At 37.7% G+C, this 72,089-nt stretch overlaps 7 protein-coding genes and 1 non-coding gene across 8 annotated transcripts; 2 read left to right on the top strand and 6 right to left on the bottom strand.

Annotated features, from left to right (window-relative positions):
- Positions 1-5,430: 5,430 nt before the first annotated feature.
- LOC121768278 (non-specific lipid-transfer protein 2-like) lies at positions 5,431-6,438 on the top strand. Its single transcript, XM_042164722.1, has 2 exons — positions 5,431-5,876; positions 6,264-6,438. The coding sequence occupies exons 1-2, from the start codon at positions 5,539-5,541 to the stop codon at positions 6,271-6,273; spliced, it is 348 nt and encodes a 115-aa protein (XP_042020656.1). The 5' UTR covers positions 5,431-5,538; the 3' UTR covers positions 6,274-6,438.
- Positions 6,439-26,561: 20,123 nt separating this feature from the next.
- LOC121774790 (pelargonidin 3-O-(6-caffeoylglucoside) 5-O-(6-O-malonylglucoside) 4'''-malonyltransferase-like) lies at positions 26,562-28,234 on the bottom strand. The gene is made up of 2 exons (XM_042171648.1): positions 27,834-28,234; positions 26,562-27,477 (listed from the first exon to the last, which is right to left on the bottom strand). The coding sequence occupies exons 1-2, from the start codon at positions 28,232-28,234 to the stop codon at positions 26,562-26,564; spliced, it is 1,317 nt and encodes a 438-aa protein (XP_042027582.1).
- An 8,971-nt stretch (positions 28,235-37,205) lies between these two features.
- On the bottom strand, positions 37,206-39,297 carry LOC121768875 (probable serine/threonine-protein kinase PBL3). Its single transcript, XM_042165472.1, has 6 exons — positions 39,091-39,297; positions 38,617-38,828; positions 38,394-38,529; positions 38,172-38,308; positions 37,878-38,004; positions 37,206-37,796 (listed from the first exon to the last, which is right to left on the bottom strand). The coding sequence occupies exons 1-6, from the start codon at positions 39,221-39,223 to the stop codon at positions 37,513-37,515; spliced, it is 1,029 nt and encodes a 342-aa protein (XP_042021406.1). The 5' UTR covers positions 39,224-39,297; the 3' UTR covers positions 37,206-37,512.
- Positions 39,298-43,661: 4,364 nt separating this feature from the next.
- TRNAW-CCA lies at positions 43,662-43,733 on the bottom strand. The gene has a single exon. It is a non-coding gene; the product is annotated as a tRNA-Trp (tRNA).
- Positions 43,734-46,503: 2,770 nt separating this feature from the next.
- LOC121771994 (dirigent protein 22-like) lies at positions 46,504-47,293 on the bottom strand. The gene has a single exon (XM_042168906.1). It carries the CDS (start codon positions 47,249-47,251, stop codon positions 46,697-46,699), a length of 555 nt encoding a protein of 184 aa, XP_042024840.1. The 5' UTR covers positions 47,252-47,293; the 3' UTR covers positions 46,504-46,696.
- An 11,345-nt stretch (positions 47,294-58,638) lies between these two features.
- On the bottom strand, positions 58,639-59,307 carry LOC121774765. The gene has a single exon (XM_042171644.1). The coding sequence runs from the start codon at positions 59,305-59,307 to the stop codon at positions 58,639-58,641; it is 669 nt and encodes a 222-aa protein (XP_042027578.1).
- Positions 59,308-59,963: 656 nt separating this feature from the next.
- Positions 59,964-60,367, top strand: LOC121774756 (BRASSINOSTEROID INSENSITIVE 1-associated receptor kinase 1-like). Its single transcript, XM_042171636.1, has 2 exons — positions 59,964-60,161; positions 60,248-60,367. The coding sequence occupies exons 1-2, from the start codon at positions 59,964-59,966 to the stop codon at positions 60,365-60,367; spliced, it is 318 nt and encodes a 105-aa protein (XP_042027570.1).
- A 297-nt stretch (positions 60,368-60,664) lies between these two features.
- Positions 60,665-61,392, bottom strand: LOC121774747 (endochitinase 4-like). Its single transcript, XM_042171628.1, has 2 exons — positions 61,125-61,392; positions 60,665-61,032 (listed from the first exon to the last, which is right to left on the bottom strand). Exons 1-2 carry the CDS (start codon positions 61,390-61,392, stop codon positions 60,665-60,667), a joined length of 636 nt encoding a protein of 211 aa, XP_042027562.1.
- Between the last annotated feature and the right edge of the window lie 10,697 nt (positions 61,393-72,089).

The raw sequence follows: 72,089 nt of genomic DNA, 5'->3' as shown, positions 1-72,089 counted from the left end.
AGCGGCAGAGAAGAAGGTAACGGGTTGGGGGTTGAAAACCCTAACCCCAATAATACATTTCCTATTAAATCCTCAAGTTCTGATAAATTACATTTTTTACCCCACACTACAAATAATGTCACTGAACACTCCATTATTTGTAAAAACTCATTCGCACCCCTAGATAATTTATCTTATGCGTTTGAGGCCTTGGGTAGTGAGAAAATTGATGATACGGGGTGGATTTTTTATTGCGGGGCAACTGATACCATGACATATGATAAAAATGATTTTGTGAGCCTTCATAAAACCCCCAAAACTCATATTCAGACTGCAAATGGGGGATTAACCCCAGTTAAAGGGGCGGGAACTATAGAAATTTCACCTGATTTGCGTATCTCGAACTGTCTATGTGTTCCAAATCTATCTCAGAAATTGATGTCCATTAGTCATGTGACGAAGGAATTGGATTGTACTTTGCTGATGCGCCCCAACTTCTGCTTATTACAGGCTATCCGGACGGGGAAGATTATTGAACGTGGCACTGAGCGTCGGGGACTCTATTTTTTAGATGAGATTGCTGGACTAGATGGTGCGGCGATGCTTGCTCACGGATCCACAAATAATGATACTTGGCTCTGGCACCGAAGAATGGGTCATCCTTCTCCAGGTTATTTGAAATCTCTTTTTCCAAACCTTAAATTTCCTAGACTGTTTTCTTGTGAGACTTGTGTTTTGGCCAAGAGCCATAGAAACTCGTTTAAGCCTAATGATACTCGTGTTGACACTGTTTTTTCACTTGTGCATTCTGATGTGTGGGGTCCTGCACCCTTCAATACCAATCTGGGTTTTAAATATTTTGTTTTATTTTTGGATGATTGTACTAGAACTACTTGAGTCTATTTTTTGAAACATAAGTCCGAAGTTTTTGATAAATTTGTCATCTTCTATAAAGTGGTCCAGACCCAATTCCAAACCTCAATTAAAATCTTAGGATCTGATAATGGTGGGGAATTTGTGAATAGTTCTATGTCTCAATTTTTTAAAGAAAATGGCTTGGTTCATCAAACCTCATGCACTCATACACCTGAACAGAATGGGGTAGCCGAAAGAAAAATAGGATAATTCTTGAGATGACTCGAGCACTCCTTAAAGACTCCAAAACCCCATCCTTTTTCTGGCCTGAAGGTGTAGCCACATCAGTATACCTCCTAAACCGTCTTCCTACAAAAACCTTGAATCATAAAACCCCTTTAGACCATTTGTCTACTTTAACCCAAGTACCATCTTCTCTATCTCAGCCACCCAGGATTTTTGATTGTTCGGTTTATGTCCATATTCCTAAATACGAAAGATCTAAACTTGAACCTTTTGCAACTAAATTTGTGTTTGTTCTCGGTATGAGATAAACAAAAGGGCTATAGATGTTATGATCCTAAAACCAAACAAGTAATTACAACCATGAACTGTAATTTTCTCGAGTCTGAATTTTACTATCACAAACACCTTGGGAGTTAGGGGGAGAGTAGAGAGTATGACTCCCTTTGTTGTTTTGTGCCAAGTACCTCTAATGTGGGACCAACAGAGCAAGTTGGCACTATCCATGGGCTGATCCCGTCCACAAATGGGATTCACACGCTTCTGTTGCGTTCAACTGATTCAACCGGGTCGGAATTCGAAGTATCTGAGGTAATCCCTAATCCACATTTTGAAGATACAGCTGTTACTCCTGACCCCTCTGGTGTAGAAGAAGAAGAAGAAGAAGACAATACTATTGATCAAGATACTGGTCAATATGTACTACCTCTAAGAAGCACGAGAGGCATTCCTCCCAAGAGATATTCACCTGAAAGGATCGGAAGACAGAACAGATACTCTGTGGCGAACTTCGCCAAATCTAATATCTCAAAGATGGCGAAGGCATTTCAGACAGCTAGCTCTGTACGAGGATGAGATTCCCCGAACCTTTGAAGAAGCAGTAAAATTGAAACATTGGAGGGATGCGATGTTAGTCGAGATGAAAGCCTTGAAGCGGAACGACACGTGGGAAGTTAGTCCACTTCCTGAGGGGAAGCACACAATAGGATGTCGTTGGATTTTCACAATTAAACAAAGACAAGATGGGGGTATTGAGAGGTACAAGGCGCGACTCGTATAGAAGCCTACACACAGACTCAAGTAATTGATTATTCCGAAACCTTTTCTCCATTCGCCAAAATGAACACTGTCCGCGTGCTACTCTCTATTGCCGCAAATAAAGATTGGTCACTCCACCAGTATGATGTCACCAACGCATTCCTGCATGGAGAGCTGGAGGATCCTATCTATATGGCAGCACCACCGGGATTCTCTAAGGAATTTGGAGAATGGAAGGTGTGCAAACTGAGAAAGACTCTCTATGGGCTCAAACAGTCCCCTAGGGCGTGGTTTTGAAGATTCACTGAAGTGATGAAGAAATATGGATATCGGCAGAGTAACTCAGATCATACTCTCTTCACCAAGAGAGTTGGCGAGAAGATCATGTGTTTAATTATTTATGTGGATGATATGATAATTACAAGAGATGACAAAGAAGAAATAGAAAAACTCAAGGAGCATCTGGCTACTGAATTTGAGATGAAAAATCTTGGAGATCTAAAATATTTTTTGGGAATCGAAATGCTAAGGTCTAGCAAGGGAATCTTCATTTGCCAAAGAAAGTACATTCTTGATCTTCTGACAGAGATAGGCATGTTAGATTGCAAACTGTCAGACACTCCAATTGTTCAGAATCACGGTCTTCAAGTTGTAAAGGGATGGCGAGCACTGATCGAGGAAGATACCAGAGACTGGTTGGGATACTCATATATCTTTCTCACACTAGACCGGATATTGCCTATGGTATGGGGATACTTAGCCAATTCATGCACAGTCCCCAAGAAGATCACTGGGAAGCTGCGTTGAGAGCTGTTTATTTGAAGGGAAGTGTTGGCCATGAAGTGTTGTTCCGGAAGAATGGGCGTATAGATATTCATGGGTACACTGACGCAGATTGGGAAGGAAACCCACTAGATCGTCGTTCTACGGGAGGGTACTTCACCTTTGTTGGTGGCAATCTAGTCATGTGGAGAAATAAAAAGTAGAAATTAGTTGCTCTCTCAAGTGCTGATGCTGAATTTCGGGAGATTAAGAGTGGACTAACCGAGATACTTTGACTTAGAAGGTTGATGAAGGAATTGAACTTAGAGTCGCAAAAGATATGCAAATTGTTGTGTGATAATAAGGCATCCATCAATATCTTAGAGAACCCGTTTCAACATGATCAGACTAAACACGTCGAAATTGATCGTCACTTCATAAAGGATAATCTTAAAGGGAAGATAGTGGAAATTCCATATGTGAAATATGAAGACCAATTGGCCGACATTTTGACTAAGGCAGTATCGGTGAAAAACTTTCAAGAAGTTTTGGGCAAGTTAAGCTTCGGGAATCCCGTCACTTAACTTGAGGGGGAGTGTTGGAAGGAGATCCTGCAGAATCAAAGAGATTGGAAGAAACCATGGAAAATCACTCAAAATTATTCACGAGATGTTAGGAAGATAGTTTTTGAAATCTTTTACCTTATTCTAATTTTCCTTGTATAGATATTCCTTAGCCTATATAAGATGTACAAATCACCGGGAATGAATATATCAGAAAATTATTCCACTCCTTTTACGTTTCAACAATTTGTTGAAGTATTTTATTTTATAACTATTCCATCTATCGCAGGCTCGCAACTAAGATGACACGTTTTTCTTTTTAGTCTGTCCCAAATAAGACGACACGTTTCTTTTTAGAAACCTCATCAACATTGACATATGAATAAATCATAATAAATAAAAAAATACTTCATTTTTAAAACACTTTATAAGTCAATTCGCTTTAAAATTTGCAAAAAGTTTAAATGAATTCAAATTCAAAGTGGAATGAATTACTCCATCCGTCCCTTTGTAACTGAGCCGTATTCCTTTTTGGGTTGTCCCATTGTAGCTAAGTCATTTCCTTTTTTTGGCAAAAAGTACTTCACTCTCTCTTCATCTCTCAACCTTTTTCCTTTTAACTTTATTCTTCTTTTACTTAACTCATTTAAAACAAATTTTCTTAAATCCCGTGCCGAAAAGAAATGCCTCAACTACAAATGAACGTAGTGAGTAATAAACACTATAATGAAGTAATCAACTACTGGAATGAAGTAATAAACCTACTAGAATGAAGTAATAAACTATGAATGTAATTTGATAAAAATGACCCTTAGATGAGGTAATTTGGCAAACTGATGAAGGACGCAAATTTTCGCTACATCATCTCATCCATCAATATCTATATCTAAGAGCTCTAATTTGATCTCTAGTTCTACACTAAGGGATGAATTTGCATATAATGAGACTGTTAATCTACATCTATACATATATAACATGACAGTTGTGGAGAAATTCATGAAAATGGCACTGGATTCATTTTTTTGGAAAAAGTTCTCTATCCATTAATATAAATATATTATTTTCTTTGATCTCCACTTAATACACAAAATAACATCTCCTAGAATCTCGTGTTATTATCAAAATGTGTCATCGATTTAGAAATGAGTTTCACATTCTATTATCTTTTTTTTACACATTCTTTTATATTTTATAAAATTCGTGTCGAACTCGACTGGTGACGGAATATAATCCAAGTGAGAATGAAGTCAGAAGAATTTAGACTACAAAATTTAGTAGGCCCCATCGTAAATTAGTCCACCGTTAGTTGAAACGCACGTAGCTTTTGCATATTGGTGGAGTGATAGAAGGTGGGGACAATTTATTGTTTTTTTGACTTAGGAATGTTACAATTTACAAGTTTAATTAATTTCCAATAATACAAGTCATTATTTTTATAACTTTTTTTATTCTAATATGAATAACAGGCCTCCCCAACCATGGCCTGAGCATTTTCATTTCAATTCTATATCTCAACTTCACAAATATTTAAACAGCTACAAGTGTTACGTTTGCAATAAATAAATGGTCACATTTTTATACTACAAGTTGTATTATTTCAAATATCGTAATAGCACTTTAAAATGAACTAAAGTTGTTCATCAATTGAAAATTAAATTATTGAATTTTACAAAATTCATTTAGATTAGAGATGTAGCATAGGGCCGACCTAGTTCGATTTGTCTCATCTTAATTAATAAGTTCTATTATTATTTCACAAGGGCCAAGAAAAGGTCAAATGTGCGTGTCAAAATTTTATTCATCCTATATTTGACTAATTTACCTTACTTCCGAAAATTAATTTGTGATTGAATTATGCTAACTCGTATCTTCCACCTATATTTGCAATACATTAATTAATTGTGACATCAATAGTCCAGCACAACGACCTAAACATTACAAATCAAATAGATTAACCACATTACACTCTATATAAACCGACCACCTTCATGCACAACTACAAACACATTGTAATTACAATCTAAATCTCAATCTCAATCTCAATCTCAATCTACAATTCCATAAGAACAACATATAATTCAACAAGTTCTATCTAGGTATGATGAAGTTGATGTGCTCGGTTCTCGTCGCGGCCGCATTTATCGCTGCCATTGCTTCGCCAAGTGAGGCCGCGATCGGATGTGGTGCAGTGGTTTCGTACCTCAAACCATGCCTCCCCTACCTGACCGGGAAGGGTCCCCTAGGGGAATGTTGCGGCGGCATAAATGGTCTCTATGGCTCTGCCAAGACGACGCCAGACAAGCAGAGTGTTTGCAACTGTTTGAAATCCCTTGCCAGCTCATACCCTGACGCGGACCTCGACAAGGCTGCCGGCCTCCCCGGCCAATGTGGTGTCAATATTCCGTACACAATTAGCCCTTCTACCGATTGCTCTGAGTAAGCAAACCCATTGCGGAATTAATTTTTAATGATGGTATTTATTACTATGAAAATAAAATTAATTCTTCTATAATCATCATAAGCAGTAATATTTATTTTGAAAAATGGCAATTACAGGATTATATTTTCTATTTTTGATTTGATCAGTTCTAATAATCGAATTTATTTAATAAGTGAGAATGAATTCAAAATATAATTATGATATTCTTGTCCATAATTGATGCCTCAGTGAGTATCCGAAATTTCTTAAAAGCGATATTCTTCTAAAATTTTCTTTCAAATTATTAAGTTGCATCTATGTCCATGCATAGTTGAATAATTGACAAAATTATATGTGAAATATGAAAAAGATGGTAGTTTAATATGTTTCATGTTGTGGTGCAGGGTGCAGTGAGCGTTGATCACATGATGCAGATTTGCATTTTATTCCGACAAAATCTACATATAGAATTAGTATGAATAAAACAAAGGCTTTATGGCTTTTACTGATTGTAATCTTTAATGAATGTGATAGCTATGTTTTTCAAGAATAATGGGAGTACTATTTATTTTAGTTCAATCTTTTTATATGTAAATATTTTTATGTATCAAATAAACTCGGCAAATAGTTGGATAAATAAATACATTAAAATACAGTTATACAATCGTGATACCTAATTAAAGTTAATTACCTTATTACCCTCAAATCTTTCACCCCTTTCATTTTAATTGAGAAATACTAGGGGTATTTTTGTACAATATAATATAAATTTAATAAAGTTAAAATATTTGTTTTATTTATCTAACATACCAAACACTCATTCATGTGACAGTATTTATACAAAACCAGACACTGTAGTGCATCTTAGTTGATAAGACGCTTCCCCTCTAACCAATAAGTCAGAGGTTCGAGTCACCACATGCTAGATGAAGAACCATTTATCCTTTTTGAAAAGTTGAAAACAAATTTATTCCCACAAAAGTAAATACGATTTCTTTTTTCTTAATTGATAACTAACAACTATGTCAATAACCTACGTTATGGATGTCAACACAAAAATATTTGTATCTTAAATTAATAACGGATAACTATTCACGAGCCAAGCTGGTGCTCCGAGTAGAGGCTTGGCTGGTGCTGGACCATTAGTACTACTAAAGAGCTAGCCGCTCTCTGTTGTCTGCACTTAACCCCATCAGGCCCAACCCAAAAGTTGTAGAGTCTGCTTCTTCCCTATTACTCCACTGGGCCCAATTTCTACTTATATCCTACGGCTTAATCATTTGGGCCTTTTTTTATTTTATTTGTTACTATTAGAGTCCAACCCTTTATTTAATCTAGGCATATGTTGCAGCACGGTTTTACAAACCAAAGAAAAACGAAAACTTGATATTCAACTGAAATTATTAAGAATGGGTTAATAAAATCACGGATGAAAGATTAGGTACGTAAATAAAAACTTGAAAAGGCAATAGTTCAAAAATTCATATGAATAGGTTAACAAAATTCATATGAATAGTTTAATCATGTAAGGAATTATGGATACATATGCATATGCAGTGGAGTATATTTGTCGCGAGGCAAATGTTGTTGCAGATTTCTCCTCGAAATCAAGCATCTTTTAAGTTTTCAATCGAACACAATTTGTATTTTTACGTACCCTTCTTCGAACTGCAAGAGTTTGTGACCATGTTCTAGTAGTTACGTAAAATTTTGTAATATTGCCTTCATCCCGACCAATTTTTTTGAATGACACGAGATTTTTGATGCTTGAATGTAATATATAAGAGAAAAATATAGTTGACTATTTTCGAGAGATGAGAGAAGAGAGAATAAAGAAATTTTATTTCAGATATGAAACAAAAATATTTTGATTGAGACAAACAAAAATGAAATATGGAACGAATGGAGTAGTAATTTTCCACGACAACTCACGCAACATACGAAACACAAATTATGTATTAATTATATATTCTTTCTAATAACCAAGTTATTCATATCAACAAACAATTTCAAGAAAGTGAAAGCTTAAAGCTTTGACCTTAATAAGTTTATTTTCTAGTACATACACCCTTACAATTATAATTATAATTCAATAATACTATGAAGTAAATTATACACTAAATTAAAAACTGAACTAATTATATTGTTTATATATGAAGATAAATTGTTCAATAAATCATGAAAGATGATCAAATTATGACATCTTACTGTTTTTGGGGTGGAGATCGAGAGAGCGATACGCGCAGATTGGATCAAGTTATATGGAAGATAACCGTCCGGGTGGATCAGTTAGCAAATGTCGTTGCCACTTGATCAAGGCGTTCCCTCTCGCTTCACCGAAATATAATTATAACTCCCAGACGTGCACTACTTTAACAATAAAGTGGCAAGTACGAGGTCTATCCCACAGAGAAGCCAGTGCGTTGAGTGTGTGAATAGTGAATAGGGGTCGACTGCTGCCACGCTTTAAATTGGGAGTTTTAACTATTGGATTAAGCTAGGCGGAATGTAAACTAACTTCTGGATCAAGTAACTCATCGTACTGGAAAACAACTGACGGATCAAGTAAGCGATAATCTCAAATAAAGACCTAACTACCTAAACATGCTTCGGAACTACAAATCACTTTGTCATTCAACATAGTTAAACACATGATCGAAAATTTTAAAGTTGAAGCTAAACTGGAACAGTAGACAAGGTGCCGAAAACAAAATAACTACGGTTTTTATACTTAGAACTGAACAGTACTGTGAACATGCGGAATACAAAAAAGATCGATTCTTTAACTACGGAACAACACGGAATTAAACTTAAACAACCAAAACTGGAAAGTAGGAAAGCGAATAAAGCCGAGAAGCTCTCGGTCGGAACTCGAGACAACGCCGAACAGATATTGATTTCTCTGTCGCGCTCCCTTCGGTCGCTCTCTTCTAACTAACTATTGTTATTATCTAACTAAGCTATCTTTGGAACTGGGGAAAACTTGGAACTGGAAACTAAACTAAAAATAAAAGCTCAACTAGAAGCGGGGGGAAAAGAGATCTTTTTAATGGCGCTGCATCCTCTATTTATAAGCTCCTCGCAGCAATCTCCAGCTAGGATAACAACTTTGGCAGCGAATATTCATTCTTGCTGGGATTGAGCGCCTCATCGGTTGATACGTGCCCTTCTTCTAGAATGCAGCGGTTCTTCAATAACGGAATGGGGATTCGACTTCGTCCTTGCGTCTTACGCATCAACACGTGCCCCCTTCTAGAATGCAGTGTTCCCCCTTCTAACTGCTTGATTACTGCCTTGATCAACCCACCCGATTTTTGGCCTTTTCACTTACTGCGACAGCCTGATCAGTTTGGCCTTGTTGCCCTTGGTCAAGCGGCATTCCTGCACAGTTAACACTCGCTTTGCGCGATTAACTGATCAAGTAGTCTATATTTTACCCCTAAACCGATGCATGAAATAGGCCTTATCAAACTGCTCGCACTTAAAACATACTTGTCCTCAAGTATAAAGAAAAAGAAAAGAAAAAGATAAGGTAAATTTCAGGCATGGTTTACTCGTTTCCAGAAAGTAAAAGAAAATGAAAAGAAAAACAAGATTCAAAACAAAGACACATATTCACATAGATGCATATAACCGAATAAACTTCCAACAATCATACCCGAAGTTGAGGTCAATCCATTTGCTAGCGGTTTATGTTTCTTCCCTTTCGCGTTTACTTGATCAAGGTGTCAGTTTGTCAAGATTGCTCAATTTAAACCAAGTGCTGGATTCACTCAATCACTCATTTCTCACCAGAGATGTTAGGACTGTTCACTCAGTAATTGCCACACATTTCATACCTCGAATCAGACTGCACAAGATAGTTCCTTAAGGTCTTTGTTTCGGTTGTAATGGGGCTTAAGGGGAGTAATGTGTTAGGGTAGGGTCCTAGGGGTTATAAGTTAAAATTTCAAAAATATAAACTGCAAAAAGAAAAGCACATGAGTCAAGGGACCAAGATCTGAACCACTCTTATGGATCAGGCTGGGTTGTTATTTTGGCCCTTGATGTTTCACTTGGTCAAGCTGCGACCCTTAGCCTTATCTTTCGGCTTATTTTCTAACTCTCGACTACTGGGTCAGGTTACAATATTTTTCCTGCCCTCTTTTTTCTTCAGCTTTTCTCAACTTTTTTTCAACAACTTTTTTTTCTCACTCTCTTTCTCTCTTTTTTTTGAACTGATCAATCTAACCGATCAACCTGACTGACTAACTTGCTTAACCCGGCTACCCTTTTATTTCAGCTTTTCTAACGTTGTCCCTTTTTCTTTTGAAATAATTCGTCTCTCGACCCCTTTTTCTCATGTGTTACAAAATGTAAATATTTGGTTTTTAGGTTTCAAAAGACGGGTAGAAGTGTATATGGCTCAACGTGGCTTTCTAGGGGGTGTCTTTTCTAATGAGGCGGGTTCGTGAAATGAAGGAAGAATTGGCTCAATTGGTTAAGTCCTAATGCCTTTAGTCCTTACTATTTGTGCAATTTTCATCTAAATATCAAAAAGTAACCCCTCGTATATTTTTGATTGAGACAAAAAAAAATGAAATATGGAACGAATGGAGTAGTAATATTCCACGACAACTCACGCAACATACGAAGCACAAATATGTATTAATTATATATTCTTTCTAATAACCAAGTTATTGATATCAACAAACAATTTCAAGAAAGTGAAAGCTTAAAGCTTTGACCTTAATAAGTTTATTTTCTAGTACATACACCCTTACAATTAAAATTATAATTCAATAATACTATGAAGTAAATTATACTCTAAATTAAAAACTGAACTAATTATATTGTTTATATATGAAGATAAATTGTTAAATAAATCATGAAAGATGATCAAATGACATGTCTTACAGTTTTCAAAATTTCAAAAAATAAATTACAAAGTTTGAAGGAAAAGATGATCATATCATGGTCAGTCTCATAGTTTTCAACATTTCAAAAAAAAATAACAAAGTTGGAAGGTGAAAGGGAAATAGAAAGTAGAAACACTACATACATAAAATCTTCTTTCAAAAAGAGTTTTCAACATTTCAAAAAATAAATCACAAAGTTGAAAGGTGAAAGGGAAATACAAAGTAGAAACGCCTCATACATAAAATCGTCTTTCAACATTGTAAATGGTTTCGGGTTTTAAGATGCCAATTGCGCTATCACACCCATCTCGGAAAAGATTTTCTGTATCACATCAGCACCATATGACTAACATTGTTTCATTATATGATAAATGCGAAAATATCAAAATCAAAGATTTATTTTTTAGATTTTAAAATGTGCTGGACAAATCATAATTTGACCATATTTTATAGAAATTTATTTGATAATATTTTTTCTATATAGTCTACATTTGTCCCTCTGTAATAAAGACATTTCTTTTGGGTACGAGAATTAAGAAAAATTATGTAAAATAGGTTAGGTGTAGAGAAAATAAAGTAGAATAAATAGTAAAATAGAGAGATGAATAGAAAATAAAGTATGAAAGACAATAAAATAAGAAAGATGTGATGTTTTTTTACTGACTCAACTACAGTGGGACAAAACCTAAAAAAGAATATGACTCAGCTACAGAAGGACGACGAAAGGAGTACTATTAATCATACAAGTAGAGAAGAATTATGTTTGTATTGTTTGATGTACTTTGAGAAAAAGAAATAACAAAAATATGTAAATTCAAATATGTCAATAAAAACATACTAATATTATAACATGTACCAAATCGAAATATAAGTACTCGAATTATTTGATAAGTCTAAAATAGCCTGAAGAGGTTCAGGACTTTTTTATCATAAAATATTTAGAAAAAGGATAAAAACCTCATGTGTGATTATACCATAAGTTAAAAGATTATTGGTGAATGGTGATATTTCTTTCAAAGACGTGTTCGTACAAATGACATATTTAATAGTCCATTGAGATAGATCATTAGTGATATTTCTTTCAAAGACGTGTGCGTACAAGTGACATAGTTAATAAATAAACAGAAATTTAAAATCGAATCTGAATTTTAATTTAATTGCTAGCTAGTGGTCAACGAGGGGGGTTAAATTTAGCCTTTAATCCAATACTCCTTTTTTTTTAAATATTCTTTTACGCAGAATTTCTAAGATTGTTTCCGCAACAAAATCGGATGCCCTGTTATGTTCAAATTTGATTTTTCACACTAGTGAAATTTATACTGGAGTATTTTTTTTTATATTGGTAGTTTATTTCGAGCGTATAGAATTTAAAAAATATAGAATCTAAATTAGTATGAATTTCACTCAAGAATGACTTATTCTTAGTTCATAGAAAGCTGGGGTTAGGTGAGGTAAATTAAACATAATTCTGAAAAATCAACTGAAAGCTTTTGTGGTCACTCTATAGACTGTATATGTTGCGTAACTAATTAATTCCTAAATATAAATTAATAGCACAAAATTAGCAGTTACTAATCTTATTTAAATTTAACTGAGATGGCCGCATCGTGCATCTGACATGCACAGTAGAGTGTGCCTAGCTAATTAACAAAAATAAATTACTATCTTCATCCCACATTCGGAGTCACATTTACTTTTCTTCACTCATTTATAAAAATGATACTAAAGTATAAATAATAGAGAGAATAATGCATGGAAGAGCATGTAAGAGTCTTCTGTATATTATTCTCTCTCTTACTATACTAGTTATCAACTTTAACTATTTATTATTAATTTTTTTAAAACGGGTGCAAAAAAGTAAATGTAACTCCTAATGCGGGACGGACGGAGTACTATGCTAAATAAAGAAAATAGGACTCAATCTATAAATTCAACTAGCTATCTTGCATTAGACTAAAATCAAGTACATAACTAATAGTTTCTCATAATGAAAAAAATCATAAATATACATGTACTTATATTTATCAGATCGACATTAATCAATCAATTTTGTTTAAAATTAGTCCCGTGCACGTCATATTGATGATTATATATACCAGAAAAAAATATACTACTATAAGAATATATAGCACTCCAATAAATTCCATAGTAAACAGTTAATTAAATACTAGCACACAAACATTAATAAGCCTCTCCTATTTGATTGGTAATACAGATATTAATTAGATGCATGTAAGCCTACAATGTAGTCATTTAGTATATGAAAATTAGGGTTTACACCCAAAAATCCAAGGAAGCCAACTACCAAACGTAACTCTCCTAGCCAACCCCATCAAAATTTGGCAACACATTCTTCACTACATATAACTATGTTCATATTTAGTCCCATTAATTTCTCTACACATAATTCATTTCTCTACACTATTTGAAATAACAATGAAGAAGAAGAAGAAGAAGAAAGGGGAGAAGAAGTAGCAACAACGTGGCTCTTAGAAGTGTTCTCTCTCTTGCTCTCTGTCAATCGGAAAACCTCAAGTATAATCGCGCGGTAAGGCAATCGATGATATCATTTAATACACGAAGTTTACTCTCGTGGCCATGTGAAATAAGGATGTGCCTTCTTCCACTTATATCTCCAAGTTAGTAGAGACTTTTAATTAATTAGGTATCATGATATAACTGAAGTTGGTTTCTTCGATTTTTACACTCATTTTAACTTATTTTTCATTGTTGGAACTCGTTATCAGAGTATAGATATTTCTACTATATTTCATTTGTAGTGTTAATATTCCTCATTATCTAAATAAATTTATTTAATTTGGACAATATATAAAAAATATTTTTGCACTAGCCCTCACCTGTACAGTAAAGAGCTTAAATTAATGATGAATTTGTAGTTCTGAGATTGTTGATTGTGTCTGTGTTTGCACAGGGAATAATATTAGCTGAATATAACTTAATTTAATTAGGCCCTCATGTTTGGAAATAATTATGCTGTTTCATATGATCAGTAAATGTTGCAGATTTCTGGTCAGAGAATAAATCTATGCTGTACAATAATAAAAATTTGAGTAGGAAGTAGGTGTCATGAGATTAAATCTGTGCCGCGTAAATACAATGATGTTGGATTCAAAAGTTGTAGTGGATATATAGTCATAAATAATTTCGCAATTATATTGGACTAGTAATTTTATGTAAAAAGAATTTTATTGCAAAGAATCATATTCCATCCTGCAAAAGAAATGCACTTAAATAATTATTTACTAGTATTTCATACTTCATCAGTTCCATGTTAATACAGTCGTATTCCTCTCTAGGACATTCCAACATAATAATAGAGTTATTTCTATATTTGGTAAAAAGCAATACACACTTCACAGTTCACATATTAAATACTCCCTCCGTCCCGGACTACTTGCACTTATTTCCTTTCTGGGCGTCCCAAGTTATTTGCACTCTTTCCATTTTTAGTAAAAATTATCACCTGCAGCCGCAATTGTTGACTTTGCTATACACTCATTCCTTAATCTCCGTGCCGAAAAGGAAATGTGCGAGTAGTCCGGGACGGAGGGAGTATCTATTTCTTAATCTCCGTGTCGAAAAGATATGTCTCTGTTAACATGGAACCGAGAGAGTATAAGGGATTGCTTCAAAATAACGTAATCTAAAATAATACTCATATGTTCCATAATAAATGTCGCATTTTTCTTTTTACTTTATTCTACAAAGGGTGTTACATTTTCTTTTGTAGAATTTTTTCCTCTCGCATTACTCTATAAAATAATATTTTCTCTCACCACTTAACATACAAAATAACATCTCCTAAGATCTCATATTATTATTTAAATGTGATATATATTAGAGCATCTCCAAGGGGAGAAGGTATATAGAAAATGTATATTATGTATTTACCTTCTTAAAAAGTGAAATATACCCCTTAAAAAAGTAACACATTTCAAAGGAAAAAAAGTACTCCCTCCGTCCCTGAAAATTTGTCACCTATTTCCTTTTTCGTCCGTCCCTAAAAATTTGTCACCTTTCACTTTTAACATTTTTGGTAGTGGACCCTACATTCCACTAACTCCTTCACACTCACATTTTATTATAAACTAATATATAAAAGTAGGACCCATATGCCACCAACTTTTTCAACCCACTTTCTATTACATTTATTAAACCCGTGCCGGGTCAAATGGTGACGAATTTTGGGGGACGGATGGAGTATATAGAAAGGTAAATCATTTTAAAAAAATAAAATAATGGTACAAAATTTATTAAAAAACATAAAGTGTAATATCTTCTCAAATACATTTCCCCTTGAAGAATGATTTTTCATGAAAACAAGATAAATATGGTAGTTATAAGATTTTACCTCTCCATTGATGGGGAGGTAAAGATACCTCTTCAAAATGGGAAAATGTATAATACCTTCTCAAATACCTCTCCCCTTGGAGAATGATTTTTCATGAAAAAAAGGTAAATATTGTAGTTATATTAGTTTACCTCTCCATTTACCTCTTCCCTTGGAGACGCTCTTATGGGAAGGAAAATACCTGTGAGGGCAAACAATTCCCACATTGGAGAATGAACAAGAGTTGCAATCATATATAAGGGCTACCCCTACTCCATTAGTATGAGGCATTTTGGAGAGTAACCCAAGAGCAAAACCGTGAGGGCTTTGTCCAAAGCGGACAATATCATACTAATATGGAATTTGGGTATGCACCACCGATTTCCAACGGTACCCAATCATGTGATTGTTAAATTTTTTGGTTGGTCGACTCTAGGATTTGCCATCTGAACTCAAAATTCCATCCAAATTAGATTTAAAAATTGCAAAAAGGGTGGTTTTTTAATTCAGGAAATCAGTACTTGAGTAGTGTGTCAATCAAGTTAGCCAGCGGATTACGGGCCAAACCTTCTTGGGTTGTGGTTTAATCAAGCGTGAGCTAATCGAGTTGTGATTTATCATGTTGAAAATTTCCAATCACAATCATCTAAACTTTGTGGGCTATTCGAGACAACCAATGAGTTGTGGGCTACACTGATATCCCTATAAATAATTTTCAACACTATCATTAAAATCATGCCAGAAAAATATTTTGGAAAAATCAATTTTATGTTACCAAATTTTTTGTCTTATGATTATGGAAGATTATCGTCAATGCAAACTTTTTTCATTTATGCTGCAAGATTTAAATTAATACTATGATGCAAGATTTATAAATAATAGCGAAAATGGTGATTTTGTAATGTATGTGAACGAAGTGGATGTTATTTTCATTTTGATAAAACAATTAATACAAAACATTTAGTACCACTATGCAACTTGTTTACAAATGTGATGCAATTATATTGTATTCAGTTTTTATTATAAGCGTGAATTGATTGTCTGTTTTCGTTTTTTTATGGAATATCTTAATCCAGGTGATGCAATTATCAAGAAATTAAAACAAAGTTCAGCAGAAATCAATTCCATAATCTGTCCTCCGATAACATTAATCTGTTAGGGGTCGTACAAAATGGAGAACTGTCACATTCTTACTTTAACGGCCAAAGCAGAATATCTAGTTGAGTTTTCATGTTCATATCTCCATATTCACTAAAATTTGAAAACTGAAAGTATTAGTAGTATATCTCCATATCTCCATGTTCACCCTCCATGAAATATTCTGGAAGGAAATAATTCTATGGGCCCACTGAGAAGAATTAAATGTAGGCGTTTAGTTTCCCTGATAAGTGGGCTGGTTTTAGTCAACGTGATATGTCCATTTTGAATTGAATGGACCAAGTCACCCTCCGTCTTTTCCATATTTTGTGGGGGGCGTGAATTTGTGGGGGATAATTGTGTAAAACACCTCTCCAAATCATGGTCAACATTTACGACCAGATTTATAAACCACCCTCAGCGTAGGATATAATTCAGGGTAAATATTAATGAACAGTGCGGGCCTGACATTTTATCTTGGGCCTTCACGTTTTGACTCTGGGAAACTGAACAGCTGATAAACCCATGAATTACACCCAAATCATAGTATATCATGGAGGGTGAACACGTATCAATTTATATCATGAACACTTGCTCACACTAGCAATTTTTTTTAAATCAGTACGTATGGCCAGTTCACAAATCGTATTAGTACGTACTTATATACTCCTGCACAAATTAATTGTTAGAGTGCAAACAATATCTCACATTAGAAAATGAGCAAAAGCTACAAGCATATATATATATATATAGGGCATCCACAATGGGGCGCCCTAGGAGCGTCCTATGGCGCGCCACGTCAGCAGTTTTATCATCCTATCCTCCCACCTGCAATGGGGCGCCCTAAGGCGCGCCCTATATGTTTTAATATTGTTTTGTTAATTAATTTAAATGTTTTCAAATATATAATGCAAACTAATTTAAAAACACAACGAGTAAACAAAAACCGGCGAATATTACATTAATAAATACACAAAAGTTACACGATTCAAGTTGGCTAATCTACGCAATTCCCAACTTCCGGCGCAACTCATCGATCAACCCCCGGAGAATTTCAGCTTCGGCGGGGTCCGTACACTTCTTGAGGGCCTTGTGCGTCTGCAACAACGTCTTCGCCATCGACGCTGCTGCCAACGACTCATACGCGGCAGCCGTCGCGCTCGGGACCGGGATCGGCGATGGCGCGGCGGCGGTCGAGAATGATGTCGCCGCCGCCTTCCCCTTGGCCTTCGCAGCCTTGACGCCTATGGGACGCATGGAGGACATCAGTGTGCCGGTACTATCGTCCTCCATGTACGTCCGGTTGAGGTCCACCGGACGAGTTCCGCTTTCGCTGCTAGTGTAACCACCAGCTTCGGTGGTCTTCGTTCTCTTTGTCGCCCCGGTGTGCAGAATCCCGCCTTGGAACTTCTGCTTGTCCCTCAAGAGCGCCCAAATGGCATCGTGCTTGAAGTCGCCGTACATGGACTGGTACGACAACAACGCTTTAGCGCACACATCGCCCAAGCTCTCGCCGCTCCCCTGCTCCCTCGCGCACTTCTCGTACTCCAACGAGAACAGGTTGATTTGTCTCTTCACCTGGTCCCAGTGCTTGCGGAGCTGCTCCCGTTGGCGCTTGTATGCGCTTGGCGATGCGCTCCCAGTACGCCTGCTGCCTCTGGTTGTTCGCGAATATCGGGTCCTACGATATATCCACCCAACACCTAGCCAATACGAGGGTTTCATCCGGCTGGTAGTTTGTACGGCCGGGGGCGTACTCTTCACGTACTCTCGGAGGTGGCAACTTCTGCGCGCGCTGCCGGTTCCTCTCGCGGGGGCGGAAGCGGATGGGGTGGCGTCGGCGTCGGCGGCGGCGGATGGGTGGCGTCGGCGGCGGCGGCGCGTCGGGAGGGGGCGGGCGACGGGTCGGTTTGGTGACGGCTCCATGTCAGACAAACCGTACGATTCCGTGCTGAATTCGGGATCGTACTATGCGTTGGTGTCGAACGACTGATATTCGTCGGGTTCTGTACCCGGTCAACGCGCCTCCCCAAACATCGGACTGTTGGGAGTTGTATCCATTTCCTCGAAATAATAAAAATGTGAGTTTCGAGAGTGAAATCGTGAAAATGAAACGTTACAAATGAAGGTGGGGTAGAGGTATTATACAAAAATAAAAAACGTGTGGCATCGTCCGCGACCATCGTCTGCCGATCCCGCAATGGGGCACCCGATGGCGCGTACGATAGCCCATCGTCGGCGCCCATCGTCCGCCGAGCCCACAATGGCGCGGACGATGGCGCGGACAATATGTCATCGTCCGCGCTTTAAGCGCGGACGATGCATCGGGCGTGAGCGTAGGGCGCGGACGATGGCGGACACCCACAATGGGGCGGATGATGTCGCCCGCGGACGATGGCACGCATCGGGCGTGCCATCGGGCGTCCCATTGTGGATGCCCTGAGTATGAAGACTTTTGAAGAGTACTCTCAAGACTATTGAGGACTTTGCCCAAAACAAACAATTTCATACTAATATAGAGTTCGGGTGCGCACTGTCGAATCCCTACTTTAATTAATACCATTATGCCAGTATCTTTTAAAATCACAATTGTTTCATTTTTTATTGATGCATTTAGGAAGGCTCAAAACTAGAAATGACGAGAAAAGGTCCAACGCATAGTAGAGATTCAGGATGCTACAAAAAACAACAAATTAACAATTGACAAAAATACCTACAAAACCATCAAAAAACAAACACCACAGTGACTAAGCAACAGGACGCAACCAAAGAAAGAAGAGAGAGAAAAATCTGTCCACGAACTTCACCAAGCAACATACCTACTACTTTTTAACCTTCATTCCAATCTCTAATATTTCTCAAATCTTATGTTGATGAATTGAGTGAAAGTGCAAACCTTGGGCACCAACTCCTAATCCACGAGTGAAGGTGCAGAATTAAAATGATCTTGAAGTCTCAATTTAGTTCAAAACCTTGAAATATCATTTTATTCCGAATAAACCAAAATCGACCTTGATATCACAATTATTTCATTATGTATATCCTGCGTAGATTGATTCGGTTCATGCACAAAACGGCGTCCAACTTAATTTTAGATATTCAAAGAGACAATGATAATTGATAATAAGATATTTAGTCCTAGAGCAAGTGTCGTTTTCATCAATTTGGTCCTCTTAAAACCAAAAAATAAATAACTTTTAAAACCAGAAAATAATTATATATTATTCATTAATTCATGGAGGGTTACACTCTCATTTAAACATCTCTTTGAAAATGGATTCTCAACGAATCGTTTTTATTTACTTATAATTACAACACACATAACTCCAACGCTGCCACAAATCCATATTCACCTTCTCTGCATAGATAACATCATCACTTCACCCTTTACACTAAAATTGAATCCACATTTTATCAATATAATTCCTACAAAACTAAAATTAATAATTACATAAATACCAAAAACGGATACTTCTTCCGTCCCTAATAATTTGTCACTATTTGACCCGACACGGTTTTAAGAAAAAGTAATTATTAGTGGCATGTGGAATGTGGGGCCCACTCCTAAAAAATAGTAAAAGTGAAAGTAACAAATTTTTAGGGACAGACTAAAATAGAAATAAACGACAAATTTCCAGGGTACGTAAATACATACTTTGAGCAATCAATGTCCGGGCTAATGACGTATGGAACGTCGACGCCACATTCCTTAGGTAGTCCGGCGGTCTTCCCGTAGTCGATGCCGGGATACGAGGTGGCCAAATTTTTGAGGCAGCCGCAGAAGGCCTGACGGTCTGGCGTGGTCTTGGCTGCCTCATTTAGAGACTTGACTCCGTTGCAGCACGCCCCGATGTGACGTAGGGAATGCACACCGAGATGTGGCTAAACACCGCGCCACATGTGATCGCCGCCTCGGCCACCGCTGCCATCAACACCGCGGTGATGAGGATTGTAGAGACTGGCTTCATCGTTCCTGCCATTGTTTTATTTCTGGTCAATTTTTTTAGTATTTAATTATCTATGTATGCTTATTGACATGTTTATAAAGAGATGCTTTTTAATTGTAGGGTTGGTTGCATGTCGATACAATATTGGTCGGATTGTCGACTGCAACAGATGTTTAATACTATCTACTTTGGGTCAAGCCTGCACGTATTTGTTTTTGGGTCACTCCCAAAAGGCATCAAACTGACTGGGGTTGGACAGGAATTATATACACTTTCCAACTTCTCTTAGACTCCCGATGTGAGATTGGTTTGTACTCAACAAATATTGAAATAATCTTTTTTTTCAAACTTTATTTTTTAGACCAAATACACAAATTTAGTGATCTTAATTCTGATCAAAATAGCTATATAATGATTTTTAAAATCCAAAAGGTTATGTATTTGAATTTACATATGGATAAAAAAATTACTGAAATTTTATAGAATTGTAGATAAATAACTAGTTTAGGTTTGAATTATTGATGCGTGGTAATATTGGTCGTGACGTTAGTATATGTCGCAGTTTTGTTTCTTAATGCACGTGATGACAAGGATTTAGAGCATCCACATCTGTGCTCTTGCCAACGAGTATGGATGTGGGCCCGGACCCACTTTTACTCCCTGCTCTTAGGCAAGAGCACAACCCACATCCATGCTTTTCTGCAAGGACATGCTCAAGGGTCCCACCATTCTATTATTCAATTTAAATAAAAATATTTCCACAATATTAAAATGCATTAAAATACCCAAAATACTATTACTAATTACCAAAAAAATTAAAAATTACATAATTAAAATCCTAAAAATTAAAAATTTCATAATTAAAGTCTTAAAAATTAAAAATTACATAATTTAAATCCTAAAAATTACATAATTAAATTCATAAAATTAAAAAAATCACTACTCGTGGCCGAATTTCTCCCAAATGGATGATGATTGTGCGTATTTATAGATGATTTTGGGATTAAATTTTTTTAAGAAAATTTTAAAAAAATGGTACTAAAATCTGTATATTTTTTGGAACCCGAAAATATATATTTTTTTAATTTTTGGTATTATTTTCGATTTTAAAAAAATGCCAACGACCAATAGAAATGTGCCACGTCGCCCTGCTCCGTTGTCTAATAATTTCATGATCTTTTTGACATAAGAGCATCCACAGCGGTGAGCAGAGCAGGGTCCATCCGTCCGTGGCGCTGGCAAGGACACCCCTGTCTGCCGTTGCGCTCTTGCCGCTGGTACGGACGTACTCGTTGCTAAGAGCACGTCCGTGCCAGCGGCAAGAGCGCAGCGGTAGACAAGGGTGTCCTTGTCAGCGCCATGGACGGATGGACCCTGTTTTGCTCACATTTGTGGATGCTCTTATGTCGAAAAGAGCATGAAATTGTTAGACAATACTGCATCATAATGCTTTTATATAAGTTGACGTGTTGAATTTGGGTGAGGGAACATATTTGTCACTACTAACAAACTACACATGTACTATGTTAGATCGCGTGCATCGAGTATTAGACCATCCACAACGCGTCTCGCGCCGGGCTCGCGTCTCGTCTCGGAGAGACGAGACCCCCGCGAGACGCATTGCAGCGCCCATCTCGTCTCTATCTCGCGTCCGTCTCGTCGCGTAGCTCGTCTCGGCGAGACACGAGACGAGATGGCTCGTCACGCGCCAGGGACACGTGGCACGTCCCCATGCGTGCGTGACGCCCACTCGCTGGCCCGCGAGTGGGCGTCGTCACTGATGACGCAATAATTCGTTTTTTTAAAAAAAAAATCGATTTTTAATTAAATTTTTTTTTCAAACGGTAATATTACCGTTAAAATTTTATTTTCATTTTTTAAATTTTTTAATTTTTTTACTCTATAAATAATTCTATTTCATACTCCGAGACGAAGGACCCGATGCCGGAAATTGGTTCGACCCCGAATCCCCCGGAAGCTCAACCGCAAGTAGTCCGCCGCGAAGTGGAGCGCATCCATCTATACAAGAACGGTTGGCTATTCGGGCAAGGACACGCGACTCTAGCGCCCACACCCAACTCCAAGAGGATCTAATTGAGCACATTTGGGAAAATTTTGGCGGAGAAGATTAAATTATGTCATTTTTATTTTTTTTGAATTTTAATTATGTCTTCGTTTTTTTAATGTTAAGTTGTAATGTTGTTTTAATTTTAATAAAGTGTGTTTGTTTAAATTGAATTGGGTTTTAAAAAAAATTTATAAATTAAATTGAATGAATAGTAATTAAGAGACGGTATAGAGACGGTTAAGAGACGGAGCGTTGCAGGTTCCGTCTCTTAGTTAAGAGATGGAGGAAAAAAGGACAGTGGGGCCCTCAAATAGTGCTCAAATAGTAGTTAAGAGACGGTTTAAGAGACGGTATAGAGACAGCGTTGTGGATGGCCTTATTAGAAAAATTAATACTACTCTCTCCGTTCCATAATAGTAGAGTCATTTTACTATTTTAATACGTTCCGCAGTAGTGAAGTCATTTATATTTTTAGTAAAAGTCAACACTTTTCTTCTTACTTACTTTTTCTTCTCTTACTTTATTATCTCTACTTTTTCTTCTCTACTACTTTATTATCTTTTTATTTAATACTACATTACACACATTTTTCTTAATCTCTGTGCCGAATCTCCAGGGCGGAGTCGGAGGCAGGCGAGGAGGAGGAGGAAGAGGAGGATCTAGGCCGGCATCCGTACAGCAACAACGAAACGATGGCGGTGTTAAACGCCTGGATCACCGTCTCGTACGATCCCGTTGTCGGGAATCAACAACCCAATAAGTGCTTCTGGGAAAAAGGTCACCGAGATCTACCACCAGATTAAGCCGAAAGGGTCCCGGAAGCGCATATATAAGATGCTCCGCTCTTACTTTGGCCGAGTCAACAAACAGGTCAAAAGAATCTGCGGCATCTACTCGACCGAAGCGGCGCACTACCAAAGCGGAGCTTCGAGAGCCGACATTCAGAGGGAGGCTTTGCGCGTCTACAACCAGGACACTGGTAAACAATTCAAATATGTTGATATTTGGCAGGTCGTCAAGGACGAGGAAAGGTGGGCCGGCGGTGTCCGCTCCAGCTCGGGCTCAACCTCAAAGCGCACGAAGCACACGGCGAGTGGCCAATACTCGTCCAGTGACACCGGTGAGGGCAGCGGGGGACAAGAGGGTGCACCGCAGGAGTTTGCGGGCACGACCTGCGATGCCCCGGTATCCAGCCGTGGGCGCCGTCGGCCGCAAGGGACCAAGGCGGCGAAGACGGCTAGAGCGAGTAAGGGCCGAGGCCAATCAAGCCAGGCGGGCTCGGGATCGGGCTCGAGGGGAGGCTCGAACACCTTATGGCGGTGTACATGACCGCCACAATGGCAGACAACTTGGCCTTCCGCCTCCCCCTGCACCTCGACCGCCTTCGGAGGATGATTCGCTAGCGGAGTAGTTTTTTTATTTTCTTTAAATTTGTTTTTTAAATTATGCAACGTTTAATTTTGTAGGATTTTAATTGTGTGTTTTTTATTTTTTAAAATTTTAAGTTGTAATTTTTTTTATGTTGTGTGTTTTTTAATGAAGTGTGTTTGTTTTAATTGAATAGGGTTGGAAATAAAAATAAAAATGAAATTGAATGATAGTAATTTTAGGAACGGTTAAGAAACGGATAAGGAACGGAGGGTTGCAGGTTCCGTTCTTTAGTTAAGGAATGAAGTAAAAAAGTACAGTGTGGTCTGCAAATAGTAGTTTAAGGAACGGTTAAGGAACGGTATAGCAACAGCGTTGTGGATGACCTTAGAGTACTAAAATATGAAATAAAATAAGATGCAATATAATTAAAACATTATCTCTTTTTTCTGAAAAATCAAATATTTAGACTTGAGCTTCTTACGCAAAAGTGACGGAAGAGCTGACGGACTAATTTGTCCAACTAGACACCAGCCACCACACCTCTACTATTTCCTGTTAAAAAAATAAATTGAAATATCAAAATAGGATTGTGATTAATTAAGATTTTTTTAGCGATACATTATCAACCACTCATTTAATATATTATCAACCACTCATTTTTATTAAATGAGTGGTCCAGAATTTGCCACATGAAAAATATTTTTAGATTAATTAATTATGAAATGGCAGAATGGTAATTTCATGGTACATTTTATTCAATAAATAACTTTTTTTATTCAATTTTTATTTAATTTTTTTTGTCAACTACATATACAATTCATGTCAACTACACACATATAATGTTAACTACATATACAATTCATGCCAACTATATACATATAATGTCATCTATAAGTTGTTGACATTTGATGTGCAGGCTATTGACATTTGATATGCAGACTATTGACGATAATACACCCGAGTTAACATAATTTACTTGTAGTTGATATTTCTAAAATATTGTGGATGAGTGACTGCAAATGCATCTCAATTAAGCTAAAAAATCTGAATCTGTAACATAACCCTATCAAATATAGGATATTGGATAGCCCTTCAATTATAGATGAGGCCCAATAAGTCAATAGAAATGTTTAAAGACCTTTTAATTAATTATAGATGAGACCCAATATGTCCAATGCAAAAGAGCATTTTTGTAAACGGAGATATAAAGCACAAATAATAGACTTAAAAATACAAAAAAAATACTCCTTCCGTCCTGAAAAGTATGAACTTCAGATCAAAACTTTTCTTGTATTAGTGGACACAGGGAGTATACAAAAAGTTATATAGTTGAAAATATTAAATTGTACTCCCTCCGTCCCAAGGAATGATCTCTTCCTTGGACAACACAGAATTTTAAGCAATTTTATTTTGCGTGTTAAGAGGAAAGAACAAAGTAAGAGAGAAAGAATAAAGTAGAGAGAAAAAATATTTCTATTTTTAGTAATGTGTCATCTTGATTAGGACAAACCAAAAACGAAAATTGGTCATCTTCAGTTGGACGGAGGGAGTGTACATTAGATAAAGTGAAAAAAATATGAAACAATTGATGTACTCCACACATTTTATGTTATTTGAGTCGTATTTCTTTTCATAATGTCCTAAGTTATACTAGGACTCATTTCTCTTTATGACAAAAAATAAAAAAAATAAAAGATCTAATCTTATTTATTGTATTTTTTTATTTTACTGTCTTTTCATTCTCTTATTTTATTTATTTCTATCTAATCCACTAAACACATTTTTCTTAAATATAATGCTTTAAAGACATATCTCAGATTACAAAGAACTGACATGAGTAATATTTACTACTCTCATTCTTTAAAAATAGAAACTGTTTTGTTTTCATTTTGTCTTATACCTTAAAAATAGAAAATTTCTAAGCTTTCTATTTTAGGAAGCGGACTCCATAATCCATTAACATTACTTTCACTAAATTTTTTCTTCCTCTCTCTTACTTTCCTCGTTTTTCTCTCAATCTTTCTTAATTTATAGTTATTCACAGGGCTGACAAAATATACCGAAATACTGCACTTACCGTATCGAAAAATACCGAAAATACCGAATTTTCGGTATGCCGCACTATTCAGTACGGTATGATACCTTACCGATAGATTAAGGTACGACAAAGGTATGAATTTTGCATATACCGCGGTATACCGCATCATACCGTAATTACGGTATATACTGAATTTTGCGATATATACCGTTAATAGTTATATATATTTAATATATTTATTATTTATAATACTTTATATTTTCATATTTTATATACCGCAAAATTACGGTATATACCCTAAACTTGCGGTATACCACAACACGGTACGGTATACCGAAATGTCGGTAAGGTAAATGTTTTTATATTTTGATATGCCGACTTTTCGGTATACCGAAATGCGGTATACCGATAAAATTTCGGTATACCGAAAAGTCGGCACGGTACGGTATCATGTTTTCTCATACCGTACTTTTCGGCGCGGTATGCGGTATGCTCATTTCGGTACAGTATACCGTACCGTGCCAACACTAGTTATTCTATATTACTTTATCAATTAATTCCCCGGTCCCATTCAAGATGTCCACCTTTCATTTTTAGTTGTCTTACTCAAAATGTTCAATTTCTATATTTGGAAACAAATTTGTCTCTCATATCTCATCATTAAAATATTTAATCATCTTTTTCACTGTATTTTATCACACAACTATTCCACCTAAAATCCCGTATCATAAGAAAATGTGGACATCTTAAATAGGACGAATGAAGTATACATTAAAATCCGTATTTTTTCGAAATTTCTACTTTTTAAATACGAAATGAAACTCGAAAAATCCAGATAAAAATCCATACAAGAAACAAAGCATAAAAAAAATTCGACACCAATCAACTCAAATCACATTTTGGATAATCCCTTGTTGCCAAACTGAGACTCCGGCGAGGCAGTAAGCTTCAGAATCTCGGCATCCGCTTCCACAATTCTCATATCTGATTCGTGCAGAGACACCCAAGCCTCGATCCCTTCCTTATCCTTTGTCCCCATCAGCACCAATATATCCTCCAACCTCCCTCCCGCCATGCTCACCCACTCCGCCCTCCCCATCCCCAAATCCACCTCATAATCCCCAAATTTCGACCAATCACTCACCCACACCACCTTACACTCCCCGGCCCCGCCCCTCTCGTCTGCCTCCACGTAGCTCCCCACCAGCGCCCACCGCCCGAACTCCCTGTCGGACAGCAGGCGCCTGCAGTCGGCCACCCCGGCCGCGGCCGCCCCCCGCATCCCAGACACCAGCCCCGGGAAATTCCCCTCCATTTCCCTGGCCTGGCTGGCGTCCAGCTCCAGGGTGGAGAATGTGGCCCAGTTGCCGCACGACTGGGCCGACACGGCCGGGACCGTCCGCCCCCGGACGTTGATCGCCTGGGCCACCACGCAGGGCCTGGACTCCCCGCGCCGGGCCCTGTCGGCACGTAGGAGCGCCTGGATCAGGGCGGCGGAGACCACCGCCACCTTGGACGGCAGCCTCTGCCCTCCTGCGCCGACCGTGCGGCGACGCAGTTCGGATATGGCGGTTTTGGGGAAAACGAATCTTCGGAAGGCTATGTTCTTGTTCCGGGTCCTGGAATCGTGGGTCTGCAAGGGGGGTAGGTTCTCTGAGGGGAAGAAGGAGGCAGAGTCGAAGACGGGGGCGATAGTCGTGCCGCGGGTGGCCATGCTGGACCACGCGGTCAGGAATATGCTCATTGACCCCGCGTCGAAGATTCTGTGCGAGGCGCAGACGGCCACGGCCGTGCCACCACACGCAAATCTAGTTGTTAGACAAAATAATAGTACGTATCAATGAGATTTATCTAGGATTAAATTAGTCATAGATAATCATCAGCGAGCTGAGTTTTTGAGAAAAAAGGCAACTGAACAAGATATAAGATTAGATATGGTCACAAGTAAACAAAACAACCGAACAACACCTAAATAAATAAAAATTACATCAGAATAAGGTTTATCTAGGATTAAATTAGTTATAGATAATCATCACTTGATACGAGCTGAGTTTTTGGGAAAAAAGGCAACAGAACAAGATATAAGATTAGAAATGGTGACAATTAAACAAAACAACAGAATGACACCTAAATAGATAAAAATGCGTATAAATTGAAGAAAAACCTGTTGATTTGGAGTGCGAGCATTGGGTCCGTGGGCTCGTCAGCGGCACCTATTTCCAAAGGGAGGAGAAGGTTGAGGTGATCCACATTGAGCCTCCCATTTATGACTTGATCGAGTTGGTACTCAACTTTGGCTATCGAGAAAAGAGCGCCCTCGTCGTTGCAATTAACCGTACGACTATTCTTATCGTATCTACCAGCAAGTGGGTAGTAAAGCGACAATGTTTGCGCTAACGAGTCTTCCAAAGAGGGATTTGAAGCCGATCTACAATAGTAGAGGATTCGAACCACAAACATTGATGGATTGACTTCGTCCATCACCGAGATCTTGTAGGTCCGGAGCTGTGGTGGAGTCGGCTTGCTAGGTTTAACTAGCTTCCGAGTAAGGACATTCACCAACATTTTCTTGCTTGGAAATTTGATGTTTGTTTTTCTAAATCAAGAAAACCAAATTGAACCATCATCCATGAAATAAAACTGGTTGTAGTTGATGTAACATGTTGCTTTTATTAAATAATTCATACTGAATTGTTTTTTAATTTAGAATTTGCTGAAAATAACAAATACTATAAAAATACGTACCTCGAAGAAAAAAGATATTTGCAGCTTGCCTTGAGATTTTTCTTCTAGTTTTCTGCTTATATAAAAGTGAGAGTGAAGCTAGTGCTTTTATTGCAGAGCTCTTGAAAAACTCTTGATATAAATAAAATGTTTGTATACCACTAAATCATTATTTTCCCCGCCTAAAGAATCTTCCAACTATAGTCATTTAATAGTATGATACTATCCATTACAATCCCATCTGTTAGATTCTCGGTGATTTAAAATTATCTGATTTTCCTCTATAATTTTAAATAAAAGAATAAAAAGTAAGTTAGGTTTTGAATTTTATGAAAAATTATAAAATTAAAAATATTAATTGCTTTTTTTAACTAAATAATGATAAATGTCCCATTAAACAAAAGCAATTATATAGTATATTGTTTAAATACGATATACTCCCTTCGTCCCATAAAAATATGTGCACTTTCCATTTTTGTCCGTCCCACAAAAATATGTGTATTCAATTTTTGGAAAGTTATATCAATTAAATAATGTAGGCCCCACTACCCACTAACATTACTTTAACTATCATTCTACTCCTCCCTCTTACTTTAGCATACCTTTCCCCTCCCCTCTCTTACTTTACCAATTTTGTCTTAATTCTCGTGTCATATCCAATGCCCATATTTTTATGGACGGAGGGAGTATTAGTGTATCATTTTTATATATATTAATGAAATAAAAATTTAATGCCCTATGCCAAATTCAGAAATAAAGTGATTTAATGCAGTTTGCCAAATTTAAGAACTAGAAAGGATATGTATTTGTCAATTTCATTATTTAATACTTCTTCCATCGTATAATAATGAAAACATTTTTTTGTTACGGAAATTAAGAAAAATGTGTGTAATGTAGTACTTAAATAAATATATCCCTCCGTCCCATTATATATGACACATTTCTTTTGGGCACACGTTTTTAGATAGTGATGATAAGTGGTTAAATGAAGAGAGTATAAAGTAATAGTGAGAACAAAGTAGAGAGAAAAAGTAAGAAATAGATAGAGTATTTCCTTATGCCATATAAGAAAATGTCTCACTTATAGTGAGACTGTCCAAAAAAGAATCCGCTTCACTTATAGTGAAACGGAGAAAGTAATAAAGTAGAAGGGAAAATTGGAGATAATAAAGTGAATAAAGTGGAGTAAGAGATAGGAAAAAGTAAGATTGGAAAAATGTGTTACTTTTTTATTAATGGAGTGTAAAAATTGAGTAAATTTTCTTTTAATTTAATCAAATTTTATTTTAAATAAATATTTTTACAAATTTTAACAAAGACATAAATTTATCAATCTTTCTTGTGTTGATAAATTATGTATTTGTATTGATATTTAAATTTACATATTATATTGATATAATTATGTCTGTGTGTTGATAATTTTAATATATAGAATTGAAAGTTATTAGTTATTAATGTAAATTAGTTAGTACACTAACGCAACCCTACATTAGTATATTAATGTATTAGACCAAAAAGTTTGTTTGGGCAAATGCAGGGGATACTTTAGTAATCATTTTATGTTACGCACATTTACCATTTTTTTACCAATTAAACATATTTATTTTGCAATACTTTCTTCGTGTCTATGGACTATGAACGGATGAAAAAAGAAATATGACGTATTTTTATGGAACAAGGAGTATTTCATTTATATATTACTTCGTAATACATGTTTCAACGAAAATTGTCACGGTAGTTTGTGTTGTTGTACTCTCACTCTTGAATTAGCACCGGTTGTCTTTCTCTGCAATTTCTAGGGCAAAAGCTTCGGGAGTCGAGGTGTATTGGGGAATTTAGATAGCTTTTCTACATGGGGTTAATCTAGGGTTTTGATTGAGGATTCTATATTTCTTTCAATGTTTATTTTTTTTCATTTAAATTTTCTATTTCCTTTCTCAAATTTTCTTAATTTTGTGATCGTTTGATCAATTGGAGGATAGTAACAGCTTTGGAATCAATGTGATGCTGCTAAATCCGCATGAATTCTTGTGAAACTGAGTAAAGTTGGAAGCTAGTTTGGATTATCCAATTGATTTTTCCTTACTTGCTCTTGTAGTTGTTTGAATTATTCTTGTACATTTTCGACCATTTCAGGTGTGTGTAGTGTGTGTGTTCTTTTTTCCATTGGTTAAGTTTCAGAAATTTTGGAGATGTAAAGGAACTTGCTTCTTTGGGGCTACTCATTTTAGGGATAAAATTGCTAAAAATATGAATTTTTTTTTCACATTTTTCATTTTCTTATTTGAGTATTTGGATTGTTTTGTATTTGCTGTAGATTCTTGTTATATAAATGGGGCATTTCTGAACAACTTATAAAATAGAGGGACTAATTTGTATATCTTCTATCTTATCTTCTTTTTCCCAAAATTGCTTGAATAGCGAGAATAGATTCACAGAGATACACACTTGTAAAACCAAGCTTGTAGAGAAGGGGTTTTCTGTAGCTTGAATTCTTTGAGTATAGAATAAAAGTGTGTGATTGATTATCTCCAAGAATTGTTCTTCTAGTTTCACTTGTCTTCAATCTATTGTGTGATTTAGTTTTGTTGGTTGAATTGATTCATTCAAGAATCGATGGTGTTGAGCTATTGATTACAATTCTATTTCTCAAGGCCGGCATTAGTTTTTCTTGTAAGGATGGTGGAGACACTTTTTGAAGATATATTTCGAATTGAGAAAGGAAAATATGTAAGTAAGGAAAATAGGTAAGTAAGGAAAAAAAATTAATTAGGGAATGAGTATTATGACAAATCTTGCCAATTTTATGTAACACTTGGCCTATTTAAAGGAGGTGTACCTATTGTAATTCTCTGAACAAGTTGAATGAATAATACTCATATCTTTCAACATGGTACCAGAGCAAAGGCTCATAACAAAATCATCATAGCCTAATACCTTTCCCGACCAAGAAGGCGGTTATTTTCAACCTGCAACATGTCAGACGATGAAGAGAAACCAAATATGAAGGAGACACGATTAAAGATGAGTAAGAATGTTACTCTAGCCGTTAAACTCAACGAGATGAATTATCCCCTATGGAAACGGCTGATGAGAGTAGCCATCGTGGGAAGACGAGCAAACAGGTATATCACCGGTACACCGCAGCCGCCGGAACCTGGAATGAAGGGGTACACGCCGGAACCTGGAATGAAGGGGTACACAGAATGGGAGGAAGCCGATATGACAGTATTCTCATGGATAATTGACAACGTCGAAACAGAAATTGTTGTCGACTTTGCACATCACCAAACCGCGCAAGCTTTGTGGGAGAGCCTACAAACTACATTCGAAAGTACTGCAGATCCATATCTGTTGTACGATCTAGAGGAAAAGGCAGGCCGAATCGTGCAAGAGGAACATGGGCTAGAAACATATTGGCGACATCTCCACGGAATCTGGGTTGAAATTGACCAATGGCAACATCAACCTGTGGATTGCTGCGACAAGGGGATTAGCCAACTTCGAACGTATGTAGCAACAAGACGGCTGTTCAAATTCCTAACAGGCTTGAATGCAAGATATGACGGGATCCGAAGGGATATTCTCAAGGAAACCTCGTTGCCCTCAGCCGAGACCGCATACGGTCTGGTAAAACGAGAAGCTACGCGGTTGAAAATCATGCCGGCAGCAGACATCGATCTCCAGACCGGCGCTATCAACGATGGATCATCATCGGGCCAAGTCGGACACGGGTTCGCCATCAGAAACCAGCCACCACCGCGACCAAAACAGCCACCACCACGAACCGCCGCGCAACAGCCCAATCGCCAAGGCGGTTTCAAACCCGACAAATCAAAATTTTGGTGCTCTCATTGCGGAAAACAAAGACATACTCGAGATACATGTTTCCTCCTCGTTGGATTTCCGGAATGGTGGGATGAAAATCAAAAGGCTAAAACTCGATTAGCCATCGGAGTCGAAGATGGAGGCGGATTATTTCTGCAAGGAGCAGGGAATAGGGAGATGACTAACACCCGTGGGAGAGCAGGAGATACCGGTTCTCAACCGGGTGGAGGCGGCAGGCCCGGCGAGGAAGCCTTCGTGGAGAAGAAAGGAGGCGGGTCATATGGAGGTAACAGATTGGGGTTGAGAAACCCCGATCCCCAATTTGATTTTCAGAATAAACCCCAAAGCATGAGTAATTTAATTTCTGGTCCTTATAGTTCAGAATATATGCAATATGACTCGGGAAAATTACAGTTAGGACCCCAGAAAAACTATATTCCACGTTTGACCCCAAAACTGTGTGAAAGTTCCGTCTTAAGCCCAAATCGTTTTGCACCCTTGGAAAATATACCTATTGCATGGATTGCCCAAAGTAAAATTGACCCTAAGGAGAGTGAGTGGATTTTTGATTGTGGGGCAACTGATACTATGACCTACGATCTGAAAGATTTTTGTGAATTTAATGGGGCAACTAAAAGCCAAATTCAAACTGCCGATGGAGAGTTGACCGCTGTGGGTGGGAGTGGAACCATTGAAATATCCCCAACCCTGAAGCTTACAAATTGCCTCTATGTGCCCAAATTATCTCATAAACTTATGTCTATCAGCCACGTGACGAAAGAATTAAATTGTACGTTACTAATGCATCCAAATTTCTGTGTATTACAGGATATCAGGACGAGGAGGATAATTGGGCGTGGCACTGAGCGTCAAGGTCTTTATTATGTGGATGAGATTACTCAACAAGGTGGCACCGCGATGCTTGCTCACGGATCTGCAAATCGGGAAGCTTGGTTGTGGCACCGCAGATTGGGGCTTCCATCCTCGGGGTATTTAAAATTGCTTTTTCCAAAGTTTTCCCATTTTAAGGATATTACTTACGAATCTTGTGTTTTGGCAAAAAACCACAGACAATCCTTTAGATCAAGTGATACTCGTGTTAAGACTATTTTTTCTCTAGTGCATGCCAATGTTTGGGGTCCAGCTCCTATTGTTGGTGATCATGGTTTTAAATATTTTCTCATTTTTGTGGATGACTGCACTAGATTGACTTGGGTATATTTTTTGAAGCATAAATCTGACGTTTTTGAAAAATTTACCCGTTTCTTTACAATGATCCAGACACAATTCCAAACCACGATCAAAATTCTTAGATCCGATAATGGTAGGGAATTTGTTAACAAAGACATGACTGATTTTTTTTAAAGAAAAGGGGTTAGTTCATCAAACTACTTGTCCTTACACTCCTGAACAAAATGGTGTAGCTGAACGAAAGAATAGGATAATCCTAGAGGTCACGAGAGCCCAGTTTTTTGACTCAAATGTTCCTAAATTTTTATGGCCCGAAGCTGTTGCCACTGCTGTCTACCTGATTAATTGTTTGCCTACAAAAATTTTGGGTATGAAAACTCCTTTGCAGACTCTCGAATCCCTTATTGATATTCCCCCACCTCTCATACTTCCGCTCAAAATCTTTGGTTGTTCCGTTTATGTGCATGTACCGAAACACGAAAGAGGAAAATTTTCTGCATGTGCAATAAAATGTGTTTTTTTGGGGTATGGGGTAAATCAGAAGGGCTATCGATGCTATCACCCGGGGTCTAGGAAGTATATAACAACCATGAATTGTAATTTTCTAGAAAGTGAATACTTCTATCATACCCAACCTCGGGGTCAGGGGAAAGTGCTGTTCAGGGGGAGTGTGATAAAATTGGACCCCTCAGTTTTCCGATGCCACATCCAAGTATCTCGAACGTGGAACCAACAGAACAAGCTAGTGTCACTGCCGAGTCAGTCACATCTGCTGTAGAGCCTCCTCAACCGTCTACGCCTGAATCGAGTCGTCCTCCAGTGATATCCGAGGTAATTCCTGAAACTAGCTCAGATAATACAGTTATTACTCCTGACACTTTTGGTGTAGACGAGAATGAGAATGCAGCAATTGATGGTGATACCGGCCGCTATATACTCCCCAACAGAACTACTCGTGGGGTCCCGGCTAAGAGATACAGTCCTGAGAGGATTAGTAGAAGCCGATATTCTATGGCGAATCTGGCTAAAGCAAATCTAACAGAGATGGCTAAGGCGTTTGAAGCAGCACTTTACGAAGAAGAAGAAATCCCATATGCGGCCGAGGAGGCTATGAAAATTGCTCACTGGCGAGAAGCAATGCTAGTAGAAATGCGGGCTCTGATGAAGAACAATACATGGGAAGTATGTCTTAAACCTGATGGAGTTCGAACTGTGGGATGCAGATGGGTCTTCACTATCAAACGGAGGCCAGATGGGTCGATTGAAAGGTATAAGGCGAGACTTGTGGCCAAAGGATACACTCAGACTTATGGAGTTGATTATGCTGAAACATTCTTACCGGTAGCAAAAATGAGTACTATTCGAGTGCTCTTCTCAATAGCGGCAGTCAGGGAATGGCCACTACATCAGTTCGACGTGACAAACGCATTCTTACATGGGGAACTGAAGTAGCCCATTTACATGGAGCCACCACCTGGATTTGTTGGAGATTTCGAAGGAGGAAAGATTTGCAAACTAAAACGAACACTATATGGGCTAAAGCAGTCACCTAGAGCTTGGTTTGGGAGATTCTCTGAGGCAATGAAGAAGTATGGGTATGAGCAAAGCAACTCTGATCATACATTATTCTTGAAGAAAAGAGAAGGAAATGTTACATGCCTCATCATCTATGTAGATGACATGATTCTCACGGGAGATGATGAAGAGGAAATAAGCAAGCTAAGGAAGAATTTGTTTGCAGAGTTTGAAATGAAGGACTTGGGATTACTAAAGTACTTTCTGGGTATAGAAGTGCTAAGGTCAAAGAAGGGGATCTTCATCAGTCAGAGGAAATATGTACTTGACTTGTTAACCGAGACAGGACTACTGGACTGTAAGCCAGCAGATACTCCTATGGTTCAGAATCATGGTCTGCGGATAGTTGAAGGAGCTGAAGCCACTCACCGCACGAGATATCAACGTTTAGTTGGGAAATTGATATACCTATCCCACACTAGACCCGACATAGCTTATGCAGTTGGAGTAGTTAGTCAGTTTATGCATGCACCTCAAGTAGCTCACTGGGAAGCAACACTGAGGATTGTTCGATATCTGAAAAGGACAGCGAACCATGGGATTCTATTCGAGAATCATGGACATTTAGAGATTCATGCATTCACGGATGCTGATTGGGCAGGGAACCCAAATGACAGAAAATCAACTGCTGGATATTTTACCTTTGTGGGAGGAAATCTTGTCACGTGGAGAAGCAAAAAACAGAAAGTGGTAGCCTTGTCAAGTGCAGAAGCTGAATTTCGAGGGATTAAGAGTGGGTTGACTGAGATTCTGTGGCTGAGGAAATTGATGACTGAGTTGAACTTAAACTCACAAAAGTCATGTAAGTTGTTCTGTGATAATAAGGCGGCAATCAGTATATCTGAAAATCCAATTCAGCATGATCGGACAAAACATGTCGAGGTGGATCGACATTTCATCAAGGACAATATAGAGGCCAAGACGGTAGAACTTCCTTTTGTGAGATCTGAAGATCAGTTGGCGGATATACTCACGAAAGCTGTCGATGCAAGAAGCTTCCATGAGGTATTGGGCAAGTTAAGTATTGGTAATCCCATTACTTAACTTGAAGGGGAGTGTTAGAAAGGAAAATATGTAAATAAGGAAAATAGGTAAGCAAGGAAAAAAAATTAATTAGGGAATGAGTATTATGGCAAATCTTGCCAATTTTATGTAACCCTTGGCCTATTTAAAGGAGGCGTACCTATTGTAATTCTCTGAACAAGTTGAATGAATAATACTCATATCTTTCAACAGATGCGATTGATCCAGATGGAAAAAAGTTTGATCGGGGTATGAGTTTTTTTTAAACTCATCTATTTCTCTTTTTGTATATGCGTTGTTAATGCTTAAACTGATGAGTTTCGGGTGAATGGATATTCTGAGATGGAACGAGAAAAAAACTGAATTTGGTTTATTGATTTGAAAAGTAGAGTTGGTTTATTGATTGGATGTTACTTGGGATGTCCATTCTATGTTAACGGTTAACGTACTGGTTGAGTACAATCTCATGGCGTCCCTGTTTTAATTCTTGGCCGTGCACATGTTATGACTCTATGTTGGTGTCGTATTTCCGCTAGGAGTGAGCAGTTTGACATGCTGATGCACCTTGATATCAGCACCAAGATTTATCGTATGCGTGCTGGGGAGAAGTTCATGGACATGATGGTATTAGCATCCACTCTGAACTTGGACGGAAACGCCCGATTCTGGTAAAAAAATCATGATCTTATCTTCTTTGATTTCACGAGTTTCTGCAATTCATGATGACTTAGACTGTTACTAATAGTTAATTAAGAATCGACTAGTTAATGAAATAAATGTTGAGATACACACTGATGCGTTTATTTATGCTCAAATTATCAATAATGGCTATTTAAGTTGAACACCACAAAAAGCTTGTGCCAGTAAATATATACTCCGTAGACATACTGCTACTGTTGATTTGGTTTGAAATAGGAAGATATGCTTAGTTAGCGATATAGGATTGTGAACGATTCATCCATTGCTCCAAATCACTGTGGTGTTGAATGATTGCCTTATTTGCTCTGATATCTAGGTAACAAGAAGTCGCTTGCAGAATCTCCGAGGAATCTAGCGAGAAGCAAGTCGAAGCGTATGTTTCTATACCTTGTCATGCATTCATCTTAACATATTTCTCCTTATATCCATTCTCCTTGATACACATTACACAGTAGTCAGTATAATCAAGCAAGTCTGCCTCGTTAGTGGTAGATTGTTATTTTAAGTGTGATTGTTATTTAAGTGTAATTATATGGAAACCATGTCTAAACACTATAATCAACAACACAATTTCAAAGCCTCAACAAAGAGACAGTCATCTAGCCTTCAAATAATTGTCATAATTATTCTACTCTCAATCTTCAAGCCCTCTGTTTGTGGAACTATCAAAGATCTTGGCAACATAGTTTATGCACCTCCATCAAGGGTTGTTCATTTTGGCCTAGTACTCATGCAATGGCATGCTAGCTCTGCAACAGTGTACTAAGCCATAAACCGTCTATTCTCCTGGTCATTACACAGGTTCATGGCCTTGCAAGTTGCAACTGCTCTAGTGCAACCACAACATCACTCATTCTTGGTCTAGATTTTGGGTCCAGGTTTTGGCACTTCAATGCAAGCTTCACGACTTTATATGCTGTATCACGAGAGTACTGACCCTCTAATCGGATGTCCATAATCTGCAGTAATTTCGACTTTTTACTAAAGTAGGATTGTTCCAAGTTCAAGTTTGATACAACAGTGCCAGATAGCAATTCTAGTAAAACAACTCCAAAGGTGTATGCATTCGATTTAGTAGTCAGGCGACCTGTGCATCAGAAAAGGAGTTTAGAACAACGAGTACAACACAGCTACGAGCATAAAAAAGGTGGAGGAGTGATTCAAGAACCTTTCGATATATATTCAGGTGGAGTATAGCCAGGTGAAACGAATATTTGACGAGTTGGTATGGAAGTCATTTCTCCGGTCGAATCATCTGTACCATAACAGTAGTTAGACAGCTTGGCATTCAGTTCCTGCACACCAAATATATGAAATATCAAATGTCCATTTGTACAACTGCTGAACTGCATGACCAGAGAAAAAGGGGCAAGACAAGAATATATGTTTCTATGTTTCTGTCTAAAACTGCATCAGTTATTTACAATTTACAACCAAAGCAAGAGAAGTCAAGCATATCTACCCAATCTAGAAGAACGTTAGCCGTCTTGAAATCTCGGTGTATGATAGGTATATCTCGTTCGTGCAAGTAGCTAAGACCTCTAGCAATATGTATAGCGATCTTGATTCTCCTCACCCAAGGTAATGATTGGTATCGAGCTATGAAGGTTACCACAGAATAAGATCATAGGTGAATTGCAACGAAAGAACATGGTACGAATGTTCATCCAAAACGAAAAATTACTTGTGAATAAGTGATCCGACAAGCGTCCATGGGGCATGAATTCAAACACCAACATCATGTTGTATTCCTCCGTACAGTACCCAACGAGGCTGACCAAGCTTGGATGGCAAAGTTGCACTAGATTATCAATTTTCTTCTGCATAAGTAGTTCATAATCAGTACTAAAACATAAGCTCAAAATTAATTTACTTCCAAAAAAATCATCGTGGGAACAGAAACACACCAACCAATCCTGATGTCTTTCCATGAAATTCGACCATTTTTTAACTGTAACAGCCATTCCAGAGCCAGGCTTCGAGGCGAAGAGAGCATGCTCATCCATCCATGCTCTAAAAGCTTGACACATGACTCCTGCCCCTATGACCGTATCTGATTGAAAGTTTTCCGTCGCTTTTATAATCTCTTTCAGCTCTATAGGCCGTGCAACGGGGTATGCTGCGGTACCATAAGTAGGTATATGGATTTCACATAAAAACGGTGCACAATGTAAGTATGTAAACTTAATTCAGCTGATGCAAAGGTAAATTGTTGTAATAATGTATCAGTATTTCAATTTGTAGTAAATTGTTTTGAGTTGTAATAATATGAAAGTGCACTATTTGGAAGATGGACAGAAAATTAACAAGAATTTGAACAACAAAATTAAATCCAATTTGTAATCAAAGAATGTAGGAATCTATTTATAAAAAAAGTATACCAATGGCGGAGTCAGAACTGAAGCGCGAGCTGTAATCGGAGCTGAAGCTGTTGCGAAGCGCAAGTCGCCTGAGCTCCTCCCTGTCGAGAACGGCACCGACTAACTTCTCCCATAAATCATAAACTCTTGACATTTTGCTTTGATCTTTCTAAATTGAGGCAGCGAGTGCGAGTTCTTCCAACTGCGAAGAGAATATCGTATCTTCTGGCACTCAACATTTTCGTCTTCTGACAATAATTAATTCACACGAATCGTCAAAATTAGTCTACCTCGTTGACTGTTTCGTCAAAATATCTTCAAGGTACAGTATTAATTATATGGATTTCCACAAAATAGGTCGAGTCAAGTGGTTGAAAGATTCAAACACGTTAAAAAATTTATCATAAGCAAGAGCCACGAAAGAGACGACATTGCGAGTCTCTTGTCTCGCTGACCCTCGCCAAGTGGTGAGCAGAATATCGATCAAGCAAGCCCACAGTTTGTGCTTTGATTTCTTTGTGATTTCGAATTGGGACAAATTAATTCTTTTATAAATAGGTTTCAATTCCAACCTTCCTAGCTTATGATTTCGGTGTAAGACAATTAATTTGAGTGTTTTTATTATTTTATTTATAAATTTGTGTGATTGCAACACTAAATCAATGCTTAGTATACTGCTAAATATGCTTTCAAAAATCCGAGAGGTTGTGGGTTCAATCCTTGTACCCTAGATTTTTTTTTTTAATTTCAATTTTTATTATTTTTTGTCATTTTATTGTACTCCTTTTTCTTTTCTAATAGTATATTTATACTTTTGTTATATTGTGATTTTAATTTCAATATTCATTTGAAATTTTAATTCCAATTAATTTGTATATGAATTTTTATTTTTAATGAACATCATTTTTTAATTAAATTAAAAAATAAATTAATTAAATTTTATAATAAATAAATCAAAATAGAAAATGAAATGAAATGAGATTACATGAATAGTTAAGAGAAGGGATGTTTAAGAGATGAAGGGTTGTAGTTGTTGTCTCTTGATTAATAAATAGAGTAAAAATAGTGTAAGACTGACAAACTCATATTTCCATCGGTTTAATTGGTCTGTTGAATTGCTAAATGTCGAGTTTATCACTCGAAATTGTCTTAGTCCAGCCAATTATTCTATCTTTTGGAGTTTTATGTGTTTGTTGAGTGTTTTAGGAAAAACAGATGGAAAAGGAGTAAGAATAGCCCCAAATAACATCACCCGGCCGGGTGAGTATTTAGTTCAATAATACACACGGCAGGGTACGGCGATTCAACATTCAGAGTCCAGGAAGGGGTCGAAAATGACCACCCGGTCGGGTGGATTTTTTGTACAAATATTGTACCCGGCCGGGTCTTTGTTTCTGACGTGTCTTTTAGCAGAAAACATGATTTTTGACGAGAAAAGAGCAGAAGAAAAGGCTAGGGTTGGAAGCTATGAGATTCATTCTAAACCCTACCGCCTACCACTCTCTCACACACTCCCAAGAACACTTTGTACAGAGATTTGAAGATTGAAGACAACAAATCGAGAGATTGAAGTTTCCATTCCATATAATCATTCCACAGGAGTATCTATTTGCTTTATTATGTATTTGATTGAATCATTTGTTTTGATTTTCATGAAGAACATGAGTAGCTAAATTTATTGTGGAGTTTTGGTGAAGACTACAATGGATGTTTGTGATTAATTCAAGGACTTCTTTAGATTGTTTAGCTCTTGTGGTTTCTTTGTTCACTCTTGTACTTTTTCAATTCAATTGCTTAGCTACCAATTGTGTTTGTATACCTAGATAGTAGTAATCGAGAGATACCTAACTAGGGATGATAAAAGAGTGAACATCACATTGATAATCTACACTCGAGAGAGGGGATCCTTTGTGAGGGCTTGGGTCTTTTGTTCCTTGGAGTTAATCCAAACATATTAGAAGGAGACTTCAATATTAAGGGTTAATCAACGGGGTGAGTACACTAGAGAGGGGGCTCAACCTAGACTAGCGACTTTCCTAGTAATCCTAGAGACATAAAATGGGTAATCGAAGTTGTTGAAGTAATTGCACGACATTTCCATTGTAGTTGGATCCAAAGCTCTACTCTTCTCCTTGTGATACTTTTCCTTGTGTTTAATTCTCTTTTGTTACTTTTGTTTACTTTTACTTTTTATATGCTTTTAGTAGTGTTAGAACAAAATCAAATTCTTTCCGATTGTCTAGATAGTAGTTGACGTTTGTTCGTGTTACTTGAGTTGATATAAGTTTGTCTCTATGGGATACGATACTCTTGCTTGCTAATTGCTACACTAGCCCCGTACACTTGCGGGTATTTCTTGTGTTAAAATAAGTTGAGTCAAGTTTTTGGCGCCGTTGCCGGGGACAATTTTGTGTCATTATAGCTTAATATCGTGATAATAATAGAGATTACTAATCTAGATTTTATTTGCTTTATTTTTATTTTATTTTTGAGTTCTCTAATATTTGTGTTTCCTTGCTCAGGTTGTATGCACACGTGCTCTAAAGGTCCACCTTTAGAGCCTATCGATCCCGAGATCGAAGCATCCAACAGAAAGAGGAACGCGCAGGAGAGGTTAAACCAAAGGATTCGGGTATCTTCACCCGGTCATAGGCGTCCACCTTCTCCTATTCAGAGAACTCCATCACCCAGTCCATCTCCACTTCCATCACCTATCCAGTACGAGCCGTCTTCTCCAATTCTGATGGAGAACAAAATGGAGAATAACCACAATGAGAATAACAATTAGGAGAATAACGAGAATGAGGTGAATAACGAGAACAAAAATGTGGAACATCCAGATCCTGTTGTCCATCAACTCCTTCAGCAGATGGCCGCCATGCAGAGGCGGCTGGATGAGCAGAATGCGAGAGCAGCACCACAGCATGTGCAGAATCTGTTTGAATTTAAGCCGGGGTTGATAAACAGGGAAGAAGCACATGCATTTGGTGGAACAGGCTCAGAAGATGCCAACAAGCACCTCACCAAGTTTATACAAATTAGCAACACAGTGAAGGCTAATGGGGTTACCGACGATCAAGTTCGCCTCAGACTATTTCCCTTCTCCTTGAAGAATGATGCCAAAGAGTGGTATGATAGTATGGGACCTAACTCTGTGACAACATGGGATGCAATGGTGTAGTTATTCTTGGAGAAGTATTATTCGCCAAGCGAGGCACTTAAATGGTAAGCAGAAGTTATTCAGTATGCGAAGCAGCCTCAAGAGAATGTTTAAGAGGCATGGAAAAGGTTCGAATACTTGATGAGACGATGCCCCAACCATGGTTTAAGCCCGGGGCAACAGATCCTAGCTTTTTACAGGGGAAGCACTCCGAAAGCAATGCGCGAGTTGAACATGAGCGCAGGGAGGGTCACTCCCTAAGTTTGGAGAAGATGATGCACTTGAGGTTATTGAAAGGGTAACTTCAAATGATGAGGGATGGAGGGAACGAGAGAAGCAAAACCTAAAGAGTGGCATCTGCATCGGACATTGATAGGATGGACATGATGTCTAAGCAGCTGGATTTCTTGACTAGCAAGCTTGGTTTTATGGGAACAGAGCCATCTGGGCTCGAAAGCCATCATGGGATTGAAGATGTGAATTATGTGCATCAAGGTGGCAACAATAGGAACTTCAACAATTACCGTCCCAACCAAGGGGGTGGTAACTACAACAATTATGGGAACAAGGTGCACCCAACCTATCCTATGGGAACCCCAACAATGCCCTGCAGCCCCCCACCGTGGGGGTGTTTGCTTCAATAATGGACGTCAGGTCAGACGTCCTAAAGTAGGACGAGCTCTTGTCCGTCCACGAAACCGGACGTCCTACTTGACGTCCGTGCTCTTGTCCGCTATTGCGCGGACAAGAGGTAGGACCTCCCATTTTTTTTACTGTTTTTATACTCAATATTTACAACTCATTGCACTTAATTTTTTTATATTTGATAAACACCAACAATTAAAATGGATTAATCTTATTTTTCAATTTGTTTTATTGGCTAGGACGTCGGCTAGTCCTAGTGCTAGTTCGCTATTGTGTAGTGAGATGTCCTAGTGATGTGGCAGTGTAGTGGGATGTCCTTGATGACGTGGCATGCAGTGTTTTTGGGATGTTCGTGTGCTAGGCTATTGGAACATCTTCAATAAAATATTTCATTTTATTATTTTAGGATTTCCGCAATTTAAATTTTTTTTTCTATTTTAAATAAATAACTATACTATTGAACAGAATCATTACATTTATATTCTATTATAACTACTCTTTCTATATAGTGACATCTACAAGTCATGTAATTGCTCTTGGGTTGCTTATCAATGCTCAATGGTTTTTCTGACGAAGAAGAAAATAGCACATCGAATCAAGTGGAGAATAGAGAAAAGAAGATCGAATTCGAAGCTGCAAATACGACTCTTATAATTTTGTTGGTTTTAATAGTCCAACACCACAAAGGTAAAGAAAGTGAACGCAATTATTGAAAAAGAAATGGGCAGTACCTAAAAAAAGAAAACAAAATATAGGAAAAGAATTGGATAGTTTGGATGGCGAGATTTGAACCCGACGTGAATCGAACACGCAACCTTCTGATCTGGAGTCAGACGCGCTACCATTGCGCCACAGATCCCGTTGTTTAAACTGAAGCATATTTATTTATAAATACATAAAACTAACCAGTGTCATTATAAGTAGGATTATCTGTTTATGTTTCACATTTCAAGGTCATTTTATCCAAAGGTCGTGAACTTTCTCTTTTTGTAATTTATTTTGGTAATAAAAACAATTTTTTTTAAATTCTCATCAAATATTCGAAGGACATTGTAGAAAAATAAGAGAGAAGTTGGACTGTTTTTTGAGTCCAACATATATTTAAATCAAGACTAAAGTCCCAAAATGGTCATTGCGTTTTTTTGATTTTGGTCCAAAACATTATCTTTTGAATTATTCGGTCCCCCACATTTGAAATCGGATCACATTTGGTCCATTTTGGACGGTTCCGTCAAATTTTTGACGGTTTTAATTAGCGGGTCACAAATCCGTCACAAATCCGTCACTAACTGGGAGAAACTGATCCGTCACAAATCCGTCGCTAATTATATTATTCTCTCATTTCTCTACCCACTGCACAAATCCTTAATTAGTATTTTTAAGGGACGGAGGTAACTCTACCTGTCGATGAAGGGTATGATGGAGCTCTCGAAGTGAAAGGATATCTCCATGTAGAAGTCCCGCATGCGGCGTAGGGCGGCGACAAGGTGCGGCAGGCGGCGGCGCCACTTGGACCAGTTGTTAAGGTGGTCGTGGTAGACGAGGATGGGCACGATCTCCTTGCAGCGGTGGAGGAGGGCCTCCTGGAGGGCATGCCACCCGACGGAGTTTTGGAGGTAGATGTTGCCCCCCGCGGCGGCCATGATGCGGGTGGATTCGACTTCGTTGAGGTGGACGGCGATGTGGAGGGGCGACTCCTTGAGGGGGTTGTCGCGGCGATCGAGGACGACCGAGATTTTCTCTGCGAGGTGCTCATCGGCTATGGATTCGGCCTCGGTGTTGATGGTGTGGGCGTCGGAGAGCTTGGGAAGGGTGGAGACGATTTTGGTGAGGGCGGCGCGGTCTCGGGTGGCCATGGCGTAGTGGGCCAGACTGTTGGCGTAGTCTTGTGGCTCCACGGGGGCGGTCACGAATGTAGATTTACTGAATTTTTTTAAATTTTTCGTCGTGTGAAAATGGATTTGTGCAGTGGGTAAGAGAAATGAGAGAACAATATAATTAGTGACGGATTAGTGATGGATTTTGTGACGGATTAGTGATGGATCGGTTTCTCCCAATTAGTGACGGATTAGTGACGGATTTGTGACCCGATAATTAAAATCGTCAAAAATTTGACGGGACCGTCCAAAATGGACCAAATGTGATCCGATTTCAAATGTGAGGGACCAAATAATTCAAAGATAATGTTTTGGACAAAAAAAAAACGCAATATTTTAAGGACCATTTTGGGACTTTTGTCTTAAATCAATATATATAGATTGAGAAATCGATACCAGTTTTGGAGTCCTACTATTAATTTTTCTATTTAGTTTCATTAAAAGATTTATTAGTTAGGTTTCCTCGCACTTTTACTCAACCAAAAGAGAAGGTTGCTAGTTTATTGCTACGTCCGTCTCATAAGAATATGCATTTTTTAATTTTGTAAACTCATTTCTTTTTAATATGATGAGATTTATTTTCCACTAACAATACTTTAATTAATTTTTCTTTCCATCTCTCTTATTTTATCAATTGTACATTAAAATCCATGCTCAATTCAAAGTGCATATTCTTAAAGGACGAAGAGAGTAATATTAAACAATCATAAAAGCCACAAAAATCAAACAAAACTGGAGTACTTTATAATTAGTTTATTGGCAATCCAACAACCCAAAAACCAAACAAAAGTACTTTATAATTAGTTTATTAACAATCCTAACAACCCAAAAACAAATAAAAGATTTAGTTTCTTAACAAAAACTACCAGCCAGCACCAACTGTAATGTAAATGTTATAAGTAGTGTACCTACTATAAAAATGTCTATTAAAAACTAGGTCACCTCATTGAAGCACTTAATAACTAACACATATAATAACGAACAAATAACTAACACATATAATCACTATGAATTTCTATTATCCCAAACCTCCACCTGCAATGAGCTATTCCTCCTATCATCAATTGATTTAATACTCTCAGGCAACGGCAACCGCACCCTGCTCCACTCCACCGCATCTCGTCGTTGCCATTGTATATCTCTTTCTACCCCCTTGTCATGCACGGAGTAGACGCAAGTATATTTGTCTTAAGATTAATTAGATTTCTCGAGCGTCCTATTTGTACTATCGCTGATTTTTATCAAGATTCTCTCTCTCCACCTAAAAATCACCTTCTTTGTACTATCGCTGATTTTTATTTGTTGGGATGTCACCATTCTCAATTAGTTCACAACAAAATTTGATTTAACTAGAAATATATGTGCACGTGACATGAAATATATAAATAATTTTCATGTATATGTTAAAAAAAGAACACTATAAGCCTCTAAAATATAAGGTTTTAGACCGATTGACTGATATAGGTGCATGCTATTAATTCCTTAATCCATGTATGCAAATTTACCATGACAAAGATTAATGATTAACTAGCTCGTGGGCACCAGTAATTTACTAATAGAAATACGAATTCAAAATCCTATCAATAGTACTCCACCGTCCCAAAAAATATGCACTCTTTTCTTTTAACCCATCCCACTAAAGTATGCACTTTTTCTTTCTATCTCGATCTTTTATTTTACTAATTATACATTAAAGCCCCGTATCTAACAAAAATGCATATTTTCGTGGGACAAAGGGAGTATAACCTTTTATTGATCAAATCCAATCAACCATATCCACCTCACCCAAATAGACATAAATAAATCAAATAACCAATTCAAACTTACAAACGATGCTATATTCCTATGGTGCCTAATTCACATCAAACCAATCATATAGTAGTAGCTTCTTAATTCCCACAAAAACACATAAAAAACAAACACATATTACACCACACTAAAAACCCTAAAACCGAACATCAGAATAAACCACATAAATCTTGTACTCAAGCACCGCGTAATTCTTCGCCACATCGAACGAATACGTGCTCGTGGTCGCGTACCCACGCGCCAGCCGGAAAACGCCGGTCCCGCCAATCACTGGCAGCTCACGCGCCGGCAGGAGCACCTCGTTCCTCCCGGCGACGCTGACGGTGCTCCCGTTGTACCTCCCCGAAGCAAAGACGAAGTTGAGGCCCACCGCGACCGCGTTCGCCACCAAGTCGGCCGACACGGTGAGCCCCTGCACTCTCCCCACCGCGGCCGAGCTGATGTCTGCACCCACCGTCACGAGGTCGTCCACCACACGCACGCTCCCGAACCCCGTGGGCGACGTGGCTGTGATGGACGCGTTCGCGACGGTGAATACCGTCGCGTTGGGCCCACCGGCCCGGAAATCATGCACGAACACGTGCAGCCTAGCGACCTTTTCGATGCCTAGATTTCTTGAGTTTGCATAATTTGGTGTGGAAATGAATAAGCAAAAAACGATCAACAATATAGTTGTAGTTAGTTTCACCATATTGCAAGTTTTTTTTTTGTTTATTGATTGAGTAATGTACAACTTTTTTGATTAGTATTTATAGGGAGAGATTTCGAAAGAGTTACTATACTTTATAGGATTAGGTAAGTCGGTTAATTTTATATAAATTATTAAAGTAACTTCTGATTTTTGCAAGCGCGTGATAATGCCAATTAGTAGAAATAATCAAAATTTGACCGTCTCATGCACAAACATTGATTTGTTATTAAATTGTCATATGTATGTAAAATAATGTTTGTTTTAATACACATGTGGCTTACGGTGGATTAATTTAAATGAAATAGAAACAGTATATTCTCTGGTATTAACGTTAAAATCATAACATAAAAAAATGTATTGTAGAATAATCAATAGTTTTTTTTTAGTTGGGGTAAAATATAACAAGAAAATAATTTAAATAGTATTTTTTTTCCTTTTTGTCGTTGCTTAAATATTTTGTATTCAATTGAATATAATTATAATAAAAAAGTCTTTTTTTTCAAAAAGAGAAATCATTATTGTTCTCTATAATTTTTGAAAAAAAAAGAGCCAGACTAGGTACTGACTATGCCGGGTCGTGAGATTAAGGACCTCTCGAACAAAATCAACGCAAAGAGATATTGCTTTTTTTTCTTTTGGTTCGAGTGTTGGCGCGGTCGAGTCCATCTTTTCGATTTTAGATAAAGGAAATTCCTGATTTGTGAATCTCTCTATATAGAAATAATAGAATAGAGAAAGAAACGAGAAAAAGAAAAACTCCTTAGATTATGTGCAAAAATGTTTGTAATTTTATTTTCCAAGAGAGTAAGAAAGTTACTCTTTTTTTCTTTATGTACTGAAATGTAGAATTTTTATAATATTTGAAATGATCGATACAGAGGATTCAAAGCTTATATAATTATCATCAGATTCTGGATAGATGATCAGCACTAGAGACTACAAAATTAAATTCATATCCAATCGACTTGTTTAATAAATAAAAAATTTAAGGTAACGTTTCTCCATATATGTTGCTTGTCGTCGGTGTTCTTGCAAATAGTAAGCTTCTACGCCATCACATAATACTGTCACTTTTATAATCAATTAATAATATTATTAATTAGTTTCTACCACCTCAAAAGTAATACTAGCATTATTAAATAGAAGTACTAAGCATTATTTACCCTATCAAACCTAACGACCTCAGAGCATCCATGTCCATGCTCTTGCCAAAGAGCATAGATGTGGGCCCGGACCCACTTTTATTAATTTTTTACTCTCTCCTCTTCCCCAAAAGCACAACACTCACATCCATGCTCTTCCGCAAGGACATGCTCAAGGGTCCCACCATTTTATTATTCAATTTAAATAAAAACATTTCCACAATATTAAAATGCATTAAAAATACCCGGAATACTATTACAAATTGTAAAAAAATTAAAATTACATAATTCAAATCCTAAAAATTTAAAATTACATAATTAAATTCATAAAATTAAAAAAACTCACAACTCGTGGCCGAATTTCGCCCAAATGTGTTTGATTAGGTCTTCTTGTAGCTCAATGTGTGTTCTGGTATCGCGCATTGTGTGTCTTGTTTCGATCCTCTCGCCCACCGTCGTATACACACCTCGGCGTGAGGGAGACCTCGCGGTTGAGCTTCCGGCTTCATCCTCGTCGTAAAAGTTAGCCGCCCTCGGTCCTTTGTCAGCTATAATCATGTTGTGCAAGATAGTACACGTGTACATGATGTCAGCGATATTCTTAACGTACCACAGCAGTGACAGGGCCTTCAAAATGTTGAATCGGCTTTGAAGGACCCCAAAAGCTCATTCGACGTCTTTCCAAGCAGACTCTTGACACTGCGAAAAAAGAACCCGTCTCGGGTCTTGCAGATTGTTGAACGTCTTCATGAAAGTAAACCACCTTGGGTAGATACCATCGGCGAGATAGTAACCCATGTGGTATGCAATTCCGTTGACGGTGAAGTCGATCGCCGGTGCTACACCATTCAAAACATCATTAAAGAGTGGTGAAGAATAAAGCACGTTCAAGTAGTTATTGGATTCGGCAACACCGAAATATGCATGCCAAATCCATAGGCGGTAGTCGGCGACCGCTTCAAGGATAAGCGTTGGGCCGCCGCCTTTGTGGCCGCTTAAGTATTGCCCCCTTCAAGCAATCGGGCAATTCTTCCACTTCCAATGCATGCAGTCAATGCTGCCAAGTATACCGGGAAAACCGTGGACTTTTTCTTGAAGATGAAGCAACTGTTGACAATCTTCGGTGGTGGGTGCCCGAAGGAATTCCTCACCGAAAGCAGAACGAACGCCGTCGCAAAAATTTTTGAGGCATAAGATTTCAGTTGACTCACCCACATGTAAATACTCGTCAAAGAGGTCAGTTGTTGGCCCAATAGCAAGTTGTCAGATGGCACACGTACACTTCTGCAACGCCGAGAGACTTTGCCGACCGGTTGCGTCTCTACGTGATTGAAAGTATTCAAAATGGGTGGATAATGTGTTGACAATACGCATAAACAACGGTTTTGACATGCGAAACGGCGCCGAAAGTAATCTTCCGGAAACCACGGCTAGTTGGAAAAATAGTCGGCAACGAGCCTTTCGTTGGCTCCCTCCCGGTCACGAGGGATGTAGCGGCGAATTGATCTAGTTGGTCGAGGAGGAGGGGTGGGGGTAGTGGCGGCGACATAGGCTTCATAGGCGGCACGATATTGTTCATAGTATTCTTGTTCTTCGCGCTCCGCTTCCGCAATGATATCGGTGAAATCCATTTTTGAATTTTTTAGAGAGGGTTTGAGTGAGAGAGGAAGATGTAGATGAGTTGTATGAAAAAATATGAATGAGAGATTATTTGATGTGAAAAATGGATGATGAATGTGTGTATTTATAGATGATTTTTGGATTTAAAAAAATTATTAAAAAATAAAAAATATTTCAAAAAAACGGTAATAAAACGACTATATTTTTGGGAATCTGAAAAAAAAATCCGTTGGCGAATAGAAACGCGCCACATCGCCTGCCCAGCGGCACGGACGAGCTCGATGCATCGAGCAGCGTCGTGCCATCGGCGAGAGTGCAGCGGCGTCGAGCTCGTCCGTGCCATCGGCGAGAGTGCAGCGGCGGACAGCGCGTTTTCGCGCCAGCGGCACGGACGGCGTCCGTCCCAGCGAGCACCGCTGCGGATGCTCTCAATTCTTAATTAATTAAACTAGGTCCATCAATTTCGCACGACGCCGCCGAGCAGGTGAATTTGTTTTGAATTCTTGTCAAACAAAATTTATTTGTTGCTTTATAAAGATTTTCCTTTAGTCTTGAAAGTGTTAAAAATATTTTCCTATTAACATTTAAGATTTGCACGGGATTCACTACGAATACAACTTATCTTTTAGTAATACAAAATTAGACACACAATTACTCGTGATAAATTTTGAAAAATAGTCAAAATTGACGGTACAAAGAAAATCACCCTTTAGTTGGTGATATAATTGTTCACTACACATTAATCTACCATTTTTTAGGAAGTTTTCACTCCTTTAATTTTAGTTGAGACACCATAATTGAAGACGTTTATAAAGCGTATGTGGTGTATTTAGAAACACAAATTAGCATCTTTAATGGACTAAAAAGTGTTCTTGGACCCTCTTATTTTTAGTGAAGTTGGTTGCAATAATCATTATAATACCATATACTGGCGTGACAGTGGCAGTGTTCCGATAGTTGAATTCAAGTTTACTGTTAATGGCTAGAATAGTTGCCCAAAAATTTGTCCCGAATCAACTATGTTATTACAGTTGTTATCAAATACTATAGGGCTGTCCGAAAGGAGACGACTCAGTCTTTCGTCAAGGTATTGGGGTTGTTGATGCCATCAAACTCGGTGGTGTAGTTGGTCGAGGATAACTGAAGTTCCATGATAGTTGGATCGGACCTCGTTTGTTGTAGCTGACAAAGCCTTATTTTAAAACAAGGCGTAACCCACAAGTGTATCAAGTTATTGTATCCTCAAAGTTATTCTTTTTTTAGTGATCAACTCTTGTTTGTCCTCAAATAAGAAGAAGAAAATAAAGAAAATAAAGTCGTGCACAAAGATTGGATTGTCATAATTGCTCCATGAAATAAACAAGATCGATGTTTTAATGATACAACAAAACGCATAGACGATTAAACATCACTTCGAGTTACTATCTCGTATATCACTTTGTTGTCATGCTCTCACAAGTATGTAATGTGAATTTTCTTTTTGTTTTTCTCACTTTCAAATGTATGAATATAATGTGTATGCACTCGAATCAAAGCAACATTCAAGTGTTTACCATAAGCATACTCAAATCACGTATCTCCTCTACCAACATATGGTTGTGAACTTAAGATCGGTAAGGTCTTTATATTAGATGACAACGTAGGCTCTTTGGAGGATAAGCAAATATAGACCAAGTGGTTTAAATTTCACACAAAGTAAGACATCAATCCCACTTCATACGTAATTACAACACTTATACAATTCATTATTCTATTTTATTTCTTTTCTACTTAGGCCGCTTTAATGCCAATGGACGACTCCGTGTTAGCTATTGCGTACAAAAAATGTCCTCCATAGGAGAGTTCAAGTCGACTCGATCACCTCTGCCGCTTCTGGTGAAGTTCTCACTGAGGTTGAGCTTCGTTCTCTTCGGATCGCTCGGCTCAAGCCACACTTGGAATTTGGGTATATATATTCTTCAAAATAAGTCAGACTTCATAGTACTTGAATGCGGGATGTATACCGTTTTTCGAATACGTCTTCTTGGCCATGTCGCAAATGTCTTCCTTATTCTTGCTGATGCCTCACATCCCCAGGGTGTTTTGGTAATCCGAGTCTTCATTCGTACCCAATGCTTGTGGAGCTATTCGTCGTTGCGCGGGGGGTGTTAAATTTGGACCCGATCGGCAGTCGGGCCTGCAGTAAGCGCCGATCAAATCACAGATCGAAATCGGTGATGCGTATAGATGGGGCGTGCGGGTCGATCGGCGGTATATCCGCAATAGAAGACGATAAAACCGTCGACGATTCTTACGTCCTCTATTGCGAATGCCCTAAGGGCATAATTCTCATTTATTAATCAAACCGATCTGTAAACTTGTGTATTACAAAACAAATGTATTGGGCCGGGCCGCAATATCCTAAGTCACAAAATGGTAGAAAAGAATGTAAAGAAGTCTGACAAATACTCATCCACGATCCAGAAATGAATTCACCCCACCTAATCCATCCACATTATAGAACATGTCCTTAAAGATATTTTGTTTAGGATATATAGCCAAAAACAAATATACGATATCCTAGGAGAAATGCTTCTGGAACTGGAAGTAGTCCAAGGAAGCTATTTCCTGCTTGGCTTTGGAGGAGGAAACCCAAGGACTATGATCTGCCCCAAGGTTTGCTTATCAGTGTTGCAATATGGCTTGAAATAAACTTTGTATACATAAACAGAGTAACTTTTTTGTCTTTAACTGTTGACGAAGATTATAAAGGTTTGCACTGCGTGAGCTACTTGTTGTAATAGACAGTTTTAGCGACAAAATTATCCTTGTACATGGTGGACGTGGGAAAGTTTATAAAGGTCAACTAGTAGATGGCTCTCTAGTAGAAGTTATAGAGGTGCGACAACAAGCAACTGAGACATATATGGAAGTGATAAGCATTGCAACACATTGCAATGCAATTCGTGCTCGTGGATTTTGTATTACTCAAAAAGAAAAGCTGCTTCTTTATCCGTGCATGGTTAATGGAAGCGTTCTGGTTAAGAGGTAATCTCAATCAACCATTCATGTTCATTCGCTGGTCTACTTTTGTTGGATAACAATGTTATGTTTCCTTAAGAACTCGGGTTCCCCGTCTTGTCAGGCTGTTGGAATAGATTTATAGGTTCTTTTATACACCTTTGTATGCCATATAGAGGGAAAGTAACCATAAATAGTAATCAAGGAAAATTAGTCTAAACAATAATTTTGTAAATTTAGTTTTGTTTGTTATATTGTAAAGTGTTTGTGTTTATTATATTTTGTAACTGATTGGGAATTTTGTTATGTTTATAATAAACCTACTGACTCCAGAACGAAAAGATTCACTACCTCCTCTTGCCTGGCTCACAAGGATGAAGATAGCACTTGGAGCTGCAAAGGGTCTAGCTTACCGGCATCATGAATGCCCCCGGGAAATCATTCATTGTAATGTTAAAGCTTCAAATATATTGTTGGGTGAGAACTTTGAAGCAGTTCTTGCTGACTTATCCTTGGGTGAATTTGTGGATTGCTATGGTGATGATATTGTCATTCCGGTTAAAGGAACAATTGGTCATATAGCTCCTGAGTTTCTTGCTGCTGGTAAGTGTTCGGTGAAAATTGATGTTTTTGGTTATGGAGTCTTTCTTCTCGAGCTCATCACCGCGCAGAGAGCTTTCAATCTTGCTCGGTTAATGACATGTTGTTACTAGATTGGGTGAGTCTTCCTCTAGTTGTACCTTTACTCTCATATGAATGCAGACATAAGGAATTACAAATCATTTAAACAGTTTGAAACATAAATACTGTTGTGATAAGTGATATTTTGATGATCGTACAGTAATCATATATTGATTAGTCTAGGCAATATTTTCATTTGAAGTAGAAATTTCACAAATAAAAACTGCCACTAGGCATTTTTCAAGTACCCTGTTATTTGGTACAATTATTGTTAGGTGGTTACTCAGGGATATATAATCTGACATCAGGTTAACCATATTTACAAGAAGAGAGAATGGAAAGTGATAGTTGATGCAGAACTTCAAGGTGAGTTCATAGATGAAGAGGTTGAGGAGTTGTTGCAAATAGCTCTGATCTGCACACAGGATGATCCAGAAGGACGTCCGACGATGTTGGAAGTTGCGTATCACTTGGCAAAGGGGGAGGCAGAGTCATCCATGGAAGATTTCAAAGAAGACATTTTGGAAGGTCGAGGCGTCGAGAATTTTTCTCTGGATAAACTGCATGCGGCAACAGAGGGCTTTAGCAACAAAGTTATTAGTGAAGATAGTTTTAATGTGATCTACAAAGGCTGGTTAGATGGCCACCCTGTTGCAGTTAAAAGACACAATTCTCAAAGTGTAGAATATTACTTTGAAAAAGAACTAAAGATTGGACGAATTTGTTTGCAAACAATTCCAAATCTGATTCGTGTGATTGGATTTTGCGGGATGCCAGAAGTGCAACTGCTTGTTTTCCCGTTGATGGTCAATGGAAGTGTCGATTCATGGTTAACGGGTAAGCTTGACTGACATTTATTCAGTTCCTCTTCTATATATTGCTTCTATTTGATATTTTGCTCTATACTGGGAAAAATGGGAAAATTGACAAAGAATCATTAGCTTTGACTTAATTTTGGTTTTTAACAACACTACGTTAAAATGTTTCAATAGCGACATCACCTTTTGATCTGTAACAAAACACTTCACGTTTCAACGATAAGGTCATTATTGGAACGTTTTATGAGTCATATGTAAACCTAAAGTCAGGTAAAAGCTGGTGAATATTTGAGCAGTTAACCCTTATTTTATTAGGTTCTGATTGCTTAACATATACTCCTAGTATTCTCTCACACAGCACAACTCATTAATGTTTCCTCGTATCATAACATTAGACCTATTAACATAACATTACGAGAATTTTGCAGAGCGCAGATGAGTGTTTAATTGTTGTTTCTGTTGAGTTTATTAAACTCAATTACTTCACAATTAAGGAAGAATTATCTAGAATTGCCTAGCATCATCACTAACCGACTTTGTTAGTGATGATGCTAGGCAATTCTAGATAATTCTTCCTTAATTGTGAAGTAATTGAGTTTAATAAACTCAACATCCTCCCTTAAACTCAATTCTTTAAAGTCTTCATGCCGAGCATAAATTTCAATCTTCTAAAGACATCCTGCTTTAGTGGCTTCGTAAATATATCTGCAACTTGGTCTTGTGACTTGCAATAAACCAACTCCACATCATTTTGGTTCACGTGTTCTCGAATAAAATGATAACGAGTATCAATATGCTTACTTCTTTCGTGGAACACCGGGTTCTTCGCAAGTGCTATTGCAGACTTATTATCAACACATATTTCTGTCGGGCCTTGTTGCGCGAATCCCAGAAAACTTAGTAAATTTCTCAACCATATGCAATGGCACACTGTTGAACTTGCTGCAACATACTCGGCTTCACATGTTGAGAGTGTCACTATAGCTTGCTTCTTTGACGACCAAGTAAAGACAGCACCACCAATATAAAAACAGTAGCCAGTAGTGTTCTTTCTTTCATCCAAGTCTCTTCCCCAATCGCTATCCGAATAACCAACGAGCTTAACTTCTTGATTAGAGGGATAAAGTATACCTTCATTCAGCGTACCTTTAATATAGCGCAAAATCCTCTTGGCCGCATTCAAATGAGACTGCGACGGCTTTTCCATGTATCTGCTGATTAATCCAACTCCGTAGAGAATATCAGGCCTAGTGCATGTTAGATATCGTAGACTTCCAACGAGGCTTTTGAAGTAAGTTGGATCCACCTCTGCTTCACCATCATGCTTCCTCAATTCTTGACTAATCTCCACGGGAGTGTTAACAGGATTGCAGGACTCCATTTTAAATTTCTCCAAGATTTGTTTTGCAAATGAGCTTTGAGAGATAAATATCCCTTCTTCATTTTGCACTACCTCAATTCCCAAAAAATGTGCTATCAAGGCGATGTCTGTCATCTTGAACTCCTTGATCATGCTCTTCTTGAAGGTATGAAACATTGTTTCACAATTTCCAGTAAAAATAAGATCATCGACATATAGGCAAACGAATAACATGTTACCTTTAGCATCTTTCTTCAAGTATAGAGCATGTTCATAGGGACACTTCACGAAACCATTCTTCAGAAAATACTCATTAATTCTGGAATTCCATGCACGAGGTGCTTGCTTGAGCCCGTACAAAGCTTTCTTCAATCTGTAAACTTTATTCTCAGCCCCTCGTTTCACATAACCTTCAGGTTGCTCCACATAAATTTCTTCTTCAAGAAAACCATTTAGAAAAGCCGACTTCACGTCGAGCTGATAAATCTTCCAATTGTGTTGGGCTGCCAGCGAGATAAATAATCTGATCGTCTCAAGACGAGCAACAGGAGCGAAGACTTCACTATAATCAATTCCGGCCTTCTGCTTGTATCCTTTCGCCACTAACCTTGCTTTGTACCTTTGCACTTCACCATTGGCATTTTTCTTTGTTTTGAACACCCATTTCACACCAATTGCTTTTCGGCCTTCTGGCAGTGTTGTCAACGACCAAGTATCAATTTTCTCAATCGTATTGATTTCTTCATCCATTGCAATCTTCCATTTCATTTCTTGTGCAGCATCTGTATAAGCAATAGGATCAGCATCCATATAAAAACAAATAAGATTCACATTTTCCTCCACAGCTTCATCAACTTCTTCGGTAGCTTCATATATATCGTTCAGATTGCGCATCCTTCTTGGCCTTCCGACTGGACCTTGAGATGATGTTGGTGAATCAGGTTCTTCAACTTCACGTGCATCTTCTTGCTGATCAGGTACAATTTCTGACGAGCTTGCAACTTTTTTATCCTCCCAGCTCCATGTTTGAGCTTCTTCAAACACCACATCGTGGCTTATGATCACCTTCTTTGTGAGTGGGTTATACAATTTGTAACCCATTACTCGATCTCCATATCCCACGAAGATACACTTTTCGCCTTTATCATCAAGCTTGATTCTTCGAGCTTCGGGGATTTTGGCATAGGCAATGCAGCCAAAAACTCTCAGGTGCGCAACACTGGGCTTGAACGAGCTCCATGCTTCTTCGGGCGTCATGTTGCAAACACTTTTGGTGGGACACCGGTTCAGGAGATATACTGCTGTTGCGACAGCTTCAGCCCAGAATTCTCGAGGTAAGTCCTTCCCTTTGATCATACTCCTCGCCATATCAAGAATTGTTCGATTCTTCCTTTCAGCAACACCATTCAGTTGAGGAGTATATGCAGGTGTAAGTTGGTGAACGATTCCATGATCCTTGCAAAACTTTTCGAACAGATCGGATGTGAACTCGCCTCCTTGGTCGGATCTGAGAACTTTAATATAGTGTCCACTCTGCCTTTCCACAAGAATTTTGAACTCTTTGAAAATATCAAACACCTCAGATTTCCTTTTCAAAAAATACACCCAAGTCTTTCTGGAGTAATCATCAATGCAAGTTAGAAAGTATTGATTACCTCCAGTAGAAATAGGCTTCAGAGGACCACAAACATCTGTATGAACGATCTCCAACGGGCGTGATGCTCTCCATCTCATTTCTTTTGAGAAACTTGGCCTGTGATGTTTTCCCAGTATGCATCCTTCACAAACTTCTTCAGGATGATCAATATGAGGCAAGCCTTTCACCATATTCTTTGAAGACAGAAGCTTCAAACCACCAAAATTCAGATGTCCAAGACGCAAATGCCATAACCACGATTCATCTTTAACAATAGCATTCATGCACTTCAACATATCATGTTTCATGTTCAATGCAAATAATCTATTTTTGGACATCTTCACACAGGCAACCAAACTACCACGAGCATCATTGATAGTAAGGCAAGAATTCTTGATATTAACATCAAATCCTTTCTCCAGCAATTGACCAAGACTCAAAATATTGCTCTTCATGGCAGGCACATAATAGACGTCATATATAAAGCCATGATTTCCATTCTTCAACTTAATCAAGATATTACCTTTTCCTTGCACCGCTACTTTGGAGGAATCTCCAAAAGTAACATCCCCATAAGATGTCTCCTTCAGCTCCACGAAGAGTTCCTTGTTCCCACACATGTGGTTACTAGCTCTAGTATCCAAGTACCACGTGCTGCACTGATCACCCTCAAGTCCTTTATGAGAAAAAAGAGAGGTTGAAATTACCTGCTCATTATTGTCTCCTCCATCGGCATAATGGACTTGTTGGTTGGACCTGGTATTTCCGGCTGTTGGACATTCATAGCTGTAATGCCCGAATTCGTGACAAGTATAGCTATCAACATTTGCTTTATCAAACCTTGGTTGATTATAGGTTTGAGAATAACCGCCTCTGTATTGTCCTCTTCCTCGTCCTCGTTGTCCATAAGAATTCCGACCTCTGCCTCGATAGGTGGAATTTTGGCGTCCTCCCTCATTTTGATAATTCTGACCTCGTCCTCCTCGATTTTGGTAATTCTGGCCACGTCCTCCTTCGTAATGATAATTTTGGCCGCGTCCTCCTCGGCCACGATAGCCTCGTCCTCGGCCTCGACCTCGGTTGTATCCGCCACGTGACGTCCCAGGCTCAAACTTTTTATCTTCTTGTATTCACATCTTCGCTTGTAGCATATGCTCAAGTGACGGAGCGGTCTTTTTCTTCATTCGTTGCTTGTGGACTTCCAAGCTGCTCTGCAACTGGTCGATGGACATAGTGCTGAGATCTTTTGATTCTTCGATAGCTGCAACGACGTGCTCAAATTTTGACGTCAAGGAACGAAGAATTTTCTCAATGACACGAACATCTTCAATTATCTCTCCTTGCCGTTTCATTTGATTCACAATAACTAATGTTCTTGCGAAATAGTCTGAAATGCTCTCCGTTTCAGACATGGTCAAACTTTCGAACTCGCCACGTAGGATCTGCAGTCGAACTCGTATCGCCTTATCAATACCAGTGAAAGAATTCTTCAAAATCTCCCAGGCTTGTTTTGACGTGGTGGCTGCACTTACTTTCTCGAACGTGGTTTCATCAATACCTTGATAGATATTGAACAATGCCTTCTTGTCTCGTTTCCTTGCATCTTTGAGGGCGTTCTTCTGGTTGTTTGTCAGGGCATCTTCGGCTTCTTGGGAGACAGGTTCGGTGTAGCCGTCTTGAACAATATCCCACAACTCTTGTGATTGCAACAAGACTCGCATCTGAATACTCCAATTCCCATAATTGCGTTTCTCTAATTTGGGAATCTGGGGTTGAACCATATTCAACGTTGCCGCCATAGGTAGGATCGAGCAGCTCTAGATACCAGATTTGTTGGATATTTGACACACAAAATATAGGAGCACTCAATAAAGATGAAATACGGAGAATAGTATTGATAGGCTTCTCACAAAAGGATTACAAAATGCAAAAACAAAAGTGCTTCAGCACTACACAAATCTTTTCTCTCTTTCTAACTATGAGATGCGAGCTACGGCTCTTTCTCTCTAACTCACTCAATTCTCTTCTTTTCTTTCTTGATTGTGTACATATTTAGCTACAAAGGCCTAGTGCCTATTTATAAGTAGTATAGGTCGGTTAGTTTGCCGACATTACAATGCTAGAGAATTCTAGTTAACTAAACTCTAGCCTATTCTAATAATATAATAATGCTAATATATAGCTTAAGTCGGTTAATGATGATGCTAGGCAATTCTAGATAATTCTTCCTTAATTGTGAAGTAATTGAGTTTAATAAACTCAACAGTTTCAAATTGCACGGCATCCTCTCACTTGGCAACAGAGAAGAAACATAGCACTTGGTGCTGCAAGGGGTCTAGCTTATTTTCATGATAAATGTGAAGAGGCAATTGTTCATTGCGATGTCAAAGCTGCAAATATATTTTTAGATGAAAACTTTGAAGCAGTTGTTGGTGATTTCAAATCAGCCAAATTCATGGACCACGATGAGACTCATTTCACCACTACCGTGACAGGAACAATTGGTCATATAGCCCCCGAGTACATTGCCTTCAGTTCAGATAAAACTGATGTTTTTAGTTATGGAGCGTTTCTTCTTGAGCTCATCACCGGACGGAGAATTATTGATCTTATTCACGTAACCTATGAGAATGACAGGATGTGCGTTGATTGGGTGAGACCTACTTGCCTTTTAAGTTGATTCTGTCAATCTTCTTTGCTGTTTGTAATTCCTTATTTCCCTCATACATCTAATATCAGGTAAAAAGGAATTATGAGGAGAGAAGATGGGAATCAATGGCTGACATTGAAGGTGGTGATGATGAGATGGAGGCAGTGGTGAAGCTGCTGGTGAAAATAGCTGTTCTCTGCACACGATAAACATCCACCGATGTCGTATGTCGTGATGATGTTTAATTATTTTGGGTTTGGTCGAGAGTTCTGGAGAGTGGTTCGAAAAGAAGGCCGGGATAAGAAGAGGATGGTGGCAAATTTTGAATAATGACAAGAATAGTGACAAGTTGAAGATTGACTCGTGTATTTTACTTGAAAATAACACCATTGTTCTTATCCAAGCCTACAACAGTCATTAGATTAATTTCTCAACATATTTTGGCTCGACTTGTCTCTCACAGACAGTGACTGTAGATATCTTAACATCGAAGATAAGGTCCCGCATCAACACCGCAACTGCTTACAATAATCTTCGTAGTACTTGACTCGAGAGCTCACTTGGGTGGTCCTCTTCCCATCGCATTCAGTGCTATTAATAGCACGGATCGTGGCACCAAAGCCCTTGCCCGATATGAAAGGGCCGTGGCAGTTTTCCATCCAAAACCATATGGAAGCCTTGATTGATACAAGGGCATTTGTGGCAACGAGCTCGGGGTTTTTTAGTAAATTGAACCCTATGGCGCGGCTGGCCACACCATAGTTGTAGTTCCACGTCAGCTTTAACGGTCCCCGGCCGTAGTAGTGCTTGTTGGCCGCACACAACCATTTTGAATATGTTGGGTCGCAATAGGGCTTCGATTGCTCTCCATTTTCTTCAATAAAGCACAAGCTTACATAAAAGAATAATTTGTAATGGAAATATTTTGAAAAAAAATAACATTTATGTGAGGCGTTAAAAGCTTACTTCCTGTCTCATGCGCGACGTGTACAAAGAAGGCCGCTAATTTCCCGCTTGGAGTTGTCAATGGATCCAATAGTTCTGATGGTTGGATATGAGGCCATCGCAAGAAGAAACCTCCCACGGCTGTAGAATCCCTTCCCTTGGCAGTCGCATGAGCGCTGAGTAGTTCCGAATGTTGGATATGCTCCGGCTTAGTACACACAGATTGGTGTAACGTTTCCAAAGATAGATATATTTTTGGTGTGGTGTCTTTTTCATCTCTCGAACCCATCTATTTATAGGCCAAGAGAAACTACGTGAAAGGTCATGACATTAAGGGGTTAAAAACCAAATTGTTAAGGTGATGGAAGCTACAAAAGATAAAGAGTCAAAAGGCTCTCCATAATCTTATCTCCCCCACTAAATTTGGTTTATTTTGATAAATAAATGATTTTAAATTTATAGGCTGCTGCGCCACTCTTGTCTTTATTCCTATAGATTTATCATAGTTTAATGAATTCTAAATCCTTCCGTTTAATGAATTCTAAATCCTTCCTAAAATTTTGTGAGCTAAATAATTTTTTGAACTACACATTTGAAGTTATATTAAAATGTTTCCCTTCCACAACTAAATAATTTTGCATCATATTCATGATCATAATAGTTATTCATTTTTTCTAAACAAATAGAAATGAAAGAGATATTGTAGTAAAGTTGCGCAAGAAAAAAAAAGAGTTTGCAAAGAAGAGAAGGAATGTTAGGAAGGAAATATGGAATAAAAAATCTCAGTGTGTGTTTTGAATTTAATTGTTTCGTACAAAAGAATGAAATCTCAGTTAGGCATGAAAGTTGTGCAAGAATTGAATTGGTGATGCGTCGATTGAACTGGGTGTATATTAGAGGTGGAGAGAGATAGAAAGAAATAGTTATTGGAGTATATTAGTGCAGAATGTGACTCTCATAGAAGAGACAACTGTTACCAAAATATAAATTGTTTGACTTATTTTTATGAGACAGATCAAAATGAAAATAGTCTCTATTTTTATGGATGGATTAAGTATGAAAATTGATTATGTTGCTTCAACATTAGCAATTGCTTAAAAACGGTAATGTAGAGGCACTCAGCAGATCAATCCTCTATGTAACCTTGGATAAGCACTTAAGATCTTCCTAAATTAAATACCCATCTCCATCCGTACTGAGGTTGACAAAGAAAAATGTGTAGAATGAAAGAAGAGAAAAGTATGCTCTTCAAGTTACTTGTACAACGCAGTCTCTATTTTAGTCACGATCGGAGGTCCTAACGTTATTCGATTATCTTAATATTTTAACTGGAGGTAGAAGACTAGTATAGATACACCAAATGAAATCAAATTTGTTGTACGGTTAGTTCTTCAGTTATTAATTTATTAACATGGTTGTTGTGTTCTTGAAATGTTAATTCAACTATTTTGGAGTTGTGTTGATTGTCTAGTGCTTTCATTGTGTTGTTAAGAAATACTCCACCCGTCCTTGAAATTTTATCACATTTCATTTTATACACCCATTTTAGAAAAATGATAATAAATAGCTAAAGTGGAGAGATTATAAAGTAATAGACAGAATAAAGTAGATGAGAGTCTTATCTACATTATTCTCTTTCTTACTTTACCATCTCTTCACTTTAACTATTTATTATCATTTTTTCAAAACGAGTGCAGAAAATGAAATGTGACAAAATTTCAAGGACGGAGGGAGTAGATATTATTGTAAATTCCGTAGTTGTATTATCTTCTTGGTAGTAGTGGATTTGGTAGACCGATGGGTCTCGTATTTTAATTTCTTCATGTAGAAGAGAGGTTTTCGTATAAAATCTTGGTGTTGTTATTTCCTGTTATCATTTCTTGTTATTTTGTTGATTCGTCTACAGTAGATGCTAGTATATTATGATCGTAGCATATTCTAACAAATTTGAATGGTTTATTTATTTGATGTGCTTAGACCATCTCTAACCATACACAAAAATTCATTTTTGGTGTAGAAATTATCTCTAACCATACACCAATCTCAATCTATATATAGGTTTTTAATTTCTATGGAACCACTACAAATATGGTGTTACTGCAAAAAAATATGAGATATTGCAAATTAGTCCATTATTATTTAATTAATGCCAATTAAAACACGATCAACAAATTACAGTAACAAATGAAGACGCTTGATTTCAAGAATATTTGTCTCAAATGATGCTATAAGAAATAAAAATGTTCATCTAAAACTTTGAAATGCGCTACTTGATCGTTTGTGAGAACCATACACAAATTCCGAGTCTTGATTTTTTGTTATTTTGTATGCTTATTGTGATTTGTTTTTTTAGTTGCGATAGTTAAATATGTTACAATTTATGTTTTTATTTTATTATAGTATGTAAAGTGTATTTTAATTTCAAGTTAGTGTAATTTTTTTTAATATAAATACACCAATATTTACTCGTGTTATTTTCTTTTCTTTTTCTTTTATCTATTATACAAATATTAATTTTTTATTACTTTTTATATTTACTTTATTTAAGAATGAAAATATGAAAAAAATGTCATGGATTGATCGTGTAGTATAATTCATATACTGGATTCTACAAATATTTATTTTTATTTGATTATATTGGTTTAGAGTTTATATCCTAGAATTAGAGTTTGAGGTATTCATATTGAATAATTTGAAGTTGCAATTTTAAAACTACTTAGGAAAACATTTTGAGTTATTTAATTGGAAAAATATTTTGTTTAATATTTTTACATATATATTCCTGAAAAGTAGTACTAGTATATTGTTTGTCTGCGATTATTTTTCTTACATTGACTTAGTCCGAGTTTTAAGAATTATATTAGAAAATGAATAAAAAAAGTTAGTGAAATATGAGTTATAAACTTATACTTTTATATACTAGTAGTTTTAAGAGTTACAAATTGTGGTTGAGACGAGCTAGTGAAATGTGGAGTTCACGTATCAAAATAAAAGAGTAAATGAGACCATTATTTGCGAACGTAGGAGAAAAGGAAATAAGAGACAATTATTCACGGATGAGGGAAGTATATAGTTCAACCCCTACTATGATTTTTTTCTATGTCCACCACTAGGTGTAGCCATATAACCTAAAATAGATTTAAGTTTGGTGTAAATGATTAGAGATTGAAATTACAAATAGATCAATCCTCACTGCACAAAAATTAGGATTTAAGAGTAGAAGTTCTACTGTAGAACTAATAGTGTGTTGAATGTATTTGGACTGTCTCATTCTATTTCAAAGACAGAGATCCGCAAAACTATCAAATTGAGATTCTAATTAGATGGTTTTTTCGTAGGAACAATATCTCATACTATGATACTAGCATGGAGGGACAGATCTTACTGCAATGAGCAATGACGGATCCAGGAACTAAATATCGTAGGGTCGAACAAGATAGTAAATATATAAAATAATTATTTTTTTATAAACATATATTTTAATTTAAATAATTCATCAATGTATCTTAAAACAACTTTCCCCACTTTCTTCCTCCTGTTACAAGCGAGACGTTTCTTTTGGATACAGAATTTAAGAAAAAGATGTTTAGAAAATTATGTGGAGAAAGAATAACGTGAGGTGAGATAAATATAAACGTGGTAATAGATAATAAAGTAAGAGAGAACAATCGTGTCTTGACAAAAAAAATGACATACCTTAGGTGGGACGTACTAAAAAGGAATATGAGTCGATTATGGTAGGATTGAAGTAGTACTCCCTCCGTCCCATTTCATGTGACACATTTCTTTTGGATACAAGGTTTTAGGAGTGAAAGAAAAGTAGAGAGAAAAAGTAGGAGAGAGAATAAAGTAAAAGAGAAAGACATAGTGTTGCTTTTGCCATAAAAGGAAATGTCTCACTTATAATGGACGCCCTAAAAAGGAATACGCTTCACTTATAATGGGATGGTAATTTTTCTATAACATCCCAAACTTTTAAATATTAAAAAAAATTGAATATGAATAATAAGATTGAAAATTTAAATTATAAAACTAAAATTAAAAGAAATTAAGAAGTATATACATTATAAGTAGGGATGTATTCATTTCCTTTTTGTATCTTTTGTTCTATTATTCTTTTCAATCTCGTCCATTCAATCTGGATATCTAGCGGCCCCAAATATTGCCAACTGAACTTAAATTATAACCATTAAAAATCGAAAAAGGCTATATTCGGTATATGCAAAGTTGTTTGTTATGGTAACTCCCATGATTTCCTCCCCCTAAATCTCTGCGGTTATTATCATTGCAGATCACGATTTCAACATCTCTTCTCTTCTAAAAATCTATACTCCATTGATAGTGTTACGTCTGAAGTTCACCGCTGGTTTTGTTTAGTGAGGAATACCGTTTGTGTATTTGTGGCAGACGTCGCCGATTTCTTAGAGCGCTTCGTCATTGCTGTTGTTTTGCTGAACAATGGAAGAAGGTAAATATTGTGCAACGATTTGTACGCATACTGTTTCTTAGAAATTCAGATTTGGTCGATTAGGCTATCGTATGTGTGGTCGTGTTTGAATGGTCGTCGCACGGTTATTGTTTTACCAAAGGGTTTAGCAACCTCTGAGGCTAGGGTGTAGTCTGTTCTAAGTCTTAAAAACGTTGTCGAAGTACGTGAGCTGCAGTCATTCATCTAGGGTTGCACAATCGTAGCGGCTAGGCAGTATTTTGTAACTAGTACACGTAATGTACATATTATATAGCATAATGGGTAGTTTAGGTTATATAATGCATCAGTTGTGATCCGTAATATACATTTATCCTGACCAGTTTAAGTTAAGTTGTGTCGTGTTTGTATGATCGGTGCATGTTGCTTGTTTTGCCTAAGGGTTTAGGCAAACCTAAGGGCTAGGGTGTAATATGTACGCATTTATAAAATCATTACCAAAAACCACGAGTTGCAGTTAGTACACAATGCTTTTGATATAATCACATCCCTAGACTAGGTTTGACTGATTTATGTAATGTACATATTATATAGTATAATGGTTAGTTTAGGTTATATAATGCATCAGTTGTGATCCGTAATGTACATTTATCCTGACCAATTTAAGTTAAGTTGTGCCGTGTTTGCATGGTCGGCGCATGTTGCTTGTTTTGCCTAAGGATTTAGGCAAACCTAAGGGCTAGGGTGTAATATGTACGCATTAATAAAGTCATTACCAAAGACCACGAGTTGCAGTTAGTACACGATGCTTTTGATATAATCCCGGCCCCGGACTAGTTTTGACTGATTTATGTAATGTACATATTATACAAAATAATGGTTGTTTTATGTTAAGTAATGGTCGAAACATGACCTGTAATGTACATGTCTGCTAAGCCCTTCTTATTTTCGTTTATGTACAGTGGTGGTTGTACCTGATTGTTCTCCTGAGTTGAAGCCCGTCGTCGGCCAGAAATTCCAATCCCTAGATTTCGCTTTCACTTTTTACGATGTATATGCCCGCGCTGTTGGTTTTGATACGCGCAAACAAGTGATGAGGAAGGTGGACGATGTCAAAACCTGGTATTACGTTGTATGCAATAGGGAAGGCAAGAAGAAGTCTGACGAAGATGACCAATTGAATGCACGGTCTGGTTTCTCTATCAAGCGCAGACGGTTATCCAAGCGTTGTGGTTGTAAAGCGAGTATATCGTTCAAGTTTTTCTCTGAAGCAGGATTACCAGGTTATATTATCCAGAAGTTCAACGAGGCTCATAACCATCACATGGTTGAGTCAGAGCATCAGCAATTTATGTTAATTAATCGAAAGTTGGATGATGTACATCAGAAATTCATTCTTGACTGTTCCAAGGCTAATATAGGGCCCACACTTACATTTAAGGTGTAGAAAGAAATTTTGGGTGGGAGATTCAGTTGAATGTTTGGACAATATTTACATGAAGGATGTGAATACATCCCTATATAGGAGTGTGTTAGGGTCCTTCACAGCTTTTTAGTGTAAGCTTCAAACAAATCACAACTGAAAAATCTGCATTATTTGACGAAAAATCTGCATTATTTGACGAAAAATCTGCATTATTGGTCGGTGTACATTATTAGAATGAAAATCAACATTATTACACTATAATGGTGCATTATTAGTCGGTGTGCATTATTCAACTGAAAATCTGCATTATTAAATGACACATGGCATTAATTTAACCGTCGGATGACAAAATCATGGGGCTGATGCACAGCCTCAATCAAATAATGTACATACTATATTGCAAATAATGCCAATTATTTGATTCGTAATGCATAGCCCCAAAATCAGTTTCTTATAGCAAAACGCACTTAACCATTTGTTCAAAATATACCAAGCCACAAGTTGGCTGTTTCCACTATCCAATTTGAGTCTACACAAATTCTGACAGTTTAAATAACCACTCCAACAATTAATTGTCCCATCAACCTCCATCACACCGGCCTAAAGGCTCACTCACTCCGGCCCATACCTTTCGACCCACTGTTCGAAGTTGAACTTGGCCGGTCGCTCTCTCTAATACTTCGTGGCTTTAGACTGGTTTGTGCCACTTCTGGTGTTGTGTGTACAAGTAAGGAGCGACTTTGCAAACTTGATTCTGAACATCTCTAAGCTCTTTGTGGCTCTTCTCATAATGCATACTATACTGCAAATAATGACAACTTGATACATAATGCACAACCTAAATCAAATAATGCACATATTTATATTCCATTTACCAATTTTTCCATACCACCCAGCACGCAGGCACATAATGCACAACACTTGACAAATAATGCAGCCTAGAACATAAATAATGTAATTTTTTGATCAACTAATAAACAATAATTCTCATAATGCATAATATATTGCAAATAATGACAATTACTTGCTACATAATGCACGATCTCAATCAACTAATGCACATATGTATATTTCTTTCACCAATTTTCCCACAACAGCAAGTAACCAGACACATAATGCAAAATACTTGACAAATAATGCATCCCAGCACATAAATAATGTAAAATTTAGATTAGCTAATGCGCACAAACCAGTCTTGCAATTACCCATCCAGTCATTTACCAGATATGTAGATGAATACACAATGCAAGCCTAATTGATGTCGAAGTACTAACGCAAGTATACATGCAATCAACTTGTTTGGTTACCTGCAGCGTGTGTAGGTTGAGAGTGCGACGGACGACCTCTTTTAGTCATTGTAAATCTGTCATAAAAACAAGAAATAAGATACCCGAATCCATCATTTTAAACCAAAAAAATGGCTGTTTTCGGAGTCAGAGAAAACCCTGACCAAAACGAGTCCCAATTTTTTGATTTCGAAAGGTCGCAACCAAGTCGCTCTTAAAATCATTGATTTTCGTGTCTAAAAAATGGTGAAATCGACTTCTAGTCGGGCTTTACCATCATCTACCTGGTTCAAATCATCAACAAGAACAATTATTTTAAACCTACCTCGTCGACGCGGTGAACAATGTAAACGTCCGCTTCCGGAATTCGAGTAGGACGGAGAAAACGTCGCCGAACGGTGGTGGCGGCTAGGGTTTGACGTTTAGTGGAAGTTGGGGAGATTGGATGAGGAAGAGTGGAGAGGAAGTTTTGAGTTTGGAATGAGAGAGAATGAATTGAAGCTCGGACGTGTATCAATTGCCCGCTTAAAATTCACACATTCCGTTTTTGGTGTGATTTTAATTTGGTATTTTTACTAGTTTACCCTTATAATGCACATAATCCTATCTATAATGCAACACGGGATAATAAAATAAGAGTCCATCCGGTCCAATCTCTTAAATTTAGTCAAATTACGTGGGCATTTATCCATATTACTGCTAGTTTAATTCACGACTAATTATAGGAAAGAGAAAACATTTCACGAGTAATTTAGGGAAGAGAAAATAATAATGACATCTCCATTATCATTTCCCTCTCTTCAAAAACAAAAACCGCAAGGACTCTTCCCCTCCAACTCCTTCGTTCTCGCCAACAGCCTCCCCTCCTGTGATGCTGACGTCCGGCTGCCTCACATCCTACCTTTCTTTCAATATGATCAGTCTCCTTATTAGAAATGGGCCACTCACCCCGACCTTTTAAAACCCATTTCTAATATGGTATCAGAGCGGGTTCAAGTCGATGATGGATTTTCTTTATCTCTTATCCATCTCACGAGTGGAAGTCCGATGTTAATTCCTGCCCTCATCGATGATGACTCTCTTATCTCTTGCATTTCCTATCCACGTGATATAAGACCGATGTCCTTTCCGGCCCACATGTGAGAGGGCGTGTCCCACATCCACGTGACGTCGGGCCAGAGTGTGGGGACCGGCAAGGCAACGGAATCACCTTTTTTGCTGCCATGACACTAGCAAGTAGCACTTGGCAGCAACTCGAATGAGCTTTTTGCAGTTTTCGTGTCTATTGTCAATGTTGAAACAAAGAATAAAAAAAACGAGTAAATGTCAGAGCATGAACGATAATATTAAAAAAAACAATAAAAACACCAGTTTTGAACTAAAATTTCTGATTCGAAACTTATACCATGGAATCCACCACCAATATGATTATACTTATCGTGAAACTGTTCAGAGCCGGTGACATTAGTAATGTATGGTGAATCAAATTTGAATTTAATACTAATGCATAAGTAATGTTAAATTGGACAATTTCAATTGGACTTGAGAGTTTTTTTTTTGCCGGATTTGATAAAAGATAATTCCCTTTAAATAGTTTTATTGATAGATTGAGTTTTAATGTGAAATTGATAAAAATATGAAAGAGAAGTAGATAAATTGAGTAAAGTATAAAAGTAAAAAAGAAAATTTAAATACAATAAAAATGAAAAAAATGAATAATAAAGTGAGTAGTATTTATGTGTCCACGAAATTTAGTCTCATCTTTTTATTTTGCGGTATCCATAAAAAATAATCTCATTCAAAATTTAAAAATTTCTCACAAATTTCATCTACTTCATCTCATTTCTCAATCGCTTAAAATACCACGACACATAACTTTAATCCTCGCATTTTGAAATAAAAATATATTCATTTATAACTTTCAACCTTCCATATTTTTCATATTTCTCGATTGTTTTTTACCACTGTAAGCAATTGGTATTCATTTCAATTGGTCAAAGACAACAAATAAGTAATTTCTTCTGTTATGAAAGACTCTCATATAGCATCCAAGTTTATAACTGCAATGGAGATGCAGTGTGCTTCACCACTCTAAAATTAAAACTGTGATGGATAGCAGAAGCATTTAGAAAATCCAAGGATGAAACTTGTATTTTATCATGTCCATTTCAACAACATATAAATATGAAAAAATATGGAAGGTTGGGAAGAAGAACGAAGGCATAGAAAACTCAAAACAGAGGATAGAGATAGGTGAGGTGGAATTTTATTTTGTTTTGTTTATTTTTGCCACATCAGTTTTGATTTTTGGTTTAGGGAAAAAATAAAATAAAATTCAAAATAGTGAAAATTTATGTATTTACCCTTAATATTATTATAATCACCTTATTTTTTCCTGCCTCGTTAAAACTTAAAACTTAAAACTATGCATTGGTGGTGGTGAGCATATTCCTCCACATTGACGGAGAAAGAGTTGAACTCATTTTCATCAATCACCAGAATATTTAATGTTGAATTGCATTTGCATTTTCCCCCCTTTTTGCTGAATTTAGTTGTTGATGGATCCGCGAATTTCTGATGTTTGTAAATGCTGGTAGAGAATGAAGATTATGACACGAAGAATTTACGTGGTTCGATTTACTGAAGTAAATCTACGTCCACGGGAAAAAGGGAGGGCAAGATTGTATTGCTTGATCTGTTTTCTACAGCTTACAAATACAAACTTGCTATTTGCTATATGGTGTTTTATCTCTAGAGAGCTTAACCTTCTCATATCAGATCTAAGTTCCATTTATATCTTGGACTAAGATCGTGGCTTGCATCACCACCCTAAGTCGTGGATGTCGTGTAGGTCATGGCCTAAGATCGTGGATGTAGCGTAGGTCATGGCCTACGATCGTGGCCTGAGTTGACACCACGTGGTAGTTGGTGTGTTGGACATCCTGTATGGGTCCACTAACTCCTTGTTCGGTCGAATACTGAGACCGAACTGCTTTGGTTGCCGATCTGAGAGTAGAGCTTGATGCCGACCTGAGAGCAGAGCTTGATTGGATGGCTTTTACCGAGCTGTAGGCTGAGGCCGAACTCTTTGGTAATGCCGAACTCATACTCCTGCTTTGGTTGCCGATCTGAGAGCAGAGCTTGATAGGTTGGCTTTTACCGAGCTGTAGGCTGAGGCCGAACTCTTTGGTAATGCCGAACTCATACTCTTCCTTGGGCTGATGGGCCGTCATTGCTGTTGGGCTTGTTTAGTACGCACCCCATCACTACCCCCCCCGAAAAGCGAAGTGAATCACTTCGGCGAAGCGAGTCACTTCGGCATTCTGCAAAAGGGGACGGGGGAGGCTGAAGTCAGGGGACGTGCCCTGCGCGTGACTGCATTAAATGCGGCATTAAATGCGACAGTAAAATCCGGCCGTCGAATCCTGAAAAGGTGGGATATGAAACGGTGCGATGATTTGAAATCTTTTCCAAATCTGATAAATACCGCCTTTCTTCATCATTTGAACACCTTTGCTATTGGCTTCTTCTGCACTCTCTATCTTTTGCGTGAAAAATTTCCTTCCGCTTTCAAAAATTTCCTCAGGATTTCTTCAAACTTTCAAAGAGTAAGAACCATGTCTGCTTCTTCTTCGTCTGAGTCTGGTAGCGGTAGAAAAGGGGGTAAGGGGTCTTCTAGCCGGAAAGAATCCGGAGAGAAGACCGTAGAGTATTTTCACAGTATCTTGAGTAAGGATACTGTGATATCCCTTTACGAAAAATACTCTTTTCCTGGGGGGAAGGCGGTGGTTCCCGACGATGATCATAGGGCTAACGACCCGCCGGAGGGTTATGCCACCGTTTACGAA

The sequence above is a fragment of the Salvia splendens genome, chromosome 2 (assembly GCF_004379255.2).
Source record: "Salvia splendens isolate huo1 chromosome 2, SspV2, whole genome shotgun sequence".
NCBI classification, from domain to species: Eukaryota; Viridiplantae; Streptophyta; class Magnoliopsida; order Lamiales; family Lamiaceae; genus Salvia; species Salvia splendens.
This window is presented reverse-complemented; position numbering and strand designations above follow the sequence as displayed.

Excerpts from the sequence above, each read along its gene's own strand:
- LOC121768278 (XM_042164722.1), top strand. The coding sequence starts at position 5,539 with ATGATGAAGTTGATGTGCTCGGTTCTCGTCGCGGCCGCATTTATCGCT.
- LOC121774790 (XM_042171648.1), bottom strand. The coding sequence starts at position 28,234 with ATGTTGGTGAATGTCCTTACTCGGAAGCTAGTTAAACCTAGCAAGCCG. Across the intron at positions 27,478-27,833 it reads CTCGCACTCCAAATCAACAG|ATTTGCGTGTGGTGGCACGG; the intron begins GTTTTTCTTCAA and ends TCTAACAACTAG.
- LOC121768875 (XM_042165472.1), bottom strand. The coding sequence starts at position 39,223 with ATGTCAAGAGTTTATGATTTATGGGAGAAGTTAGTCGGTGCCGTTCTC. Across the intron at positions 38,829-39,090 it reads CAGTTCTGACTCCGCCATTG|CATACCCCGTTGCACGGCCT; the intron begins GTATACTTTTTT and ends ATGGTACCGCAG. Across the intron at positions 38,309-38,393 it reads GTCGGATCACTTATTCACAA|CTCGATACCAATCATTACCT; the intron begins GTAATTTTTCGT and ends TAACCTTCATAG.
- LOC121771994 (XM_042168906.1), bottom strand. The coding sequence starts at position 47,251 with ATGGTGAAACTAACTACAACTATATTGTTGATCGTTTTTTGCTTATTC.
- LOC121774765 (XM_042171644.1), bottom strand. The coding sequence starts at position 59,307 with ATGGCGGCAACGTTGAATATGGTTCAACCCCAGATTCCCAAATTAGAG.
- LOC121774756 (XM_042171636.1), top strand. The coding sequence starts at position 59,964 with ATGGACCACGATGAGACTCATTTCACCACTACCGTGACAGGAACAATT. Across the intron at positions 60,162-60,247 it reads ACAGGATGTGCGTTGATTGG|GTAAAAAGGAATTATGAGGA; the intron begins GTGAGACCTACT and ends ATCTAATATCAG.
- LOC121774747 (XM_042171628.1), bottom strand. The coding sequence starts at position 61,392 with ATGGGTTCGAGAGATGAAAAAGACACCACACCAAAAATATATCTATCT. Across the intron at positions 61,033-61,124 it reads CGTCGCGCATGAGACAGGAA|AAAATGGAGAGCAATCGAAG; the intron begins GTAAGCTTTTAA and ends GCTTTATTGAAG.